General features: G+C 36.1%; 1 protein-coding gene across 1 annotated transcript; it reads left to right on the top strand.

Moving 5' to 3' along the window:
* Nucleotides 1-9,304: 9,304 nt before the first annotated feature.
* LOC129737910 (uncharacterized) lies at nt 9,305-30,526 on the top strand. The gene is made up of 2 exons (XM_055729077.1): nt 9,305-9,919; nt 30,455-30,526. The coding sequence occupies exons 1-2, from the start codon at nt 9,305-9,307 to the stop codon at nt 30,524-30,526; spliced, it is 687 nt and encodes a 228-aa protein (XP_055585052.1).
* Nucleotides 30,527-60,948: the final 30,422 nt, after the last annotated feature.

Genomic DNA, 60,948 nt, shown 5'->3' with positions numbered 1-60,948 from the left:
TTATAGAAACATGCCGTGTCATATCGCCACATGTAATATCGTTGATAGCGTCCACCTTTGGACGTGTACTGGACCATGCCACCGAAGGTACCATGCTGCCTGTATTGGAGTGCAGCGGAATTGCGAAGAATCGATTAGGCGGTTCATGCTCCCGATGTGCCATGACTGCCAACTTTTAATGAACGAGCAGATTGACCATACAAGATTGATGACCCAGCAAACACAAATATTGGAGCAGCTCAAATTGCAAAATACGGCACATGAGAAGTTGAGCTCTAAAGTTTCAAAATTATCATATATTGAAACTTTGATTGAGGGTATCGATACACTCTCGAACCAAATAAGTATTCAAAAAAATGAACTCTCCTCATTGATAAAAGCCGCCATGCGACCATCTTCGTCAGCAGATAATCTAATTGACACGCTCCCATCGTATATGAAAGAGCAATACGTGTCAACTTTCGACGGACATAAAAAGAAGATGGCGCAAACCTTCGAAATGCTGGAAGAAATGATCTTAGGCCATCAAAATTGCCTTATGTCCATGGTGGAGGAGCAGCACAAAAATTGCTTCTCCAATTTAGAACAGGAGCTTACTCCTTCGCTCCAGTCCATTGCCCTGGAACTTAATGCACTAAGGGCAACCGTCCAAAACCCATCGAGTAACGTGGACCTGATTGATGAACTACGGTCGATTCACGACGCTGTTGCAGCAAAACCAGTCACCCCTTTGCCTGAACCAGGAACGTGCTTGGCCGAGGAATTGAATCAACAAATAAGTCAAAAAAATGTCTCAGGTTGGCGCCTTCTGGGTACCAGAAAGGTTTGGAAAGCCGATTGGACGGAGTACGACAATCGACAGTTGCGCCGCAAGAAGCAGCAACTAAAAGCCGATAAAGCAAAAAAAAGACGGCAACGAAAGGCGCGTAATATTAACAACAATAATATGAACCCCTACATTAATAGCCGTTCTACCCACAACATGAATCATCCACTACCGCCTGATCGAGAGCTTCTTGCGGCGGCCAAAAACCTTTTTTCGCATCCGCCAGCCAGCCCCAGTAAACGCAGAAGCAAACGAGGTATCCAATTTATAAGGGGTGAAACTTTAAACCCTGCAAAGGACAACGTTCGAGGAACACCAAGCCCCGTGCCGTCACCGCGCCGTTATAGGCGTCCGATAATTACTGCACCCACCGTCCCACCAAATTTGCCAACAAATTCTTCGCCTGAAGTATCACCGCGCCGTAAAAGACGTCCGAGAATTACTGTACCTGCCGTCCCACCAAATTTGCCAACGAATCATAACGGAAACATGACGCCTTCAGTGCCACCTGTCTCCCCACAAGCGACGTTTGCCTATCCGTTTCCCAATCCGTACGTCACACCGTTTGCTGCCCCATGCTGCCATCGCGCTCCAACAGCTCCCACGGCGTTTGATTACCCGGTAATGTATGGGCAATATAATTTTCTGCCCCAACGACGCGTGCCAATGTAGGTACTAGATCCTCTATCGAAATTCTAGTTTATTGCCAAAATGTAAACCGTATGAGAAGCGCGGTAAAAATGAAGGAAATAAGCTTGAAACTTTTAGGCTCCTCTTATCAAATTGTTCTCTTTACTGAAACTAGCTGGGACGCTAGCGTTAACAGTGAAGAAGTTTTCGGTTCGAGGTTTAATGTGTTCCGCAGTGATAGAAATTTAGCATTGTCCAAAAAAAAGTCAGGTGGCGGCGTTCTTGTAGCTTTGGATTCTATTTTTCCCTCAGAAGAAATTGCAACGCAAACATATACTGAATTTGATTCTATCTTTGTAAAAACATTATTGGCAAAGGAAATGCACATTTTTGCTTCCGTGTACTTTCCACCTGAATATGCCACTTCACATTATTTTGAATTATTCTTCCAAATTCTTGAAAATACATTAGCTGAACAACCGGAAGCAAAATTACACATTTATGGCGATTTCAATCAACGCAACGCTGACTTTATTTTGGATGATGACAATGAAGCAATTCTACTTCCAGTCGTAGGCGAGAACGAAACGTTACAATTAATCTTCGGCAAATCTTCTATTTTAGGCTTAAACCAAGTGAATCATGTTAAAAATAGTAACAATAATTATCTTGATCTACTTTTTACTAACTGTACAGAAGACTTTTGCGTAAACGAATCGACTGATCCACTATGGAAAAACGAAGCATTTCACAAAGCGATAGAATACTCGCTCTTTATCCATAACTGTGTAATACCTCGCGACTGGGAGTACGAGGAAATGCCAGACTATCAGAACTCAAACTTCGAACTTTTGAAACTAGAACTAATCAATATAGAGTGGTCAAGTGTATTGAAGAATGAAGGAAATGTTGATACAACAGTAGAAACCTTTTATAACATAATGATTAATCTCATAAACAGTCATGTTCCTTCAAAATTTAAAAGACGGTCCTACAGCTCTAAACACCCTGTCTGGTATAACAAAGATTTGAAAAACTTACAAAATAGGAAGCAAAAAGCTCATAAAGTCTACAGAAGTGATAGAAGTGTTACAAATCATCAAAATTATATAAATTTATGCAACCAGCTTAATTCATGTATAAAAAGTTCTTTTGAAAAATACAATCAGAAAATTGAAAAAGAAATTAAGCAAAACCCAAAAGCGTTCTTTGGCTATACTAAAACGCAGATGAAAAATTCAAACTTTCCTACTCAATTGACACTTGACGGGAGCATTGGAAATAATCCACTGGAAATTTCTAACTTATTCGCAACTTTTTTTCAGGAAGTGTATACTTCTTTCACTGAGGCTGACCGAGATAGGGAATACTTTTCAGTCATTCCAGATTTAGCGTGTGACATTCAGGTCAATGAAATTGATTACAATAATGTTTCCGAAGGACTTAGAAAACTTGATGCTTCCAAAGCAGCAGGGCCTGATGGACTTCCCCCATGTTTCCTTAAAAACTTGGCGGCCGAATTGACAGAGCCTCTTCTGATTCTTTTTAATATGTCATTAAATTATAGTAAAGTACCCAAATTTTGGAAAAAATCTTTTTTAATTCCGATTTTCAAGTCCGGGAAAAAATCAGATGTCCGAAATTATAGAGGAATAGCTATTTTGTCTTGCATCCCAAAACTCTTTGAATCAATAATAAATGAAAAAATTTATCAACAAGTAAAAAATATTATAACGAGCAAACAACATGGTTTCTTCAAAGGACGCTCTACAGCATCAAATCTTCTCGAATTCGTTACATACGTTATCGATTCTATGAGCAAAGGCTTTCATGTTGAGGCTATTTATACCGACTTTAGCAAAGCCTTTGATCGCATTGACATACCCCTTTTAATCTTCAAATTAAAAAAAATTGGCTTTCATCCAAATCTTCTCTCCTGGTTACAATCATACTTAACTGATCGAACACAAATCGTTCGTTTCCAAAACGAATTATCCAAATCTGTAGCTGTGACCTCTGGTGTGCCTCAGGGGTCTCATTTAGGACCTCTCCTTTTCATACTGTTCGTTAACGACATTTCCTTTATTCTAAAACGGATTGAATACCTAATATACGCCGACGATATTAAACTATTTCTGAAAATAAAAACAACCGAAGATGCTGAAACATTTCAAAACGAAATCAATGTTTTCTTTGAATGGTGCAACAAAAGTTTACTTCAATTGAATGTTAAAAAATGCAACTCTATATCATTTAGCAGAAAGCAAAGTTATCCTATCATTGAAACAAAATTAGGCAATCAACCAGTACAAAAATGCAAAATTGTAAGGGATCTCGGCGTCATATTGGATTCAAAACTCACGTTTGTAGAACATCAGAACAATATCATCAATAAAGCAAATTGCATGCTAGGATTTGTAAAACATTTCAGCAAACACTTTCAAGACCCATACACCATAAAATCTCTTTATATATCCTATGTTCGTTCGATATTGGAGTATTGTAGCATCATATGGAATCCTTATTCAAATATTCACGAGCAACGTCTCGAATCAGTTCAAAAACAATTTTTGTTATATGCGCTACGTAAAATCAATTGGACCACTTTTCCTCTTCCATCGTATGAATCTCGTTGTAAGCTTATTGATATAGAACCTCTCAGTAAACGCAGAGAATTTTCCCAAATTGCATTTGTAAATGATGTTGTTACACAAAGAATAGACAGTCCTGAATTACTTTCAAAACTAAATTTTTACGCACCCTCCCGTCCATTGAGAAATAAACATTTGTTCTACATTAAACTTTACGACAAAGACTATGCAAAACATCAACCTATTAATCAAATGATGTACAAATACAATTTACAAAGTGAAATTTTAGACGTAGCGATGAACAAAACACAATTAAAAAAGGCATTCAAAAACAACTTCATAGAACAACAAAACAATAGCTTACATTAGTTTTAAGTAGTTTTAAGTATTGTAGTCTACATAGTTTGACTCAAATAAATAAATAAATAAATAAAGTATAAATCGTAATAAATGATTAATTTCATCTACACGTCCTTAACTGCATTGTGCTCGCCAATAGATTCTTATGGAAATCGTTGAAATTGTATTGGGACCCCCTATCATCAAAAGTGAGATCCTTGAAACTATTATACAAACCATCTCTGACCCAAAAAACACTCGGATACCAAATTTCACTTCATTTCGACCGACCATTCATACGTGATGTTATTACAAAGAAAACGCCTCCATTTTTATATATAAGAAGATGTGAAGAGATAATTTTGTATGGGGACCCCCCTTTCATAAAAAAGTGAGATTCTTGAAACTATTATACAAACCATCTCTGACCCAAAAAACCCTCGGATACCAAATTTCACTTCATTCCGACCGACCATTCATACGTGATGTTATTACAAAGAAAACGCCTCCATTTTTATATATAAGAAGAGATGTGAAGAGATAATTTTGTATGGGGACCCCCCTTTCATAAAAAGTGAGATTCTTGAAACTATTATACAAACCATCTCTGACCCAAAAAACCCTCGGATACCAAATTTCACTTCATTCCGACCGACCATTCATACGTGATGTTATTACAAAGAAAACGCCTCCATTTTTATATATAAGAAGATTCCAACGAAGTTCGACGGATGCATCCTCATGGATGACGAAACGTACGTGAAGATGGATTTTGGGCAGCTTTCTGGCCAAAAATTATGTAAAGCCACTGCAGTGGTGCACTGCACTGGTCATGGTGATGTCCCCGGCAACTTCAAATTCGTTTTTGTTGATAAGTGTGCAAGAAAGTGTTTGATCTGGCAAGGTATTTGCAGCTGCGGACGAAAAATTCCGGTTTTTGTGAAAAACAAGACCATGGACTCCGAAATTTACAAGAAGGAATGCCTGAAAAACTTTTTTTTTCGTACATTAGATCTCACAAAGGACTAGTTAAGTTTTCGCCAGATTTGGCAAGCTGCCAGTACAGCTAGGAGGTTCTACAGTGGTATTGGGCCAACGGGTGGATTTTGTCGAAAAGGACATCAACCCACCCAACTGCCCTCAATTCCACCCTATCGAAAAATTTTGGGCAATTGTCAAGCAGAAGATGAAGAAGAATGGTAGGACGACTCGGGAAGCAACAGAGATGAAGAGATTGTGGAACAAAATGGCCGCTGAGGTCAGCGAATAGGGTGTTCAAACTATAATGAGTGATACTCAACCAAAAGTTCGAAAATTCATCGAAACAACATCTGAATATTTTTTTTATTATTTTTCTTTTAAAGTGCAACCCTACATTTCAAGTACAAAACATTTTTATTTCGTTTACATAGCTCCGAGATAGACCCGTTTTAATGCGTCCAGATTTGTAGTGATCCATGCTTTACTTAGGAATTTACTTGGATGAAACACTTTCTTGGAGTTGTCACACAGAGAACCTAGTAAAAAAAAATTCTCCTCTTTGCGGTGTTTTGTGGAAATTAAGAAATTAAGTGCCCCAACATGTTCTTTTAAAGTTTTACTATGCATTTATTCAGTCTTATCTAAACTATCGTACTTTGATATGGGGAAGAGCCTCCTTGTCACATCTTCAAAAAATTTAGACCCTACAGAATAGATGTTTGAAAAACATCTTCAGACTACCCCTGCTTTTTCCTACTCCACAGCTATACTCTCTGGGAACGCATAGCATTCTTCCAATAACCGAACTCTGTAATTTGCAAAGCGTTATATATGTTCATGATAATATACACTCGAATAGCAATAACCAAAACCTTAACTTTACTACGGGATTAAGAACCTACAATACTCGTCAAAATAATTATTGCAACGAAGCCGATCCATGACATCTTTATGTATGTATGTATGTATGTATGTATGTAAATAAGCCACCATGGGTGCACGGATTCACCGCAGTTTCGCCAACGTATGCGCTTAATTGCATTCTTTAGATTATAAGGCAAATCTGCAATGCAACTAACCACATACCCGACACCATGGTTTGGTGTGAGCTGTTATGTATTGAATGCTTGGCGTGTAGGTGTATGTGTTTTTTGGATGAACGAGTCAATAATTTACGCAACCGTTTTAAATTTTAATGACATTTTTAGTGTTATTAAGCGACGACAGGTATTACGCATACGTTTAGATACCTGTCCAATTGGCAACTGATTGGTCTTTCTTATATTTATATATTGAATTAAACATATTGTATGTAATAATGTTATCTTTACCTTTACTTGAATCTCAAATCTTACCATTTTAATCCCAAATTTACCATTACTCAAATCTTACCAATGCACTCTACAAGCTTTTTAGTAAAATGAAAATTTTTCCATAATACAAACGACGAATTTCTTTGCTTCCATTTCAATTTTTCCCGATTCACCTTGTTGGAAACCACTTTCTGCCTTTTCTCTGAGCTTCCCTCCTCTCTCCAAAGCATTTCCACGAAGCCGATCCATGACATCTTTAGGGCAAAAAAGAATTTCTTTTATAGGACCTACAATATACAACGCCTTACTTACTGAAATAAAGACCATCAACAACCGTTCCATGTTTAAAGTCAAAGTAGTACAGATATTAAAAGAAAAATTGAATCGTTAAAAAAGTCGATCAACTACCAGTTTTTTTTAATCAAATTTTGTTGGTTTTTGTAGCATCGTAGTTTTCTTTTGTCGTATTTGATTATTTAACCTTATTAAAAAAGAAATGGATCTCTTTAAAGGAAATTTTCTTCCATTGAGATCCTTATCGTAATCTTGTTTAATTATAGCATACATTTCCTCGCACTAAATAATAAACTTTTGTGTTCTCAGTATGATTATAATTTTGTTCGCGTTGAAGTTTCTTTGTTTAGCTGCCAGACGTGCTGAGAACAGTAGCGTCCATTACCAGGGGGCTCAATTGAGCCTTTTGGTGTGGGGGAGTGTGGTGGGCCGCAACAAAATTTCTCAAAAACTATCTACATTTTCTCCTCTGACAGTCGCACAGCCAGCCTGCTTCCATCAGATTCACTGTTCTTGCCATCAATCGAATGCGGTCAAATACTAACGCAACAGCCGACACTCCGAAAAAATTCATTTGATGGTGACCGCTTACAAGACTGGTCTAACTGAACACGAAACAATGAAGTAACTAAGAATTTTTCGTTGTTTTCTATGATTAAATTAGAGTTAAATTAGGTGGCCAATATGCCCTTATTTCCTCTATTTCTTATCTCGAAAACAACAAAATGCCCGCCTTATTGCTAAACCTTCTTTTGAAACCATATTTATGTGGTCTTCGCTTGTTCCCAAGCTAAAACAGTTTTTTTACCCAAATTTCTCTAATTTTTTAAATCTCAAACACCTGGCATCCCTGGACCCCCTTTTTGATTAAACACTTCAGCTGGCTATCAAATCTTTTTTCATATGGCTGAACTTGCTATTTGGCATATGAGACCACCATGCTTAACTCATGGTCCCTACAAATTTTAAGTTAAAGCAATGAAATTTAAACAGTGCAAAAACAAATTCAATCTTGGTTCCTGAAGCCTTCGGGATTGAGCCAAAATATATTCCTTTCCTATTTATTATTAAGTCTTTTTGTCCGCCTGCATGTGTAAACGTTGAGTGAAAACTTCATGCAGCTTTCCAGAAGCAAAACCATGAGCTATTGTTGTGTCTGAACTCAAATGCTCTGTTGAGAAACGTTCAACTATTTTCTTTGTTTTAATCAGATCCTAATTAAATTAAACACGAGCGGCATTTAGGTTCTATCTTATTTTCACCTAACTAGCTTTTCTTCTCCCCACAGTGCGTGGCGGTATAAATGTCACATTTGACACTCGAAGGTTTTTCCGTTGATTTGTTCCAATGGAAAAACGGGCAAGGAGTAACGTTCCCGCTTGAAATGGCATTTAAGTCGCTTGGTTGATTATCTGTCAGCTCTATTCTCGAACGCTGGCCAGCTGCATCCCATTCATTGAGTATCTAACCTGTATCTCAACGACTGGACGAATAGTCAGTCACGTTTTAGTCCTGGGAGGGCCATAATAGTCACTAGGAGCAATCTGAAAAGGACTCCTTTTGTCCAACCGTCAAGGATTTTTTTTCATCCTCTCCGTGCACTTTCACAAATCACGGACCACCTAGTTAGGTATCGTTGCCAGTTGAAGTTGATAAGCTCGCCCGCCAAGAGGACACACTTTCTGGTTTAAATTAAACCCGGAGGTTTTATTCATTAGCACCAATGAATGCGAATGAGCCATGACTTTTCAATGGAAATCAAATGAATTGCAGCTTGATCGTTGCTTTCGAATGAGTTTAATATTATTGCGTTTAAACATGAGAACTCTGACAAGGACGAAATGATTTTGACGTAGAATTACGTCTTACGGCAACACTCTAGGGGGGCAAATTGAAAGTTGCGATCGGATCTCGCGTCACGAAAACTTTCCAACTCAAGGACATCTTTCCTAAAAGACATTTCAAGCCTGCTCATCGTTGATTGGCTGGTCGAAAATGACAAAAAAACACGGACGCCACGCCTCTTGGTATGTTTTATTTTTCCCTTCCTTCGAAAGATATAAAAGTGAGGGGTCTCCGGTCGACCAGTTTCATTCTCAGTTTGCCCGTTGAGCAGTGCAATTCGATCTGCATACGGACCCCACCCCCGCTGCAGCGGTAATCCTATGCAGATATCGTTTTGCTGTTCAAACAGTGGCAAGTTGCCACAGTACGAAAAGAGCGGAGACCATGCATAACCAGCACCTACCTTGTCACCTACCACCCACGCCACACATCACCCATGCGACACGCCACCCACGCCACCTACCACCCAAGCCACACCATCTGCCATGCACCATCCTCGCCACACACCACCTCTACCTTCCACCCACGCCACCTACCACCCACGCCTCCTACCCACACTACACACCACCCGCATCACCTACCACCAACGCCACACACCACCTACCACCCACGCTACCTACCATCCACGCCATCCACATCACCCATGCCACACGCCACCTACCCCCAAGCCACCTAACCCACACCACCTGCCATCCACCATCCTCGCCACACACCACCTCTACCTTCCACCCACGCCACTCACCACCCACGCCACCTACCACCCACGCCACACACCACGTCTTGTGACCTACCACCCACGCCACCTACCCACACCACCTACCATCGACGCCACACACCACCTACCACCAACGCCACACACCACCTACCACCAACGCCACACACCACCTACCACCAACGCCACACACCACCTACCACCAACGCCACACACCACCTACCACCCACGACACCTACCACCCACGACACCTACCACCCACGACACCTACCACCCACGACACCTACCACCCACGACACCTACCACCCACGACACCTACCATCCACGAGACCTGCCACACACCACTAACTACCAACGCCTCACCACCAGTGATGCCACATTTTTATCGGTATTTTGGAACCCAAAAAAATCTTTTATCGGTATGGAAATCCCAAAAATCGGTATGAAAATCGGTATTTGAGGTGGATATTCAATAATGCTTACATTTTCAACTTCCTAACGTATATTTAATATAAATGGAAGCTTGCAATGAAAAGCAAGTCTAAGAACTCTTATGAATGTTAATGTTATGAATGAAACTAGCTGACTAAGTGTGTTTTAGCATATATTATTCCATTTTTTCGTAATTTGGTTCTAGGTAACACAAGTTTACATAAAAAAGACAGTTTTGAAATTTTAACATAACTTTATGTTTGTTACGACTTATACATTTTTTTTTATTTTTAAACTATCTGCTTCTGCAGACGAAAAGTAAAAATCTCAAATGAAAATATTTCTTTCCAGTAATCATAATTGAATGGAAATCTAATTTAAAAGTTAGATATGAAAAATAAGGACATGGCGATCATCTTCAGGTTAAACGTGGTTTAGGCATATTAATGAAGTAAAAATTTGATACGTTAATTGATGTTTAGCTAAAGTGGGATGTAAATTTGATAAATTAGATAAGGCAATAGAACCAGGTCAACCTAAAGTAAATTTTAATTTAGTAAGCACTTACAAATCCAATGGCTTTTTGATGTTCGAGGTAAATATGGGCCCAAAGTGATGCTCTTCGTTTGGTTGATGGTTTTTTTTTGCCAAACTGATCATTTCAGCTTTCAAAGCCTTGAGCATTAGATATGAGTTCTAGCGATTAAAAAAAGAAATGATTGCAGAAAGTTGAGAGAGTTGTTGCTTCAGTTTTTTTTTCAGCCAATGGAAAATTCATTTTATTTTTTGAAAAATCACGCATTAGTCATATGAAAACCCAAGAATTTTATGCGAAAATAAATGAGAAACGTGTTCAAAACAGAAGGTGTTCCCAAGAAAAATATTTAAAAACACATAGTTTTTCTAAAACTGAAAATAACCATTTTGCCTGGCGTGGCCTGGCGATCTCTGCATTTAAGGACATGTGATATCATTTAATTGGCTAACAAGATGGAGAAGGATTGAAGATTACACCGATGATATGACTAACCGTGTATCTGATTGCACTTCAAATCTTGATATACCACATCTGGCGACAAGTTGAACAAGGATTATATTCCAACGGTGTATATTTTCCCTTGAAAAGTTAGCATCTCAGAAGACAAGAGCATTGTCAATGGTCCATGTCTTTAGAAACTTCTACCTTCTGCTGGCAGTCGCAGAAAGCCTTGAGCCTTGAGCTGAGTCCATTGGCTTTGAGGTTGAGCACTATAATAGTGCATCATTTGACAGAACATAGGAACAAAACAGCGCGAATAACTGAACGAATTATGAGAGTGAGTCGTGGAGATCTTGGCAGGGTAGGGCTAGGTGGTGTAATTATGAACAAAATTACTCTGTTTTTTTATATTATTAGCTCAAACAATTTGCTCTTTAATGTTAACATTCTGCAAGGAAACTAAAAATGAATGACTGGTTTTCTTCTCCATTTTAGGATTTTTTTTTTCGAATTTTGAAGTGGCAGCTTGTGGGCGTAAAACGTATGTTCATAATTACCCCGTTTGTTCATAATTACCCCCTTGTCTATGGGGTAATTATGAACACTGTTACGATTTTTGTTACCTGATGACCTTTGATATTGGCTATATTCTTAGATTGAAACCACCTCTAATCAGTGCATTGCACAGTGGTGCAGAACATCAATCTAGCTGTACGAAATTAATAGCGCCCAGGGATGAAGAGGTAGACATTTGATGTCTTGAGCAACATTGTTCAGTTTTACAAGGAGCATACTCTAGTATTAAAATTTTTGCCGAGGGGTCCACCGATAGCGAGATAAAAATGCTAACTTTTTTGTTTTTCAAATTAGGGCTTTGATGTCTTCGACAAAGTTGTTTATCTGATCAAAATACATAAGTTTGTTGAATATGTCAAAGTCCTATCACATCACCCTCAGGAGTTACAGTCAAAGTAAAAAAAATCTATTGAAAAAACAGTTTTTTGAACCTGACACGTTGTAGGTTGGATAAAATTGTTCGCTGTCTTTGAAACAAAGTTGTAACAAGCCACGATCTACATTTGTCTCATACATTATGATGGGTTTAGAAGTTGCTGAAGCTCTATAGAAAGCATTTAGTGCATTTTATTGACAAATTTGGAAGGCTCGTCCATCGAAAAGTGCACATTTTCGCAACACCCTATTTTTTGTGATTATTTTTGATGATAAGCGGAACCATTACCATTAGAAATTAGCGGGGAAATCGGTGGAACAAGTAGAGATTTGAATTATTGAAAATACGCATTTTATGAAAATGTTACCTATTCTACTTATAGAAAAAACGTTAAAACATTTAATTGATTAATAAAATGTTGCAGTTTTCTTTAATATATTTTGTTTTATCAAAAAGCATTTAAATTCTATTCAAATTTATGACTCAACGAAAAGACAAAAGCGAATTGCTTGTAAGATTGGTTACTTGGATACAGTTACTTGGAACCAGTTGAAGCAGTTATATTGTAATGACAAAATTCTATTATTCATTTAAATAATATCAAATACTAATTTAGTGCTCTACCAAATATAACAGATAAGTTCCATTTTTTTTTTAGGTTTAAATGATTTAAAAAATCGAATTTCAATGTCTTTTAATCAAATCAACTATATCAAAGAAAACTGCAACACTTTATTGATCGATTAAATGTCTTAACGTTTTTTTCTATAAGTAAAATAGGTAACTTTTTCATAAAATGTATATTTTCAATCATTCAAATCTCTACTAGTTCCACCGATTTCCGCACTAATTTCTAATGGAAATGGTTCCGCTTATCATCAAAAATAATCACAAAAAATGGGGTGTTGCGAAAATGTGCACTTTTCGATGGACGAGCCTTCCAAAATTGCCAATAAAATGCACTAAATGCTTTCTATAGAGCTTCAGCAACTTCTAAACCCATCATAATGTATGAGACAAATGTAGATCGTGGCTTGTTATAACTTTGTTTCAAAGACAGCGAACAATTTTATCCAACCTACAACGTGTCAGGTTCAAAAAACTGTTTTTTCAATAGATTTTTTTTACTTTGACTGTAACTCCTGAGGGTGATGTGATAGGACTTTGACATATTCAACAAACTTATGTATTTTGATCAGATAAACAACTTTGTCGAAGGCATCAAAGCCCTAATTTGAAAAACAAAAAAGTTAGCATTTTTATCTCGCTATCGGTGGACCCCTCGGCAAAAATTTTAATACTAGAATATGCTCCTTGTAAAACTGAACAATATTGCTGAAGACATCAAATGTCTACCTCTTCATCCCTGGGCGCTTTTAATTTCGTACAGCTAGATTGATGTTCTGCACCACTGTGCATTGTACACAGCAAAAGTAATTCGTGTAATTTTAGATCGGAAACGATGCACGAAAACGGAACATTGTTTTTGATCTAAAATTCTATCACGGCGTGTAAATTTAGATCGAAAGCGATGCACAAAAATGGAACGGCTTTTAGTCGTGTAAAAATACACAGTGATGTAAAATTTTAGAATTCATTGGGGATATTTACAATTTTTAGTAAATTTTCAGGTTTCAAAAATTAAAAAAAATACAAACAATGATTATTTTTCATGGTCATTTATTTTCAAACAAAGCATTAACAGTAAAATAAAAATATTCACCAAATTATGAACAGCGCCGGAAATTGCATCAAACGATGACGAAGATGTCCATCCTGGTCAGTGTCACCAGTCGTATATTGTTATATACGTAGAAGGATTTCTTTTTGGACATTTCGGATCCACGTTACTGAAGGAAAAAAGAGAGAAAACTGTTTGATTTCGTCATCCTTTGTTTTTTTCTGGATTTCAAATTATTTACCTTAATCCTTTCGGAATTCCGTGGCTCTCTCGGGTTTTTATGATTACAGCAAATTCAGCATACCTTGCCCGTGCGGTGTCTTTGTGAAGGCTCTAAGTTACACCTTCTGCGAACTTATACGGCAGGGGCTGAGGCATGAGTTCCCATTTTTGACAAACTTTCACTTTTTTACTTTTCCTATCATCAGCTCGAGTGAAAACAAATAAACTTTAGCCTTGAAAGAAAGGAAAACAAAAACTTGTCATATTTTACATCATTATTGATGTAAAATTATCTCCCAACGTTGCTTTCTAGATCATGTAGTGTAAATTTATTGCAAAGAATTTAATTTTACACTTTTTTTTTAAAAAAAACGACGAAAAATAGACCCAAAGTAGTTTGAAATTACTTTTTTTTTTTAATTACACTGGGGAAAAAATAGATGCCACACGTTTTAGATAGCGTGTACTTTTAAAATTTTGTTGCTGTGTAGTGAAATTTGTTATTTTAAAAAAATTGCTGTTGAAAAGTTATGGGCTATTTTCAGTTTTACATAGGTGGGAGGCACCTTTTCATATTATCACAGACCTACAATTCAAAAAAACTTATAAATTAATGTTTTAGGCTTATTTTCAAGATTAGAATATTTAACGTGATTTTGACGGTAAAAAGTGAATTTTAATCATCAACCCATGTTCAGAAAAAACCTGTTCATAAATACCCCGTATTTTGAAAAATATGGGGTAAATATGAACACTTCTTTGTGCGTGGGTAGAAATTTTTTTCAACAGAAAATCTTATCATACTACATAAAGCATCAATAGCTTAACTTAAAACTTTCAAAAACAACATTTTATCTCCATTCATATTGACGAGGAAGTCAATTGAAATGACACGTCTCAAAATGATTTTCGTTTCTTAGAGACATGAATTTTGTTAAAAACTGTAACTACAAAATTTACATAGTTAGGTTTCCAAGTTATCACTGTAACTTATCAATAGAATGACAGACTGATCAGTTTTGAGACCCTACTATGATCCTAACGGCGCTTACGGCGTTTATTCGGAATTTCCCCTTCCCACTTTAAAAGTTGTACAGATCAATTTACCTACGCCACGCCAGCTACCGCACTGTTTCTTTTCTACATGATCTTACGAGGATAGCTTGAATTAAGTGGGAATGTGGAAGTGGAATGTAGTTTGAGCTAAAATCTTAAAAATCGGTATGAAATCGGTATGTTTTGCCAAAAATCGGTAATCGGTATATACCGATTCTTGGTACAAATTTTGCTCAAAAATCGGTATAAATACCGGAAAATCGGTATGTGTGGCATCGCTGCTCACCACCCACCACCCAATCGACCAATTTGCCTTGAAAAGACAAGACTCTTTCAAAGAAATTTTGGCCCTGAAAAGGGCCGTTTGTTGAGTTGATAATAATCTCATATCTAGAATTATCAATAATCCCACCTTAAAACGTCGTTTTACGCTAGTGATTGCTGGACGGAAAAAGAATTGACTTAGAGGGAATGATAAATTTGGGTATCAATTTTTCAAAAGAGCTTATGAGTCAAATGTAAATAAATCGAGTAATCAGCTGAGTTCATAAGTAATATTTTCCTTGGAAACTTATGGAGCTGTAAAATTTTAAAAATAATTTTCTCGAACAGCGATATTGGCACTATCACCCTTTACAAAAATCGATACCGAATTGATACTGATTCAGAAGAGACGCATGAGGCAGAACTTTCAGGGAGATTTTTCTCTACTTTTGCACTGGGTCAAGCGTTTCTATCAAAGGCAGCGGTGCGAAAGCTCAAAATTTCGGCACTGATAGGCACTAGCAAAGATTAGCTTGCAAGCGTTTGATTTTAATGTTGAAGAAATCGTTGCCTATTCATAGGCGTTTAATACTATGCGTTTCTTTGTTACGGATAGTTTGCATGCAAGAGAGCATTTTGTGTTCTTCTGTGCCTATCAAAAAATATTGATCATAGTTATTATGTGTAAAATAAAAAAAATACTTTGCTGTCACAAGTTTGACTAAAGGTATCAATGTTTAAAAAACGTCGTTTTTAGCACGACCATTGTACTGACTCTAAATAATTGACCAAACCAGAATTGCAAATTAGACAACAAAAGTACATACTTGATATATATTAACGCACATTTTATGTGCGTCATCTTTTGCTAAGAGTTAAGCGTATGGATGAAAGGGATCCCGGATCAGTTGTTGATTTAGCAGATTTTTTATTGAAATTTGATGAAAAACTGTGTTGTTTAAAAAAGTATTGCTTCAATTTTTGTCTTTTTATGCAGCGTTTTTTTAATCCAAACGTTGAATAAAAGAAAAAAACAGATTCAAAATTCCTTATTTAAGAACACATGATTTATTAAATGCCAGCACTATCATTAGAAGCTTTCTCGCAGGCGTTTGATACTGAGCTTGCATATAATATGCTTAGTGACAAAACTTCAATTTCTAAGCCATGGGTCTTGACACCACTTATATGTAGGGTAAAACTGTACAAGACGCACCAGCTAAGCATAATTGCTATTTACAGCGATACCAATCATTTAAGAACCAAATTGAAAGTTGACGACGATTCAAAGGTGAAATTTACGTATTATCTAAAAGAAAATATATGATAAAAACACGATTTTGACTATATTTTTGTTAAAAACTAAAACAGCCAGAAAACAAACCGCGGGGTAGAACGCCAAAACTAGTGGACAAAACGCACCAAACAGGAATGGTGGTAAGAAATAGAACAATGATTATACGGAATGTAATTATTGTAACACCAAATGTTTAATTACATGTTCATCGTATTTTTGTAAACTACCATTTTTTGGCTAAAAATCATTTAGCATTGCTAAACTCATCGAAAATTTCGCTTTTCAAAATAAACTTTTTTATATCCTTAAAGATAAAACGCCTTCAGGTAGGCAACGAAATTCAATTTTTTGGCCTGATATAGTGATATCGCGGAAAACACGGCGGCCGATTTTTTTTCGAGTCGAATATTGGTGCACCGTTTTAACTCGAACAAGGACAAAATATGTTATAATTATGCATTGTTATCGTAATTTAGAAGTCAGCAAATAAAAAGAATAACATTTTGTTCTGATATTCGGGTTTTCTCAAAAGTTAACAGCCTTCAAAATTTGAGCGTAAAACACGAGGTCTTGTGGGCATTCTGCCTAATTTTCATATGAATGATTTTCGACAAAAATTTTTAGGAAGTTAATAAAATACAACAAATTATTTATAGTCTTCCAAAAGTGCACATGAGTGGTAAAATGATAAGCTGTAGTTTGATCAGATTGCGCAGGCTGTTTTACCATAAAACCTTATATGTTACTTATGAAAAATTACAAGTTTCACGCTGATTCCATTAATTCCTCAGTTTCTAAGAACTAAAGTAGACTTTGTGAAATTTTCATCTATTGAATGATGAAAAAGCTTGTTTGTTACAATAAAAATGAAGAAAAACATCATTCGAAGCCGTAAGTTAGTGTATATTTGAGAAATATTTACATGGGCCATCTTACCCCGCTGGTGCGTCTTGTACAGTTGTCCCCTACATTATTGTACATGCTTATATTTATTTCGCCTTTAGTTATGCAACTGAATAGTGCTGAATAATGTTTTTAACGGTCAACCACTTGTTTGAAATTGATCAACTTTACTCAAAAAAATTTAAATTTATTACGAAAAATACATTGGCACAAGATATGCTGTCGTAATTCTACGTCAACATTACGGTCGTGTCTCATATACAACCTCTTAAACTTTTTTTCAACAACGAGTGATTTGATCAAATATTCTGAAAATGGTTTAGTGCTAAGCTCATGTCATCTGATGGATTTCAATTTATTTCCTTAGCAAACACTTCATCGATCCATGCAGTCCAATTCAATCTTATCACAAGTAAAGGATGTCATAGAATAAATGTCACTTGTCGGGGAAGTCAAGTTTACAGAACCACTTGCAAGCGCAAACTTAATTGCTAGCTTTTCAAGATATTAATGGACCAATTGTCGTTAAAACTCACGTGAACATGCAATCTGGTTCGATTTGAAAGGACTCGTTCAGGATCCGAAAAAAAATGATTCGAGAGAGAGTCACTCAAAAAAGTCAGTCTTCATCTAGGCTGTCTTTTGCCTCTCTCATTTTCCTCCTCCTTCAAACACCATCCGCCTTGCACCCAATTTCGAAGGAATCGAAAATGGGGAAACGAAGAAGTAAAAAATCACTAGGTACTGGATTCCGGCTACAATGGAATGAATATTGAATTTCCCACTGCATGCCGGTTTGCAAATTGAAAGCGAGAACCTTTGGAAAATCATGCAAATGCCAGGACCGATGACGAATAATGGATCTCCCGTGTAGGGAAGAAGCAGGCAAAATGCGCCTATAAAGCAGAATCAACGGATGAAAAACATTGCATCCGAAATTGCACCTCGATTAGAGTTAGAATAAAAAAGTTATCCTGTTTTGAAAATTACCTACACGCTCCTTTATTTTAACTCAAAATTAAGTTTGACCGACGTTCAAAACATGGTTCGATTCTATGAACTTAAAGTTCTTTTTCTCCTTGCGATGGTTCAAAACGGAGTTCGAACTGCGAACTCAAAATTGATTCCTTTTTTTTTTCCTTCGGCGAGGGAGCAAAGCTGAGTTCGACCTTATGAACTAAAAATTGAACACTCTTTGTCACATTCAGAACTTAAAATACGTTTTTCCTATCTGTTAAGTTTTCTTATGTCAAATGAAGAGTTATGAAAAATATTTTGTCCATCCTGTATAAGGAATTTTGCCAAAACGTTCGCCAGCCAGGTTTTGGAATCTATTCGATAATACACAGCTCTCTTTTTTATTTCATCATCTGAAATTTCTTTAAAATAACGAAATGCATTAGGAAATCACAGTTTTGGGTTAACTCATAAACTTTGCATGTTATTTGGTCAATTTGGATTTGGTGGCCCACGATTCCCCACCATTTTTCAAAATCCAAAAAATATTGCTTTTTTTCAAACAGTCAGAATTTGAGGAAAATAACTTATTAAAAATTAAAAAAAAAACCTTATGATACCTTGAAAATGTAGAAAACCATACCATTTTTTATTTTCATTTTATCTATTATAATAAAGAAGTTATGGAACAACGAAAAAAAGTGGCCCATGATTCCCCACTCTCCCATATAATTAAAAAAAATCATAAAATATTTCATAAAAGGTATTAAAACCTTTTATGATTTATTTAAATATTTTTTAAGTTTGTAAATTCATAAATTCTTTCATACCTTATGTTCAAACCCTCAACATGCAACGATTAGATATGTATCTTGTCAGCCATTTCGTCAAATGGCTGCAGTAGGCACATTTAAGAACACTTTCCCCTATGTACGGCGGCTTGATGCACGAAAGAAAAGACAATTTTTCACGTACCACGCCTTCGAACGGCCACCGTTGTCGTCGTCGATGGCTATAGATACTTACACAGACATCGTAAACTAGAAACCGAGGCTCAGTAGCGCCTCTTTAGGGTTACTGATCGCAGAAGAAATCGCAATCGATCATTGACTTCTTTTTTTAAATGGTCTATTTCTTCCGATAAATTTTGTTTATTTTTAAGAAATTGATTGCTAAACAGCACAGATTTCAACTGCATTTGCTTATTTCAACTGACAACTGACAGTTTCTTGAATAGATCAGAATTCGGAAATCCATTTTTTCTATAAATTACTATGATAGGGTACGAACACTATTTAAATATTGAATATCTTTCGGAATCGACTAACTTGTTGGAAATAAAACATTAAAAAGCCTTTTGTAATAAAATTTTGATAGTTTAGCTTAAACTAGCCTACACGATGTATCTAGTAGAACAATTTTTGTTATCAAAATAAGCACCGCTTATGTTTTCTACCGTTGGAAAGCTGAGACTCTCTCCTCTCATAATGTAAGCCCAAAACCTTTCTGAAGTGCTCTTAATGGAGGAAGGAAAATTCTGGATCTTGATCGTGAAGTTCGTAAGTTTTTTGTTCTCTCTTCTTGCACCCAATGGATTTCGATATTCCACATCATCTGAATATAGTGACAGTCTCAGTGCGTTGGGAAATTTTTGTAAATAGGAATGTTCGTTGACAAACTACTATCCATAATACCTCAGATTTTCACATCTGTATTGTGTTGTTCAATGTTAATAAGGTGTTTCGCATCGGCATTTTGAACAACAAGGCTCAAGATTTACTACCGTAATCCGGGGTAAGATTGAGCACTTTTTTCAATATTTTTCGATAATTTTTTTTTCTGTTAAGGGAAATGTGGCATGTTTCATATTTTTAAAACCTGTACTGAACTCCTTTTAACGTAAAACGTGGTTGCAGAAATTTATAAGACTATTTTAAATTTGATTCAAAAATCGATATCGTCTCTGTTGAGAATTTGATGCTCTGGGGTAACATTGATCAGTCTCAATTTTGACGGGTTTAACGAGTTTTCTTGATCATGAAGGATACAAAACACTTCCATAATATTTAAAAATGCTAGTTCACCGCTTGAAGGACAAGTTTGGCGTATTGGCAAGCTGTGTTTTTTTTCACAAAATTGAGTTGTCAATATTGAACTCAGGTTTGAGGGGTGGCAGTTCTCAAGTTTGGGAATTTTCGATTTTCAGTGCAGCGTAGGGAACTGTGATGCCACATACCTTCTACAGTCCTAGCTTGGATTCTGTTGAAACATATTATGCATTCTAAGATTTCAACACTCTTGGATGCCTACCACCATTTTATAAAAACACAAATGTAGCTACTTTCCTTTTCAGTAATTCAGTAGCTTCTTTTCTCACAGTAAATCGGTCCAGATCCCGGTGGCTCAGGCTGGTTTAGTGACGATCACTCTCAGAAAGGTTTTTCGTTAGCCTGAGATGGTCGAGGCCTGGGCGGCCTTAACACTAGAAGGACCGGCCAATTGAATATACCTATTCGGACCGTGACCAGTAAAAATGACTTGTAAGGGGGAAATTTTTTATATGATCATATTTTTTACTTTTTTCTTTTGAAATTGTTTTGTTACTTATTCGATATCATTTTTGTTATAAAACGGAAATATTTTTTCACCATGGGTGCACGGAATCACCTCATTTTGGCATTGTTGGCGAATGCGTGTATGTCATAAAATGAATATTTCAAATAATTATCAAAAAATTAAAACACATTATCAATCTAATTATTAAATCATGTTAGACGGCTATGGATATTGACCATGGGTGCACGGTTTCACTTAAATTTTGTTTTAGATAGATATTTTCTAGCAACCATCGCTCTGAAATTTTTCAACACGTTGCCTATAAATTATACCTGATATTGTAGGTTTTGAAGCATATTTTTTCTAAAAGTAGAGCAATTTACCATGGATGCACGGATTCACCGCTATTCATCAAAAATCAATTTTTTGCATGCTAAAGGTAAAGAATAAAGACTTTTATAGATTCAAATAAAAATTTGTGTAATATACATGGTTTTTCACTATGAGTGCACGAATTCACCGCGTTTTAATCAAATATTGGACTTTTTGCAAATTTTTAAAAAGCATTTTTATAAATCTTAACTAAACCAAAGTCGAAACCATGTCTTTCATGTTGAGACATAATGATTTAAATAACGATTTTGAAGTTCCGTTTTTTTCATTCCTCGAAAAGAAATATTTCAATTTCATCTTGAAATAATGAATTTATTATTTATTATTACAAAACAGGGTTTTCAATCGTACATTTATCTGATAAGATCTGATCAACATCCAAGAAATTGGAATGCATCAAGTTATGTCGTGCGACGGAAAACAGTGAAAATTAAAATAATGAATCAAATGTACACGTTGATTTGTTTTTCCTTAAAAGTTTTTCGATTGACAAATATTGCATTTCAAATACCTATCATATCTAACTCAAACATATGTTGTTTCGAAGCAATTTGAAAACTATTTCACTCTATATAATTTACAACGGCGAATTTGCAGCCATTCCGTGCACCCATGTTGAAATATCCGCATCCGATGTGGTCTATCAGATAGGCTGCACCGAAAAAATTCTTCACATGAACGCTACGTGAAAATGTACATGGATTTTTGCCACCATGAAAATAACGTGACACCTACGTGAATTTCAGGTAGCAAACCGAGCTGGCGCAGCAAGCAGAATTCAACTCATTTTCATATGAGTTGTATGTGAAAATAACGTAGGTCGAATGTGAAAAGGGATGCGTTCTGCTACATGCGATTCACGTAGATTTGATTGAAATATAAAGGTAGTTGGTTTTTTTCGGATCTTATAAATAAAAAATGTGTTGATTTTGCAGGACATTTAATTTTTGTAATACATGATGCACTTTTTATTTTAATTGAAACTTTGTACACTTTTTTCTTCACATACCTAACATCGAAGACGGCATTTGGATTGCCTCCATAATAATTGCCTGGTCGTCCTAGCTGCCCCAATTCCGAATTCTGAAAAAATAACAAAAAATATAAATAACGAATACACAACTTAATTTCAACTACTTACGAAAAATCAGCTTCTCCATCACCTAGAATTTGTCTTTCTGATAGCACCAACTGTTGGATCCGCGCCATCTTGGTAGTGTATTCTGTCACATAGATTTTATGTGAATAAGTTATCCAGAGCTACGTGAACGTCACATAGAATGAACCAAATCCCATTGTACTTGGCGGATCACTCGATTTTCACGTAAATCGAATGTGTTTACGTTTTGACAGCGATCAGCCATATGAATTTCACGTACGGATCAAGTGAATTTGTATTAGCTTCTAAGTGATTCACGTAAGTCGAGCAAAAATTCACGTAGAGAGCGCCTACGTGAAAATCTAGGTGAATTTAACGTTTTTATTTCGGCTGAGTGTGGCGCGAGTCTGGTCTAGGTATGCCAGGCGTACTGGGTTCGATTCCTTGTATCGGCAAGAAAATTCTTGGGTTCAAACCCCATAAGTTGCCGACAGGTAAGATGTGTTTCCTCTTATAATAAAAATGTTCAATCAGTTGCCAGCCGGCCAGTTATATACACGGGTGCCGGAATACCTGTAAGTGAACTTGCATTGGAAATTTGTCGAGCCTAATAATCCAAGAATGCATGTGAATACATACTTGGGCAGAAACTGCGGTGAATCCGTACACCCATAGTGGATAACCAACATATAATAATATCCCACCCATGTTGAAATATCATTTTAATTATTCAGTTTCATAGCTGATGTCTTCAAATTTGAATAAAAAAGAACTCAATTCATAATAATTTTACTCATTCTAGTTTAGTATAAAACATATTTATCACCTAAAACTACTCGATTACTCGAATGGACATGTATTAAATCTTACATAACTTTTACAAATCTTGATGAAATTTCGCCAAATTTTGACAGAAAGTTCGATTGTAGTTGAGCAACAAAACAGATAAAAAAATTGGGAGTCAAGTGCTTGAAGCGCCACACAGCGGCCAATCTGAGAACTTTTTCTTCAAATCATCACGACTTCGCATCGAAAATCAATAATTTCATAACGAATGACACACTTCTGCTCACCAGAAATCAACTAGGACTCATTGTCTTGAATGTAGCTTGCAAATGAAACCAAAAGCAAGCGAAAAAAATTTATCTTGTTTGAGTTATAGGGTTGTGAATTGTACCAGTCATTTTGACTGGTCACGGTCCGAGTGTCCACGGCGAAATTTTTCTTGCTTATTAAAAGTGCTAGTGAAATAACAGATACACAGTTTTGTAGAGATTCAAAATTCATGAAAAGTCGTATTTTTTGCGAATTTTTAAAGCGAAGTATGCAAAAGATATTCAACAAACAAAGTGTCCAACCAGTCATTTTGACTGGTGCGGTCTTCCTAGTGTTAAGATTAAGATACCATCTGAACAACAGAAATATCACTGTTTGTCACTGGAACTTTTAAAACGGTCATAATTGAGCAATCCACTATGGATGAAAAATAAAAACAAATGAAGTTCTCAGGGAACACCATGATATGGTTAAAAAAAACTCAAAACAGGTTTAAAAAAACGAGCGTGCATCCGACCCGCATCCTCCCTTTTGGCTGGAAGATGAAAACCTTTCCGGCTGTCTTCAGTTGCTTGAGGGCCAAGATTTTCTTTGTTTGGGATTGGAACGTGTGGCCTGATTTGATCTACTGCAATGACTTGGGCTGCAGAAAAAAAACAGTGACGACCTCAAATTGAAAAAATTGTTTTTGATTTAAGTAATTTTTGACATTTTTTAGTTGAATTTGTAATAATAATTTACTTGGATCGTATGTCTATGGTTGGCTTGCTGTGAATCGAGTACCTTTATCAACACAGGTTTTTCGTAAAACGGTTTGATCCGACGGATCACGAGTGTTCCCGAGTGTTTGGTCCACCCTTTAAAAGATGCTTCCTTTTATCACGGGTAATCACAGCTATTTCGAGGCATCTGAAAAGTGCGGAGTGTAATGTAATTTAATATACAAAAAAAGGTTTTCGAATAAAATTAATGAATTGAAAACCCAAATTATTTCTTTGTTTCCGGAAGTCTAATTTGAATGAAATAAAATAAAATAAATTAAAATCCTATTTGGTTTTAAATTCTTCAAACTTTGGTCTACGATAAGCTTGTGCACATACATAGATTTTTTTTTCCAAATTTCTCTGATTTTTTATTTTAAATACCTAGCATCCCTGGACCCCCTTTTTCGTAAACACAGGAAGCTGTCAAAACTTTTTTCAATATGGCTGAACGTGCGATTAGGCATGTGAGACTACCATACTAGATTCATCATGAGAAAAGTGATGGCTCATCAGGGGTGCCCGATCACTTTTCTCGGTCGGGCGACGAAGCTAAAATCAGGATTTTTAAGGACACCTCTTGATTAATGGAAATAATAAGAAGCTCTGCTTAGATTGCATAAATAAAGGTGCAGGTGCAGGTGCTGTAAACGCCCAGATTTATGCAACAGCACTACGCAGATTCTTGGCTGATCTACAGTTCATATCGAAAAACACCATTGAAATATCATCTGAACCGAAAATTACCATTTGTTAAATGGGTTAAACTATTTCATAACAGATTTTTTCAACTTTCTCAAAGTTGAACTACAAATTCGATTATATTTGAGAAGTTTCTATGGAAATCGGTACATTTTAGGGACCAATTTTCAAAAATCAGGACAACTCGATAGTTTTTGAAAAATCAGGACGGTCTCTCGAAAATCAGGACCAATCCTGAGAAATCAGGACACCTGGCACCTTTGTGGCGCACGCAATTGGCTAGGGTATATAAAAAAATGACTGTATGTTTTTAAAAGTTGAATTATTTCTTTGTAATTTGTATCAATTTATGTGCTGAGTGTATTGTTCAAACATTAAAATATCATTTTCTATTAAAATCCTGAGATTGCTCAATTTACTTTTTCCCCCACGAGGGTTCGAGCATAAGGAAGATGGCAGCACCGAAGCATTTCACGCACCAATTCTTTTTTGTAAAGGCTCTATTGCTCGGTTCGGAGTTGCAAAAGATTGCGATTTTCTATGATATTCCTGTCGTAACCGGTCGACTGGACACCAAAACTACATCCTCTAACCCGTTCACAATCATCCAACTAGCCTCGATACAACTCGTTTTTCTTACAACTTTCTTCAAACTGATTTTTCTGTTCGATTTCCAATCCAAGTGCTCGTGCTTGACTCACCCTCACTCTCATATATTCTTTTTAACTCTCTCCCGATTACGATTCCTATATTTTTGCTGTTGCTCTCTATCACCTAAACACTGATAGAAATTATCAGGTTATTATTTCTATTTTTGACTGGAATCATATTTTTATGCAAAGGATTTAGATTTATATTTATTCATTCATTCATTATATTTATATTACTATCTCTATTCACTACAATTCCCTCTGGCAAAAAGTGTTATACGATAAAAATTTTATAGTACGAAACTGTTAGACTCAGTTTTTCCCAACACCAGTGTACGTGCAAAGTGTTGTGATGTGTTGTAAACCTTCGAGATTTCCATTTCCAGCTCAACCCAGCAAACATTTTTGCAGGTATATCTCGCAACAAACTTTGTTTTACGTTCCATATATGTTATAGAACCTAGCATAGAACTCGAGAAAAAACAGCATTTTCCTACCAAAGTGGAGGCAATATACATACACTCACAGGAAATCTTATTATAAATTTCATAAGAAACGTCTTATGAACCGCTTTTTTGCGTCCAGAATAATTTTTCGTAAGAGTCTTATGAAATTCTTTCAATTTTCATACGAAGTTATTATGAAAAATAGAAGAAGTGGCGTTGTGAAACTACAATGAACACATTCATTCCATCAGTCATTTTTTCGTCGTCATACAAGCACTTACCTGTTGTCTAGCCATTAGTTTTTTTTAAGCTATAAGTGATTTTGTTATTTCAAATGGTAAGTTTAGTTTTTGTGAGCGTTTAAATTATTTGTCAACTTATACACATTTCTTTTCAGCATGTTGACCAGCGGAAAGGATAAGATCAAGAGACGGGGTGCGGCGAAATGACTGTTGGAATCGTGCGTTGATGTGCTGCTTATGGTGATCATGAGGTAGTTTTTAACAAATTATCGAGAAAATAAACTAACATCAATTATCTCGATATTTTTTCATCAACATATCTGTTTCCATAAGACCCTCTTATGAAAAGCAACAACATTTCATTGAAGCAGGTGTTCATCTTAAAAATTCATTCGCTTCATAAGACAATCTTATGAATTTCTTAGATTTTTCTTATGGCACCACTTCATAAGAGAATCTTAAGAAAGACATAATAGTATTTTTCTGAGTGTACATATTTTTTTTATTTCTGGCTTAAGCGATAAGAATTTAACTTAGGCGATATTCAACACCTTATTCGCACATCCTGAAAGTATGCGAGAGAGCTTAAGTTTTGCTCTCAATTTATGCAAACCGTTGCTAGCAACAATATTACCTGCTTCTCTCATTGGGAAATTTTCCTAAATGAATCATTTGATTTTTAGCAATCTGGTTGCACTGCTTATCGCAGAGAGAACAACAAGGTTGTTTTCTCACTTGAATTCCGCGCGGGAAAGTAAATTTGCAAACATGGCGGACTTTTTATCATATCCAATTTATACCGACTTTAAATAACTATTTTTACGATCGTTTACTTATTTGGTAGGAATTTGCATTAACATTGTTTACGACTTGATCTATAATTTCTAATGCGATTGTATGTTTGCTGGGTAGTGTACTCGCTCTAATAGATTATGATAAAAATAGAAGCATTTCTTTCCCGATATTGAGACAACTTTGAAAACTTTCTTAGAAAATTATATCGAAATGTTAACAGAGAAAATATCATGGACAATTCTTATATTGTCAATGTTCATACATTTCGCTACTAAATAAAATTAACTCTTCCTCATTGTGAGTTTTGCACATACAAAATTTACATAAAATATGATACAATTCATACAATTTATTAGTAAATTTCATCAAATTTCCCACACAAACTTATTTTGACATAATTCAATCATTAAATATGGTGGTGGACAGGTTATGGTGTTTTCAGACCAATAATGGTATTAACAAATATTTTTGGTTGGAAAAAAAATAAGAATATAAAATATATCAAAACTCGATCAATTTCCAGAAGATTTGGACCAAATTTGGCATATAGTCATGGCATTTATGTCATAAGATTATTTAAAAATTTCTATACTTCTACCGTGTTTCGGAAACTATTGAACCGATCGACGTAAAATGTGATGTGAAGCCGTTTTCAAGACCGGGAATGGTTTCTTTAACACTTTCAAAATCCTCCCCTTCAATCCGAAAAAGGGGGGGGGGGGCTCCCATACAAAATTTAAAAAAAAGACAAAATTTCAATAATCCTTGAGGGAGTTTTGTGTCCTCCCCTTCAATCCGAAAAAGGGGGGGGAGGCTCCCATACAAAATTAAAAAAAAGACAAAATTTCAATAATCCTTGAGGGAGTTTTGTTAAAAATTTATTAACGTAATCATGTCAAAACGATGAGATGATTTTCTAAGTTCACACATAAGAATTTTTAAAAATTAAATAATACATTGTAATGATTGACGCTTGACGATTGACGAATAAATGTAACATACATATTATAAGTGAAACCAATGTCTTAGTGTTTTCCTAAAGTCTGGCACACTTTTTAATTTTGTTAAAATTTGCCTGCATCTTATTACTCCTCCTGTGTCAAAAAGGGGCCATTTTTTATTTAAAGGATTTATTTATTGTTTTGAATATCTTCCATTTTTTCTAGGAGTTGGCTCCTTCAACCTTAAAGCCTCCAAGTTACATTGAGACTCAAGACAATCTAGATGCTCAGATGCCATGACAAATAGTTCGCTTTTGTATAATGTTGGAATTTTATTGAAAAAAAGTGTTTTATAATAAAATCATTTAAACAAACTTGATTATTTCCATGGAAGGGGTAGCAAAGAACACCGGGTCAGCTAATTTTAAATACATCCACATAATTTGCTATCTCGTTTAAGTGAGCGATACAGTAAGTTGTTATTTCGTTGAGATTAATGATGCGTTTAATCCAGGCGCGGATCTAGAGATTGCTCTTAGGGGGGGTGATTTAGTAAATTTTCCAAAAAATATGGCCAACATGTTTTGAGTGATTGGGAATAACAAAAACTGTGACAGGAAAAATGTTGATAATAAACATGAAGAGAATTCAGCAGCATGTCAATAATGTTTTAAACAAATAAACAAAAAAGTTTGTTCAAAGAATTTGTGGCTGGCCTAGTCTTAGGAAAAACGCAGAAAAATCTTTTTTTTTCACTGGTATGAAGTTGAATTTACATTTATTTATCTAGTTGGGGATATGCGATGACCATTTAATCGATATATTTTCACTTTTGAGTTCCAATTCAAAATCGTATGCTGCTTCATTACTTATCGAAACCCGTCAATGTATTTATTCCATAATTTTACATATTTTTCTCTTTAAATTCCATTAAAATATCAATCGTAAATAAAAAACAATTTAAAAAAAATAAATATTTAAAACACAAATAAGCAAGCATCTACACAAATAAAATATAGATTGCGAATCATTATATATAATTTTTTTTAAAGAGGTTTGCTGAATATATTCGTCTCTTTAAATCTTATCGAATATTTACAGCGTTTTTTTGCTGGGAGATTTGAAAAACATGTCCAGTGGCTTAGTAACAAGATTGAATAATTGAACAGTTTTATTACTGCATCAGCGAGGTTGACTACAAATAGCGGACAGACTTTTAAAAATATCCTTGTTCAGTTTGCATAAAACTAGCCAATTTTTGAATGTTTCCAAATGCATTGAACTTGCGTATCGTTTTTTTATCAGCACTTCGACTTTTCAAATGCTCGGAGTATGGAAACGAAAATTGCGGTGGAGGTACCCAGTGTCTAGTTAAAATATTAGGCTTTGTGATATCATCAATAATTGAGTAAGGTTTAGGATGAGCCTTTAAAACAACACCTATATCTATTTCATAGACTAATGGGCTTGCAGCAGATGCAAACGTCTGATAATTCTGGAGGTCAGATTTGCTAGTAGAACTTGAAAACATTTCGATACTTTTATATAGTTCCTCTTATAATCTTCGGTGACATGCATGTTCCTGAAAGCAGAGACTAACGGTAGCAGATCCAGATGTATGCAAAGTTTGATCGATCAGATTTTCGGTTGTTACATCTGGAAATAAGCCCGAAGCCAACACAAAGTTATACATGCGCAAACGCATACGCATCAATTCAAGCATATTCTTAAGCAGCTACTGAATTCTTATGCACGCGTAAAAATGGTAATGTATTTTTTTTTTGTTTCGATTATAGTCGTTTTACCATCATTTAAGCATTCTCGACTTTATCAACGTTACAGTTGGCGGATCGTTATTGAAAAACTTATCCGGTACAACTGTGTTCGATGTTTACTCTTGGGCTCGAACTCGCGGACATCGGCTCAGGAGACAACAGACTTGCCAACTGAGCTATATCACAAGCCCCGGTAACGTATATGTTAAGATATTTTGACACATGAAAAAGTTATATTTCATCTGAATTTAGTTAAAAAATGTGTGACCATTTTAATGATGATTAATTTTTTCCGCCTGGGGGGGGTGATCACCCCCATCACCCCCCCCCCCCCCCCCGTAGATCCGCGCATGGTTTAATCTCACATTCGAATAGAATATCTACGAGAAAGTTGCAAATTCTCAGTACACATGAAAAAGTTTTTCAATAACAATACAACAAACAAAATATAATCATTTTCCAAATATCAATTAAGGGAATCAATAGATCTAGTAATACTAGTCTATCCTTTTTGACAATTAAAGAATCAGTCTAGATTGAGATATAATTAAGAAAACATAAATCGAACAGAAAGATAAATTTGAAAAAAGCTATACTAAATTAAAATTTAAAAAAAATTGGGTTCGCTCACCCTGTGCCCGATAAGGGCAGGGGCTGCACTGCAATCGAGTTTTGTTGGATAGTTCTTCGGTATGCAATTGGAGGTGGATACAATCACGTCAGTCACGACCTGACAGGACTGTGTACGTATCTACATGTTTTAGAAGGATGCTCCAGCTCCGAAGGAGGACGAAGTGGGACACAACCCAGCATCCCAGCAACATCTCCCGATATAAGAGGCCTCTTTCGATGCCATTGGGATTTTCTTCCAATCTCAGATGTTTCTATGCGTGTGGCTATGTCTGGCAGCTCGTTATTGCAAATAATGCTTTGCTATGCGAAATCTCTTTTATCCAAATAATGAAGTTTAAGAAATGCAAACTTCATTAGGGGATCCGGTATATTGGATTGAAAATATCGTCCTGGGACGGGAAGAGTCTCTGATTTCAATGGGTAGATATTAGGAAGGCAGATAGGACGAATGTAGGTACTACATATGCTAAGTGTAGTTTAGTCTAGGGAGCAGGTTGTATGAATTCACATTGGCGAAAGAAATTCCATCACTCTTGTGAAAGGGAAGTTATATAAGACATTGTCAACCCCTGAAACAACCAACTATGAGAGCAAGATTTTATAGAGTTTAATCTCTATTCATTAAAAGCCATGCATTGAAGAGCTTCAAGGTTGATTGATTACGTTCCTGCCAGTCAATCAATATTTCTTAGAGTTTCAACTTATTGTAGGTACTGATTTGTTTCTCATGTTCTATTTCCTAATTTGGATGTTGAGTTTTCGCTGTTTTTAATTATTTGTTGAAGATAGTTTTGGAAAAATTACTGTAAATTTGAATTGTTTTTTATTCTATTTTTTTCGGGCTGGTTCGTCTAGTTTTTTATCCTATTAAATAAATAAGTTTCGAGCTTTTATTGCCAGGATGGAACCATCCCATTTTGCGTGAATTTCTCAAAACCTTTATCATGCTCGGGGAAACGGAATCCTAAACAGAGAGGAAAATCTGGCAGGAACGGGTTTTTTTGCCCTCGTTCCGTTTTCCCACAAACGAAATCCGTGAATACACTTTCGGCACTACAACTGCCACAATTGCCACATCCGCCAGGATTTGTTGATTCACCGGAAACGAAACGAAAGGACCGGCTCAACTTTTTGAGCAAATACTATAAAACCGGTAGTTTTATCCGGTCCCGGGGATTTTCCGCTGTATGAGAAACGAACCGATCAGGTCCTCCTAGCTGGTGGTTAGCTGGCAATTATGAAAGGAAATTTAGTCGGATTCTGGAACTGCCGTGTGAGAAAGTCGACGAATGTGAGACGACGTTTGAAAAAGACAGTCGGACACACATGGGTTCAGGGTCGGTGAGCCTGATTTTGAGCTAGAAGGATTGTAAAGCGAGGTCTTATTTTTAATTTTATATTATTTTTTTTAACCAAACAAATCACTGAACTTTAGACGAGTTTAATCACACATTAGAAGCAGTTACCTTAAAGCTGAACAGCTTTTTCAAATAAAGCGCTGATGGTGTGGTTCGGTGTAAGTTGGTGATACAGAAGGAAATTTCGTTCCCAAATAGTGTGAGTTTATTTTTCGACCGTCGTTGATTAAAATAAAGTTAACAATTAGGTGAAAGAGAAAATTTTAATTATACCCATCACGAGCAACGCAAATATGTGACCAAAACTTGTTTCCGCCCAAGAAAACCGCAAAAGGTTTATCCAGGAACCAAGCGAAGTAAAGCGTTGGCTGAATCTGCCATTTAATGACAGCTGGGACAATGCAAACATTGTGCCTCGAATTTTGGGAGGCTTTATTTGGATTGCTGATAGCTGTTTAAGCATGATTGAGAGAAATAACAGGATAAATTAAGGTGTTTGACTGATATGTACATTAGACTGAGCCCGATCGCGTTCTTTTTTTGTTTTTTTTTTAAATTTCTCAAACCCTGGTTATGGTCCAAAACTCATCCATGATTTTATGCAGAATTTTTATGTAACATTTGCCGTCAACTGGGGCAACATGCAACAATTTGCAAATTCAATGGCTTTTAAAAAACGTATGTTCACAGTTAATCCTACCTGTTATGCATCAACAGTTTTAAGGAAGATGGTGCATCAAATTGGCGTAGTTAGGAAAATTATTGGTTTCTTTAGTTATTTTTAATTTTCAAAAATCATGCGATTTTCACCCTCCTTAGAAAATGGGGTTACTTGCAACAAACTTTGTTTTAATGAAAAATGTTATGAACAAAGATGAAAATTAATAGTTTTAAATATACTTGCGATGCCTTAAAGACCATTACGCAAGAAAACACTAATTGTAGTAATTTTTGGCCTGTAAAAACAAATTTTCACATTTTTTTTCTGAAAATAATGATGCTGCATACATTAAGGGGTTAAATAATACAACGACAAATTTTACAATCTGAAATCATAAAAATAAATGATTGAATGAATGAAATTCCAATGTTTACTAACGCGTGATGCAAAATATGCATATTCCAGTACATTGAAACAAGATTTACAAGGTGTTTTTTTTAATTTTGTTGCATTTTACCCCAGACACTTAACTGAATTATAAAAATATTTATTTAAACAAATTGAGTGATTGTTCTAAAAATATGTTTACACCAACAGTGTTGGTTAAGCATGAGGAAACCAGTTAAAAGTTTGTAGGTAATATTATCAAACCAATTTGTCATACTGGGTAAAGTTTTTTACAGCATCGGAATATATTAAAATTTGTACATTTATTGCTCGATTTTTCAAATTCTACATTAAAATTAAAAACTTCAAAAAAAACTAGCTTAAGGTGCTAGAAATTATGGCATCATCATTTTGTTATCATTAAAAGATAACTTTATTACAATTAATTCAATTAAAAAATGGGTTCAGTATGGTGTTATATAAATGTTGCATCTAACCGCATTGTTGCATGATGCCTCGTTTGACGGTACATGAGTAAATTTGAACTTTTAGGTTTGTAAATATGGGAAAATTGAATATTCTGTGCTGAAAAATCAACATCTTTTTTGTTTCTTCTGTGGAACCGAGCCTGCTGGTGGTTTTTGTGCCAATTTATGAATTCACTAAAGGAAATTTTCCACAGAAAATCGTTGTCGAAGATCTGAACTTCGTGTCTTATTAGGCGAAAAAGTTATTAGCGGTTGACCCGGGGTATGTATTTTCGCATTGATAAACAATAAATTCAATTGACATCATTGCTGGACCCTCGGGGTTATTATTAACCAATGATTTTTCCGGTAAGTCATCGATAAATTGTTCATATTGATGTTTCTTATTCTGAATAAGAAATAACCTTGAAAATTAATTTTAAGCATTCTAGTTTACAAATTTGAAAGCAATATTTTCGAATAACCAAAAAACAAAAATGAATTTGACCTTCCCACGCCGTTCGGGTCAATATGACCCGTATCGAACTTCGACGAACTTCAAAATCGTCAGAACTCTTTTGAAAACAAATAATCTGTAGAAAAAGCAACTTCCGTTGCCCGCCGGAAGTGCCCCTGGCATGCCGAATAACAAACTTACACAATTGCATTTCGGGTCAATATGACCTGAGAGTTAGCGCGCTTTCTCCTGATGACATATGGTAAACGGTTTTAATGATTTTATATTTATTGTATATGTATTCACCGCAGTTTCTGGCTAAGTATGTATGTGTTCACATGCATGCTTTAGATCAGTGGTTTTAAAACTCTTTCTCACCCACCGCCCTTTTTTGCAAAATAATCGAGCTCAACGCCCCCCTGGGCAAATTTTTGAATAATCTAAAAAAAAAATTTCAATTGTTGAAAAACTATTTATGTTGTTGTAAAATTAAACTCAAAATTCATTCAAATTTATATGAGGCCATAAGAGTCAAAGGGGAGGGGTATTCTAAGAATACATATCGGAATCCAGCTTGTTGCCGTCGGAGTGTAGCGTCGATTTTCCCCTGTTTCCTGTTCAGAATCACTTTGCAGAGTACTTTTTGAGGGTTGTACAGATCAACGTTATGCCTCGCCAGTTACCGCTCTCAGTCAGGTCTCCTTTCTTCGGGACCTTAACAAGGATACTTTGCACCCAGTTGCCCGGGAATGTTGAAATATCCCAGCTGTCAGCGAAAAGACGGTGCAACATTTGTGGGGTCGGCTTTCAGCATTTTAGTAGGGATGCAATCGATCCCAGGTGCTTTGTTGGATTTCATGTCTTTGATTGCCGCCTCTATTTTAGCCAGCGAGGGGGCTTCCGAGCTGACGCCATTAATTCGACTTACTGTTGGCGCATCGAGCTGCGGGTTCTGTTGGCCATCGCTATTCGTGACTCGGAAGAGTTGTTCTACACTCAGAGGAAATCTTATTATAAATTTCATAAGATACATCTTATGAACCACTTTTTTGCGTCCAAACTAATTTTTCATAAGAGTCTTATGAAATTCTTTCAATATTCATACGAAGTTCTTATGAAAAATAGAAGCAGCGGCATTGTGAAAAAATAATGAACACATTCATTCCATCAGTCATTTTCTCGTCGTTGTACCAAGCACTAACCAGTTGTGGAGCCATCAGTTTTTGTCAAAGATGAATGTGATTTTGTTATTCTACATGGTAAGTTTTCTTTTTTCGTGAACGTTAGAATTATTTGTTAACGTAAACACATATTTTTATGTTTACTTTTCAGCATGTTGACCGGCGAAAAGAATAAGTTCAATGGACCGGATGCGGCAGAATGACTGTTGGAACCGTGCCTTGATGTGCTGCTTAAGGTGATCATGATGTTATTGTAAACAAACAACAAATTACCCAGAAAATAAACTGATCCTTTTTAACATCAATTATCTTGATATTTTCTCTTCAAACGTAAAATTTTCTGTTTCCATAAGACCCTCTTATGAAAAGCAACAACCTCTCATTGAAGCAGGTGTTCATCTGAAGAATTCATTCGCTTCATAAGACAATCTTATGAATTTCATAGATTTTTCTTATGGCGCCACTTCATAAGAGAATCTTATGGTATATATAATAGTATTTTTCTGAGTGTAAGTGCTCAGTACATCGTTTTAGCTGATCTTTTCGATCGGTCAACAACTGACCTGCTCGGGCTTTCAGCGGCTTTCTAGAATTAGTCATTGCACCACTGAGGCGGCGAGAAATATCATAAAGAGATCGGATAGCTGATGGGGAGAATGCGGATGCTTGATTCTTGTGGATACTTGATTCCTCCGATATATCTTGAAACAGGAATGTCTTACAAATATCAAATGTTCTACAAAAATGTGCCAAATAGAACAAAGCAATAATGTTGAGAGCGTATGTATCATCGGTTTTGCCGTTTTCGCTGCCTCAAAGCAATCTTTGCGTCCGGGTAAAGCGTTGAGCGAGAGGAGGTTGTTCAATTCGTACTCAACAAAATACAATCACTGTTAAAAGGAATTAAATAACGGTATTTATTTAAAAACTAGAACATTGCGCCCTAAAGTATGCAATGAATCTCTTTGTCTGATGTATGTTGGTTATCCACCATGGGTGCACGGATTCACAGCAGTTGCTGTCTATGTGCTCACATGCATTCTTAGATTATTAAGTTCGACAAATCTCCAATGCAACACGTACAACATCAGGTATCAGAAAAGGGTTAGGCTTAAAAGCGGCACGTTATCCAAACAAACGAGAAAATTGTACCTAGCCGTTTTTTTGCAGATTTCATCATATACCTGAGAAATCTGGAAACATATAATAAAGATAAGAAAATAAATTCAATGTATTAAACATGGCATGTAGCCTATCCGCATGAGAATTCTTGACAAAATATGGCACAAAGCCTATCCACATAGGGATTTTTAAGCGTTAAAGTCCAAATGGGGTAAAGAGTGACAAAATTTTACTTTAGTTTTGTTGAAAACGCAGGTTTTAGTGGTGGAATAGAGTTATCTTTATTCAGTTTCGTCAGTGAGCGATTAATAAGTGATAGCTAATTGTCACGTTCCTTATATTCCCTAACCGGAAAAGTACTCATTTCTCAATGAGTATTTTGATATTCTTACCCAGAATACCTGGCAACACTGTTGTGTCACCACAAAACCAATTCGAGTATTCTCGCCTAACCGTGTGATGATGTAAACATTTGTACCGCGTTTATCACGTTTATCATCATCACCTGTCATCAGCAATCATTGATCTTTTGTTCTCGATTGCGATTTAGAAATAGCAAGAGGAACCAAAACAAACAATGTTTAGATAACGAATAGTACTCTCTTCAAAGAAACAAGAAGTTTCACTGAGATCCTATATGTGTGTGTTCGTTTAAAAAAAAGGCACTGAACACTTGTGATAATAGCGATGTAATTTATGTAGGTAGACCAATTTTTTATAATATTTCAACTTAGCCAATCTTAACAGATTGCCAAAAAAATAAAGAAAATTCCATTGGGCTGTAAGCGATGTGTAGGGGAGAGTGGGGATACTTGATACCTTTTTCTTATTTTCACCATATCTTTTTGGAAAAATTTAACAACTCGCACTCTTTTACATTTTCTGACAGCGTGTAACTTCAAGTTTCTATGCTCCTAAAATTAGAACGATACTTGAACTCGTAGATGAACTAGAAGCATTTTCGTGGGAGTAAAAAAATTGCGATATTTTTGAAGTTAGGGGAGACTTGGTCCTTTATTCAGGAAGCCCTAATCCATGGGAAAAAATCAAACAAAACCCCAAGATAGAATGTTAATTGACTATTTTGGTCATGTTTGTTCTCATTTCACAATCTATAATTGTCAGAAAAAATTCTATAGCTTATTCTCAACCCTTATGACATTGCATAATTACGGGCGCAATTTTTTATAAACAAGAGAAAATCAATTATTTTAGCCCTTTTCTTCAGATAAGTGATGGATGAATATAAGCTATTGGATAAATATTAGCAATGACCACGATCCATTGAGAAGAAGAATATACCGGGATCATTTGTACCCATATATTAGGGATTAATTATACCCAAAATCAACATTTTTGAAACTTTTTTTTGAAAAAAGTTTGGAGTTTTCCATCGCTTTGAAAATATTGTATTTTGAAGTTCATTTTACACTCGAAAGATTGATGTATTGGAATAAATATTTTTGTTATCATATTTCCATCTTAGGAACATTTTGAAATGACGAAAAGAGATCTTCAAGTCAAGTTTGTGAAATTTTTCAAACAAAGTTCAATAACTCATAAACTTATTTTGTTAAAATTTTTTGAGCTTCTACCATTGCTGTTTTGTTCCATTTGGCACATTTTTCTAGAACATTTGATCTTTGTACGACATTGCAGTTTGGAGATATAGCTAAGGAACAAGTATCCCCAGGGATCAAGTATCCTCATTCTCCCCTACATAGAAGAGATTTACTTTTTAGAATCACATGTGTAGAGATTTTATTGAAAGAATTACCAAGAAAGCAAAAAGATTTGTTAAATAATAGATCATTTTTCAAATTGGCAAAACAAGAAAATAAATATGGTAGAATACAGATTGTGCAAATGCATGTATGGCAATACGCACTATTGGCATATCCTCACCGAGAGATAATAGTAAAAAAGTTCAAAAATATCAGCAAGAATTCAAAACCGATTCAGATTCAAAACATTGGTTTATACAATTCCGAACTGAAAACAATTCTGAAATCAGCATGTTATAATTGATCCTATAGACAGAAATATGAGATTAACGGATCTGGGAAGTACTGTCAACATGCAACACTTCAATGACTTCTCATATCTTAATGCTTATAGATAATCATACCTCTTGTACATCAAAAGTTTTAAGGTTGATGGGACACCAAACTGACGTAGCCAGAAAAATTATTGGTTTTACTATTTATTTTTAAATTTACAAAATCATGCGATTTTCACCCTGCTAAAAAAGAGGGGTAAGTTGCAACAAACTCTGTAATTAATGAAAAATCAAATGAAAACGTTTGAAAATGTATAGCTTTTGAAACATTTGTGATGTCATAACGCATAAAGCACCAATTGCAGTAATTTTTGGTTTTGTACGAATTAAATTTTAAATTTTTCCTGTCAAAAATGGTTTTAAGGAAAAATTGTTAATCTGCTGCATACATTTAGGGGTAAAAAAACTACAAAATATTCTACTAGCTAAAATCATGAAAATAAATTTTAGGATGGATGAAATTTTAATGTTAACAAACGCATAATGCAAAACAATCATATCCCAGCATATGGAAACGCGAATTATGAGATTTAGTTCTAATTTGCATTTTGTTGCATTTCGCCCCAGACTGCTAACTGAATTATAAAAATATTTATTTAAAAGAAAATTGGTGATTGTCCGAAAAATATTTATACACCAACAGTGTTGATATAGGGAATGCAATATAAATTTTGTAGGTGATGTCATTAAGCCAATCCGTCATACAAGCTAAAGTTTTTTAAGGCATCGAAAAATGTAAAAATTTGTACATCTATTGCTCGATTTTTTAACTTTTTTAATAACAATCAAAAAATTTTAAAAACTCTTTCACGATGTTTAAAAATATGTCATCATCGATTTGTTATCATTCAATGATAACTTTATTACAGTATATTGAAATAAAAATTGAATGAGTGTTGTGGTATACAAATGTTGCATCTAACCCTGCTTTTGCATGATGCCCCATTTGACGGTACTGGATAAGTCGCCTCGTACGGCGTGGACCAGTATCCTAGTGGCAGTATTCTAGCCGCTGCCACACAGCATTCTTAGATTATTAAGTTCGACAAATCTCCAATGCAACACGTTCAACATACCCGGACCCCATGGCTTCGTATGAACTGTTATAGAGTGAATGTATTGCGTGTGTTGTTGTAGGTATATTTTTGGAAGAACGGACATTAATATAAATAACTTTAATATAAATTTTTAAATTACTACTACGGAGTACATTCATTTTTTTCAAAAATCTGTCTAATTCAAGCTTATTTCAAACATCATTCTGTCTTCTCAGAACTAAAAACAAATCCTGAACAATCAGTAAGGCCTGGCAAATTTGATCGAGAGTATCTTTCTCGGAAGACAGACCCTTATCAGACTCGATCCTTTGGAAGTTGCCTTTCTTTGGTTTTTCGGCTTCAGCAGATTTTGACCTCTGCTTTGACTCGATGACTCAGAACTTGCAATCCTCAAGTTGATATACTCTTCTCTTGAGAGTACTTCTTGTAAGATAATTTTTATTTTTTTTATGAGAATTCGACTGACATGGTCTTTATGTTTACTTGAATTTGGACTCCAATTTTATCTTATAGTGCCATTGAAATAAGACCCGGAAGAACTCTCACTCACTATTGACGCTTCTATTTCGCGCTATTTGCTCCCGACCAGAATGGGCAGACAAAATACGAAACCTTTTTGTTGGCTGGGGGATGATGGGGGTGAATATGAAAGGTTTATAGTTTCCTTCTCTCCGCCGCCGCCAGTTTGCTATTGTAAGGACTTTCTGATCCTCAACGCGCCGCCACCAGCCAGAATCAACAACAACAGCATCCAGCAGCAGCAGCAGTCAATGTGTCAGCCCTCGGGTAACAAAAGTGTCAAAGCAGATTCGTTACGCGTCATTGGAAACCGTCTCTCGCTTTCGCCCATACATGGTTACAATTCTGCTTCAGAAAACTTCCGATTCTTCAAAGGAACAGAAACAGTTTTCCCAGTAGTCAGCTACCAGGGGACTTTTGATGTGAAAATATTAAAGTTATGGGAACGGAAATGGTGAAAAGGAATGGGGGTTGGAGGACGCGAGAGGGAGAACCAGTCACCGGTTGGTGTTTGTGTATATCTCAGAACTCGCTACAAAATGTCCCACTTTGGTTCAAAAGGTTGCCTGTCTTCGTATATCTGGAGATGGATCGGGGAGCCTGGAGTAAGTAGCAAAAAAAGCTCCCACTCCTAAACCGGGACAATATCACAAAACATGGTTCCCAAGAATGGGTGGGCAAACGAGCATAAAAAGAGTTGACCCCATCAATTGGTTAAGTAGGGAGGTGGACGAATGACGCTGGCTGGTCGGGTCGAGTTGAAACTTTTCTAGCCAGTTGTCAGCTAGCTACCCCGGAAAAGAGCTTTCGCTTCTTTGATTTTACTAAGTAAACTAACTTTATGCTTCGAGCAGATGGGACCCGAGATGAAAGACATAGACGAAGTACCTACTAGCTAGAGGAGCAAATCCCAACGGAAGTCAAATAATAGTTGTCAGCTTGACTGTGCGATTGGTGGTTTTTACGATCCGTTGATGGATGCTCTCAGTAATGGAGCCGAATTTATTTAACGACAATTGACGATTGTTAACGTTTTTCATTTTCTAATGCAGATGAATATCAGTTGTGCTGTTTCTCTTCTTCAAAGATAAATATTAACCTAACTGTGATTAACCTTCCCATGCCGTTCGCAAAATATCCGTTACGGGGAAATTTGAGTTGTAGTTTGATTTCTTTCTCCTGGCTGTAAATGTTAACCGATTTTGATGATATTATATTCATTGTGTAGGTAATTTGTTCTTATTACTCAAAATTTCAAAATAAAGTCGATATGTATTACCAAGTTATCAGAAACTCGTTCAGAAAGTAAAAAGGCCGAAAAATCAATTTCATTTTTAATGTATTCATAACTTCTGACAGCTTTTCTGTATTTAATTGTTTCATTGATGTTTGAAATCGACAAGCATCCATCTATCCGACAGTGAATAGATATGTTGGGGTTCAATGAAAGTTTTGACCGCTATCTCAGATCTTCCGGTAGAAAAAAATCTAACTTTAAATAAACGATATCCAATTTTAGCTTTGCTTAGCTGTATTTCATTTCCCAATGAACCGATTTTCAAAACTTAAATTTCAATTTTTTGTCGTTAATTTGATCATTATTTTCATAGAACATACTTGGTCTGTCGAAATTGCAAGTTCTTCAGTATATTGGGATGATGATAAAGAGATTCTAAATGTGTGCTTCGGGTCATATTGACCCGAACGGCATGGGAAGGTTAAGAGATGAGGAAATTTTGTCACCCAATTCTTCCTTAAATCAGCTGACGGTCAAAATCTGCAGTGAAAACTCAGCGAAAAAATTTAGAAAATGTAAAGTCTTCCTTTGGGCTTATATGACACCAATTTATTCAGCTGAAGGCTTTTACAAGTTTAAGATCTTAACATTGCAACATTGGGATTTTATAAAATAGTTTACCAGTTAATAGCAGGGGAGAGTAGGGTATCATGGGCAACTTAAAAACTTATAAGAGGTTTTTTTTTATGTTTCGATTATAGTCGTTTTACCATCTTTATGGCATTCGCGACTTTATATCAACATTGCAGTTGGCGGACAGTTATTGATAAACTTATCCGATACAACTGTATTCGATGTTTACTCTTGGGCTCGAACTCGCGGACATCTGGTGAGGAGGCAGCTGACTTGCCAACTGAGCCATATCGCAATCCCACTTATTTTCATAATCTCACCCAATTTTGAGATGTAATCGAAAAATTTAACAAAGTTACAGCTAGTTTTGTAAAGAAATCTCAATTTTCCCTACTTTAACTACAAACAGCTGAATTTCTCTACTGCCCGGAAAATGTTAAAAACTCATTGAATGAAGAGTTTATTCGTTTATCTAGCTTTTGTGAAAGTTTGATAAAACAATATCAACTGTGAGAAAGATGCCCAAGTAACCATAAGCACTAAAACATAGCCCTTAAGCAACACTATAATCCCATAAAGGTACAGTTTCCGTTTGTTTTTAGCAACATTCGATTTTGGAAATATTCGATTTTGGCAACATCCGATTTTGGCACATGTGTCAAAATCGAACGGTTTTTAGAAACAACTTTACCTTTAAGTTTTCATTATAACAGGACAAATTAAATTTCAACAAACACCATAAATACGTTTTTATGTTCTGAAATGGTGATAAAACGCAACAATAAAAACAAAAGTTTTTCTTTTAAATTTATGAAGTACTCAAAAATGACAAAAACATGAAAAATTCAAAAAGTTGAGAAACAAATTCAAACAAAAGACTGAAAATGACAAAAAAACAACTAAAAATGACAACAAATGGTCGGAAATTGTCCAAATATAACGTGTTTGATCATATCAACAGTTATTTTGTAAAAATAACGGAAAATAAGTTGAGAAAAAAAAACCGTTCGATTTTGGCAACATTCGATTTTGCCAACACAAAATTTACGGGCGTGTTGCCAAAATCGAACGAGGTCTGTATAACTCTGAATTAATGCTTAGTTTGCACTATATGATATAGTGAAAATTCAATGCTAAAAAGGCGAAATAGCGGTGTAACAGGAGGTTTCTTATGGTCTGGTCTGGTGACTATGCTGGTCATTTTTTTAGAGTGTAGTTTCTTTTTAAATCCCACTTACGGCTCGAATCCAAGTGGCACCTTCCTGGGAACCATGCATGGTTCCACTGTCTTGCTCCTCGTACTTGCCTCCGAGGCGCTCGACGACTTGGCCATGCTGCTGTTGGAGTTGTTGCTGTTCTGCTGCTGAAGGTGTTGTTGTTCTGCTGTTGGTGCAGCACTTCCCAAGCCGCTGGATGTTGTTGCTGTTCGGCCACGCGCGACCTTGCCGTTGTATGTTGTTGCTGGTGTTGTTGTTGTTCTGCTGCTGGTGCAGCAATTCTCAAGTAGCCGGAGGTGTGCTTGGAATTGCACCGATAGCGATGCACGACATTGCCGAGCCGGATGTTGTTGCTGGAGTAGTTGTTGTTCTGCTGCTGATGCAGCACTTCCCACACAGCCAGAGGTTTGGCTGGCATTGCACCGATGGCGACGCGCGACATTGCCGTGCCGGATGATGTTGCTGGAGTTGTTTTTGTTCGGCTGCTGGTGATGTGAGGCGTTCCATGTTGCTTATTTCCGAGGGTCGACGTCCCACTTCTTTTGAGGGAACTGTTGATGTGCTGGCTCCGAAGTCGGCGATGATGGAGTGGCCATCTGTGCCACGATCGCCACTTCTGTTCTCCGTGGGGATGCGAAGCAAAAGCCCTGAACCTTTCTCCAGACCCGCAGGCCCAAATGTCTCCGCACTCGACCGAGCACCACACTTTTTTTTTAACTCCTCCGGAAATATTGATGACACTACCAGTTTTTTTTTCGCTTTTAAGTTTTGCGTCAACTATGGGCTGTCGGGTTTTTTTCAAAAATAAGTTCGATACAGTGGGCCAAATCTGGTCGAACAAATTCACTCTTGGTTTGTTTTTGATTAGGATTGGGTTTTTCTAACTGTATTTTGCTCAAATCACACCATAAATAAAGTTCTAAAAATCAACTGTAACAGCAGGCTGAATAAATGCTATCGCAACATAGCCTTTAATGAGCATTACAAATGCTGAATTAGAGCGTCATCAAAACGTCATTTTACGCCAGCCGTATTAAAGCATTATAAATGCATACTTAGAACACCTTTTAATTTTTTAATTGATTGATCATGATTGATGTGAAACGAAAATTCAATAAATAAAATCATTATCTACAACATCAATCAACCTGCTGAATGAAGGATTATGTCTGCTTAATGAAGGGTTCTATGAAATGAGAAGTGATTATAATTGAATTATGAATTACATTTGATGAGTCTCGAACCGAGGATCCCGCAGCAGCCTTTATCTTTCCTTGCGCATTTATCATTTCGACCACACTTGAATCTTGTTGCTGATGAGATGGGTGAAAAAACCCGTACTTCAAGTACTGTTCGGGCCACACCACTTATTTTTTAATTGCTTCTATGCATTAATAATGCTGTTTTAAAACTAAAAAGTATTATGAATGTTGATATAATGCTAACTTGCATTATAAATGTTGATTTAATGCTGATTAAGGGTTATGGCCTAATGCTTATGGTTACTTGGGCGCAGTGATTGAAATCTTCACCAATTTTCTCATCAGATGCATTCAAAATACACGCTATGAGGCTTCCCATAGCTATACAGGAGACGATACATATATATTCATTCAAACCTCCCCCCATGAGGAGGATCTGCTCTGAGAGCTACTATCACTATCAGCTCGATCACATCCTAAAAGCTTTAAAACCCTTACTGAGGTGAGGAGTATTAAACATGATCATTGATTGCAGTAAATTCAAACGACATTGGAGGTTATAATTAAATGTTTGTTACAAAACCAGATTTCGAGTTTCGAGGAAACTTTGATCACTCTGGTTTTTTCGTATCTTATCATCTTCAAATTTATTGTTTCGATGCCATTTAGCACAGAATGCTCAAAACATCGATAACAGTAATTTTTTGTTTGGACTCAATTGAATTTTTCAACGTTTTCTATCAAAATCAAATACACTCGAAAGATAAACAATGTTGCTGCATACAGTTGGGGGCAAAAATTATAAACATATCTCAATTTTTTTTGGCCTCAAAAACAAATAAAATTTTACCTTCATGCAATTCCCTAAGTCCTCGTACTGTTCCCATGTTCTTTTTTTCTTCAAATTTAACAATTTGATAGGGTTTGTAGCCATTTTTTCTATACGGGCTTTTTCATGGAAAATGACCATTTTTTTTAATATCCAAAAATTATCATCAAATGACCATAAAAATCACACTTAAACTTAACCTAAACTAAGAAAAGAGTTGAAATTTCACATTAATCAGCCCATTTGCTCCTAAATGCTTAAATTTGATCAGGAGAGGTGTTTGTTTGTGAGCCTTCAAAAAACCAGATATTTTAAGAATTTACAATTAAATTTTAAGTAATATAAAAAATCTTCTAATAAAAACCAAATTAAGCTCGTTTGTACCTCAATCTACAGGCTTTCAAACGTAGAAAACAGTTTTTAGATATTTTAACTTTACACTTAGTTAATGATGATTATCTAATGATATTCATGTTGATCAAAGTTACCCCGCAGATCAAAGTTCCCCCAGTTTACGGTACTTTTTGAGATATGGCAGTTTGAATGAGAAAAGTCCAAAAAGTCCGATTTTCGTAGAATTACTGTAGGCCACACAAACCCAAGAAAGCTCATATTTTGTGGTATAATAGTGTGATAGTTGTTCTATATAACGCAAAAAATTTGATCAAAAAATATCATCAGAGTAAAAAGTTTTTTAAGTTCAAAGTCGAAGAGACAATGCGCGTGCTTGTAATTTCTATACAATAATGAACGGTACTGTATATTACTTCATGAAGGCGGCCATGTTGAGGGCGTATAGGGTCAAGTGGGGTAATTATGAACACGGGGTAATTCCGAACAAGTGCCATACGCGCTGGTGTGGGGGATGAATGAACACAAAAAGTTCCAAAAATGGTAGTTTAACATCCGATTGATAGCTTTATGCTGTTTCCGATCTGTTTTCAAATCCTAATGGTATCATTTCAGATGTTTTAAAAAACCATTACCCCGTGAAACGGAAATCGTTTTCGGCAATGTTCAATGTTTTGAATATCTGATCGTAGGAAATCCAGCTGGAGTGTTGTTATCACCTGTTTTACATCCAGTTTATGATGCTTTGTCTGGATTTGGAAGAAATTTTGAAAATTTTTATTCGCACTGGTTCACAGATGAGTGTTCATATTTACCCCATAGTTTTCGTCCTATGGGGTAATTATGAACACACATTTCCTGACATTTCTTTGGCTTTTTGATAGTCAAATGTTTTATTCATCAACTTAGGGGACCATTCATTTATTACCCAAACATTTCCAGACCCCCTTCCCCCTCCTCCCCTTGTAAAAAAATTCTCACAAAACTCCCCCCCCCCTTTTTCTGTAAGATCTTAACACAGGACCGTGAAGAAATCTTAGCCAGGAAACATCAACACTCGGCATTCTATATCCCAGGATCTTACAGGACCAAATTTAATATATTTCATAATTAAACTAGGTCCGCAATGTGTTAAGTTTTGAATTTTTGAGAAATTGTTTTTTTTTCTTCTAAAAATAAGATTCGGATTTAGAAAAAAAAGCTATGCCAGTTTTTTTCAGTCTTTGAAAAAAAAAATTGAACACAATTTTATCAAAACTGAATAAAACTTCAAGTGTAAAAAAAGTTTATAAAACAGAAATTTCGAAAAAAAAGCTAAATCCGAATTTAAACGAGTCTTAATTTTGTTTAAAAAAATAGTGATAAGAACTTGCTTTTTGTTGATAGAAAAAATATGCAGTCAAATGTTTTCTTTGTTTTAGTGAGTGGTACGGATAGTTTTCTAACACCGAATAAAGGTTTTACGTCCTTACAAAACCAGTTTTTTTTGGTATTGATAAATAACAAGGTTGTGAACTAGACTTTAAGAAATTTTTAATTTTACTAAAAATAAAATTTACCATTTTTTAACAAAAGGTTTGCTGCTCGAGCTTTAATTCATTACCGCGTGAAATATAACATTATTATAAACCTTAGATCTCTGTGGTCAACAGTAAAATATATGAAAAACCATGATAAATTTAACAGGTGAATAAGTCCACAAAACAAAGATAAAAAAGATACATTTTTCTGTATGTTTGGACAACGTGCTGCTATTCAGAGCATTAAAATTACAGCAAATAATAATTGTTTATGAGTTACATTCGGATAACAAAGATCCAAAATCTATTTTCTTGCAGTCTTATTTTAATACTTTGTTACTTTTTTCAATCTAAATTTGTTCAAATACATTTTTTTAAATTTAGTACAATATGAAAATCTTTTAGTTGAAGATTTTCTCTTTCAGTTTTGTAATGAAAACTGCTGCATTATTATTTTTTTTTTTTTTGAGAAAATAGAGCTACTTTTGTGATATTTCGTACAGGTGATAAAAAAATTAATTAGTGTAAATATTTTTCAAAACAGTCGATCATATAGAACTGACAAGCCTTACAAAAAAGGACTGTTCACTGATCCAAGAAGATTTTAATGAGTGTTTTTGTGAAACCACCATGTTTAAAAAAAAATTAGAATTTTCTGTATATGTATAGGTTTCAATTTCATGATATCTCGCACCTACGTGAAAAGCCTAACTCACGACATTTATGTGAAAACTTGATGTTTGCTGCACAGGACATTTAAAACGGATGTAAAAACTATCGAGTAGCCTAACTCGCCAAAAATTTCACACGTATTGAGAGGTCCTATCAAATAAAAATGATCTGCAACGACATAAAGAAACGAAAGAAAAAGAACAACCAAAACGTAAAAGATGCAACAAAAAATTGAACTACCGAAACAAAAGATACAAAAAATCAATACAAAAGAACACTAAATAGCTATTTTTGGTGTTGCTTTACCTCTAAATTTTGATTACATTTGTTTATTTTATAAGTTTTATACATGAATTGAATTGAGTTTTTATAAAACAACCCATTTTCTAATTACTGCTAATTATTTTCATTTTTTGTTGTTGAATTGAGATTTTATGACACCATATAAATCATATTGGACAAGTCTCGGGGTAAATATGAACAGCGTTCGGGGTAATTATGAACAGGGTTTGGGGTAATTATGAACATAATTTGTTAAGTAGAAAATCTCCATACACTGCTTACTATGGGCAAATGTAACGTATAAATACAATTACTTTTCAAAAATTTTATACCAAGTCCGTAATCCTTGTTCATAATTACCCCCTAGACAGGGGGGTAAATATGAACAGACGGGGTAATTATGAACAGACGTCTCAAGGACGTGGGTTGCGACCAGAAAAAAAAAGTTGCTCTACAGAATGATGAAGAGCACGGAAACATTCATTATTGGCAGGTTTTCAGAAATTATGATAAGAAATATGGTGGCTGTGAGTGTGCCAAATGATGAAATTTTGTTCATAATTACCCCACCTAGCCCTACATCATCGGTTTTGTCGTTTTCGCTGCCTCAAAGCAACCTTTGCTTCCGAGTAGAGCGCTGAGCGAGAGACGGTTGATCAATTCATGCTCAGCAAAATTCAATCACTGCTTGGGTGGCATTCTGTCAAATTTGGATGTTTAAGCGTTGCTTTCCGCGATTTCATTCTTTTGTCAACACAACTGTATATTGCCCCCCCTTTGGTAGGGGGGCATCACGAGATTCATACGATAATTTTAAAATGTAAATGAAGCGTATAACAAAGTGGTTTGGAAATATATCTACAAAAATGTTTGCCGGCTGGCCCTCTCCGTCTTGCGACAGCGCCAAAGACAATACAGTAAGGTTTTTTTACACTGATATACGTACCGCGTAATAAAAACCGTGCAAAGAAAAAACCGTGTTAATTCCCGAAAACGTAAAAAAAACCAAGCTAATTCCCGAAAACCGTGCAAAAAAAGACCATTCAAATTCTGCAGCTCTGAAATTTGAAACAATACGACATGTAACTTGACATTTCAGACCTGAGACCTGAGACCTGAGACCTGAGACCTGAGACTTGAGACCTGAGACTTGAGACCTGAGACTTGAGAATGTAGACTAGAGACATGAGATCTGAGACCTGAGACTTGAGACTTTAGACATGACATCTGAGACCTGATACCAGGGACCTGAGATCTGCGACATGATACCTGAGACCTGAAAAATGAGACCAAAGACATGGGACATTGAACCTGAGACCTGAAACCTGAGACTAGAAACTTAAGACATAAAAAAACGAGACCTGAGACCTGAGACATGGGACATGAGACCTGAGAGCTGAGATTTGAAACTTGAGAAATGACACCTGAGACCTGAGATATGAGACATGAGACATGAGCCATGAGACATGAGCCATGAGACATGAGACATAAGACAAGAGACATGAAACACTATAAATTAGACATGAGACCTGAGACCTGAGACCTGAGACATAAGACATGAGACCTGAAGCATTAGATAAGAGCCATGAAACATTAGGCCTGAGACATGAGACTTTAGATCTGAGAAAAGCTACTAGTGTTAGTACCGCGAGAAATACATTTAGCTCCGATTTCAACTTGCGACCCCACTTGTGAAAGGGTTTGACTTGTAGGTGGAATCGGAGCTAAATTGATTTCTCGCGGTACTAACTCTAGTAGCTTGTACTAGCGAACTCGCGACACTATTTTTCGTCACCTACAAGTCAAACCCTTTCACAAGAGGGTTCGCAAGTTGAAATCAGAGCCAAACTAATTTCTCGCGGTACTACCTATTAGCTTGTCTCAGATCTCAGGTCTCATATCTTAAGTCTCATGTCTCAGGTCTCTGGTCTCAGGTCTCAGGTCTCAATTCTAAGTTCTCAGGTCTCATGTATCATGTTCTTAGTCTCAGAGCTTTGATTTTCCCAACTTCAAAAAGATTCTAAGTGTTTTCCTTTGAAAAGGAAAAGAATGTTTTCTCTCAAAAACCGTGTTAATTCGCGAAATCCGTGTAAAAAACCATGTTAATTCCCGAAACCCGTGTTCCTGTTATCTTATTTTAATCGCCGCTGGGATATATTCTTATTTAATTTTTGGCATTTCGGCGAGTTGTGAAAATTCAAGGTAGAATATTTAGAAAGAACATGAAAGTATTATAGGTGGAAAGATCAAAGCTAGAGCGCTTTGGGTAGAAGAAATTGAATAGTTGGTGAAAATGTGAGCAGGGCTTTTGTTTTGTGAACAGCTTTTGAACTACTTGCGTGATTCTTTGCCGCGCGCGGTTTCAATGTTGATACGAAGCGATGAAGAAACCCATCGCATTCCTACCCACATTGGAACACGGACGGGACGAACACATGAGATTGTGTCCGACCGGGCAAAAAATCACCCAAGCAGCGCTCACATGTGCTGTTCTATTGCTAAGCCAATTCTATCGATGCGTGCTACTTTTGTTTTTTTTTTGTTTTTTTTTTTTTTTTTTTTTGCCCGGTCGGACACAATCTCATGTGTTCGACCCGTCCGTGTTTCAATGTGGGTAGGAATGCGATGGGTTTCTTCATCGCTTCCTATCAACATTGAAACGGCGCGCGGCAAAGAATCACGCAAGTAGTTCAAAAGCTGTTCACAAAACAAAAGCCCTGCTCACATTTTCACCAACTATTCAATTTCTTCTACCCAAAGCGCTCTAGCTTTGATCTTTCCACCTATAATACTTTCATGTTCTTTCTAAATATTCTACCTTGAATTTTCACAACTCGCCGAAATGCCAAAAATTAAATAAGAAGAAACCCGTGTTCAAAAAACCTTGTAAAAATAACCGTGTAAAAATAAAACCTTGGTGTATGTCTTTCAAGTTCGATCGGGCAGCGTGAGCGAGTCGGCAACTAAAACGATTTTTTTAAAGTACACTGACTAGCATAAATTCAATAAAAGTACTCAAACCATAAACAAAAAAATGGTTCAAAAATTCATTTGATTGAAAACTTACAAACAATGGTTTTATTTCAAAAGTGAAAATTTTTATTCCGATTCATTTGAAATTAAAAATTAAATTGAAAAAAATAAAATAAATTGAATTACAAAATTTGGTTGAAACAAACATCAATTTCTTCTTTTGTCGCTCTCCCTTTGAAATTCCCAAAAACCCCGAAGGTTTGAAGTATTTTCTGGAAATTTCGAAAAAATTATCCAATATCCCAAAAATTACAAGAGCAAAAAAACAAATATTGGGGAGGAGAGCTTTATAACCTTTTATATTCTTGGTTTTATTGAATTTTTCGATAAAAAATTACTTGATTTTTTATTTTTTTAGCTTTCGTGCAATCTATTCCAATTTATTAGTTTTTTTTAATTATTTTTTATTATCACAAACCCCCCCCCCCCCCCCCCCTCCCCTCGCGTTATTCCAACTCCAAGTGACAAAAGAAGGAATTGAAATTTGTTTCAACCATATTAATATGAATTTTATTTTTGATTTTCCGAAAATTATTTTTACACCAACAGTATCGGTAGGGGAGAATGAGGATACTTGATCCCTGGGGATACTTGATTCCTTAGCTATATCTCGAAACTGGAATATCTTACAAAGATCAAATGTTCTGGAAAAATGTACCAAAATGAGCAATATAACAATGCTTGAAGTTTAAAAAAATTTAACAAAATAATTGTTTGAGTCATTAAACTTTGTTTGAAAAATTTCACAAAATGTAACTTGAAGATCTTTTTTCATCACTTTAAAATGTTTCTTACATGGGAAAATTATGAAAAAAATATTTGTTCCAATATATCAATCGTTCGAGCGTAAAATGAACTTCATTATGCCATATTTTCAAAGCAATGGAAAAATCTCAACTTTTTTCAGAAAAAAGTTTTCTAAAATATTGATTATGGGTACAATTGATCCCCTAGAGTTGGGTACAATTGATCCTCCTTCCAAACGGCATATTCTTCTTCTGAATTGATCGTTATGATTGCTGATTACGAAATTACTAATATTTATCCAAAACTAATATTCATCAAACAATTGTCTGAAAAAAAGAGCAAAAATAATTAATTATCTCTTAATTATAAAAAATAGCGCCTTTAAGTATGCAATGTTTTTAGCGTTGAGACAAAGTTATAGAATGTTCTTCTTATGTCTGCTATAAATTGTGAAATAAGAACAAACATGACCAAAATAGTCAATTTACATTCTATCTTGGGGTTTTGTTTGATTTTTATACAAAGATTAGTGCATCCTGAATAAAAGATCAAGTCTCCTTCAATAGGGGATCAAGTCTCCCCTAACTTCAAAAAAATCGCAATTATTTTAATCCCACGAAAATGTTTCTTGTTCATCGACGGTTTCAAGTATTGTTATAATTTTTGGAGCATAGAAACTCGAAGTTACAAGCTGTCAGAAAATGGCAAAGACGGCGAGTTGCTAAATTTTTCCAAAAAGATATGGTGAAAATAAGAAAAGGGGATCAAGTATCCCCACTCTCCCCTATAGGTAAAACCAGTTAGAAGTTTGTAGATAATATCTTCAAGCCAATCCATCGTACTTAGATTGATCCAATCGAAACGCTCACTGAAGAAGATAGTAAATTGCTACCGGAATACCTACAGTACCGTTCATAATTGTATAGAAATTGGAAGCACGCGCACTGTCACTTCGACTTTGAACTTTCATAACTTTTCACTCTGATGATATTTTTTGATTTAATTTTTTGCGTTAGATAGAAAAACTATCACACTATTATACCACAAAATTTGAGCTTTCTGGAGTTTGTGTGGCCTGAGAAACAGTAATTCTTCAAAAATCGGACTTTTTGGACTTTTCTCATTCAAACTGCAATATCTCTGAAACTATGCTCCATTTTTTATTGAAATTTTGCACAGTGATTGTTGAAATATGAAGCTAGCATGTCTGAAGTTTTCGAGAAGTTCTATCGATGAGATCAAAAGTTATGCGAGGTGCAATATTTCAGGCATGAACCTTGAAATGCGATTTCTATAAAATTTTGGACGATTCATGAGAACAATATCGTTTCCTCCACCAATCAGAGAAAAAATGTCTGGAAAAAGCAACGAAGAAAAGAAAAAATGGAATTAATGATCCATTTGTGTTTTGAAATCAGAATCTCGCGATATTGTTGTGATTTTTCGGTTGAAATAGATTTACTAGTTGGTAAATAGAGAATATGATTTTCCTATGGAAACATTCGTCCAAAATTCTATAGAAATCGCATTTCTAGATCCATGCCTGAAATATTACACCTCACGTAACTTTTGATCTCATCGATAGAACTTTTCGAAAACTTCAGACATGCTAGCTTTATATTTCAACAATCACTTCAACAATCACTCTCACTCATTTCAATAAAAAATGTAGCGTAGTTTCAGAAAAATTGCAGTTTGAATGAAAAAAGTCCAAAAAGTCCGATTTTCGTAGAATTACTGTTTCTCAGGCCACACAAACTCCAGAAAGCTCAAATTTTGTGATATAATAGTGTGATAGTTTATCTATCTAACGCAAAAAAATTGATCAAAACATATCATCAGAGAAAAAAGATATGGAAGTTCAAAGTCGAAGTGACAGTGCGCTTGCTTCCAATTTCTATACAATTATGAACGGTACTGTATATCTGAACTGTTATTATACCGTGGTTGAATCAAAAGGAATCTTTCGATTGCTTTGATTCAGTCGTATGGAATTTTGAAGATTTGCCAATTGAAGTTGTATGAGAAGAAATATCGAAATAAGTAGGGAGAAGCAGTCTATATGCGCCCATTAAGCAGAGCACTGATTTTATCAAATATTATATCGAATATGAGTACAAAAACTTCATACACATGAGCATCACATCTGTTTTCTATACATTGGAGTAATTTTTATATTGAAATCTCCTTCAGTTTTCGAAAAAAAACTATTCTATTATAACTGTTGCCCAAATTGCCGAACCTCAAAACGTGCGGGCTTTATGCGCCTTTTTCAAGCAAAATTTCTGATTCTCTGGCAATATTTTCGTATAATTTTATTGTAAATTCTAAAAAATTATAATTTTTATACGACAAAGGTGATATTTTATAAAAATCTCTCTCATTTATAATTTTATGGAATAAAACAAAGTAAGGGTTGCCAAATTATGAAGTCAGTTAATCCATAAGGATAACCTTATTATTTTTTTTTAGATTTTCAGTTCTCTCTTAACCCTCATCCGCATCAGATTTCATTACCCTAATCAGCACTAGGAGTGTCAATTTGACACTACAAGCTAAAATCGTTATAACTTTTGGCGTGTTCAACCGATCTGTACAAAACTTATATCAATACAAACCTTGTAATGTCAGTAAAATATGTTTAGAACATTATATATAGCTAAAACTACTAGTTTTCTCGTTATTCAGTATGAAAGAAAAAATATCCGAAAAAACATGCCTCAGGAAAACTGCTGTAGTTCATATATTACTCGTCCAAAAAAATATTTGCCTCATGCATATGAAAGCTGAAGTTAATGCCTACATCATGAAGCCATATTTTTTTTAAATTTTTTTTAATGAAATGGTCGCAAAAAGATCCAAAAAGTGGTCTGAAAAACCTACTTTTCATTCGATTGCTAGTAAAAACTGTTTGAGCGATGGTAGAGTTTTTGAAAAAATATGACTACAAAATCTATTAAAATTCTAACATTTTGCTGTCTTTAGATTTTCCATGCAACAAAAATTGAATTTACTGGAATTTTTCAAAGTTCACTACTTTGCGCGATTTTCTTACAAATTGAAATTTCATCTGTTTTTGTGGTCCACCGTTTGGTTGTACCCGGATTTTCAGTGCTTTTACTTTGTTTGGACCAATCAAATGTATATTCATTGGAAAGCACATTTAATCTACATTCTAGTGAGGTGCAACAATTCACGCTGTGAGATTTCACAAAAATATGAAAATTATAAACTTAAAATCATTCCTGACTTTCTAGAACCACAAGCAGCGCGTCCAGCAAAACGTGTTTGTTTGCTCTCCGAGTAGGTACGGTGGGTGGTGATTTGGTCAGAGAGACGAAATAATGATGCGTGTCGTGACAAGCAAACTTGAACTACTATCAATAGAAAATTTGCAACCAAGAAACGTACGACACGCATCATTATTTCGGCTCTAAGCTTTGCTCTCTGCCTAAATAACCACCCACCGTACCTACTCGGAGAGCAAACAAACACGTTTTGCTGGACGCGCTGCTTGTGGTTCTAGAAATTCAGGAATGATTTTACGTTTAAAATTTTCATATTTTTGTGAAATCTCACAGCGTGAATTGTTGCACCTCACTACAATGTAGATTAAATGTGCTTTCCAATGAATATACATTTGATTGGTCCAAACAAAGTAAAAGCACTGAAAATCCGGATACAACCTAACGGTGGACCACAAAAACAGATGAAATTTCAATTTGAGAAAAAATCGCGCAAAGTAGTGAACTTTGAAAAATTCCAGTAAATTCAATTTTTGTTGCATGGAAAATCTAAAGACAGCAAAATGTTGGAATTTTAATAGATTTTGTAGTCATATTTTTTCAAAAACAGCTTTCATATGCATAAGACAAATATTTTTTTGGACGAGTAATATATGAACTACAGCAGTTTTCGTGAGGCATGTTTTTTCGGATATTTTTTCTTTCATGATGAATAACGAGAGAACTAGAAGCTTTAGCTATATATAATGTTCTAAACATATTTTACTGACATTACAAGGTTTCTATTGATATGTTTTATATGAAATTCGTAATAATTTAAACGACTTAGATAGATTTTACTTTTGGAGTGTCAAATTGACACTCTAAGTCGGAAAAGGGAGTTTTTTTGTCCAGGCTTCCAGGGTTCGTCCATAAAAAAAGTAAAGATACAATATTAAAGAACTCTTGAATTCATTTAGGGTCCCCGAAGAAATTTTTGTATTTTGAAGCTTCTGAAAAAAGTTACAAGCCTTCAAACTTGCAATAGTGTCAAAATGACACTCTAATGCGGATGAGGGTTAAGATGTTGATTAGAGCCTGAGATTTGAAGTGCTAATGTTTAAAATCAAAAATTTATTCAATTTCGCCTTTTTTTTTTCTTAGATAGAGGCATTTGGCAAACCTGAAGAAGGCACATACACTTAAATTTCACATTCTAATCATCATCAAATCTTTGTGAAAACTTTTTTTTTTTAATTTTTAAGTTCATTTCAATCAGAAACAAAAACCACCCAAGTTTTTGATTTGAACTTTCGTACGAATAATTTATTAAAGTCAAATATTACTTCAAAAGGCATTTGAATCTTGTGCGATTTTTTTCTCAAAAAGCATTGATTAGATATGTTGTCTTGTCATCCATTTGACGAAAACGGCTGTAGGCGCATTAAACCCGCTAGGTGCGCTAGGAACACTTTTCCCTATATTGATATGCAGTGCAACAATCGTTACCGTTGAAAACTTATTTGCAACTATCCCCTTCCCTTTATAGCCTTGTAACATTTTGAAAATGAACGTTTTTTCACCTGTATTTATTTATTTATATTTATACTTTTTTGATGAGACAGTTTGAATTTTCATCATATTATGATGTCACCGTTTTTGTGTTAAGCCGTAATCTTCTTTGAAATTCTGTTTTTCTACATTATATTTCAACATTCAACTCCCTTGTGTATAATAAGTAGGGGAGAATGAGGATACTTGATCCCTGGGGATACTTGATTCCTTAGCTATATCTCGAACTGTCATCAACGGGTTCAATTATCGTTCTTATTTTTGGAGCATAAAAACTTGAAGTTACAAGCTGTCAGAAAATGCCAAAGACGGCGAGTTGCTAAATTTTTCCAAAAATATATGGTGAAAACAAGAAAAGGGGATCAAGTATCCCCACTCTCCCCTATAGTCATGGTGTAAGGAAGAAAAAAAAACAACACCAGAAATTCAATTTAACGATAGAAAAGGAAAGCAGAAGGAAATAGAAGAAACAAATAACTTGTTAACATAAAGGTTGAAGGGACTTTCTAAAACAATTCAGTAAATGTTTCCGATTGTCGCCCATAAAAAAATCCTGAAGCTAAGGTAAAGAGTTTAAAGGAATGTACAAAATGGACGTACCAAATAATTAAACGTTTTGTGTGCTTTGCGGAGCTTAAAACCAATCAAATTAAGCGTGCCGAGAATCACTTTTCGTTTGAATTGCGGTGAAACACGTTATCGGATAGAATGCCCTGAAGTGAAAACAAAAAACGATTCGAACAACAAATAGGGAACAGAAAAAAAACCGGAGAATATGCATCATACTAACGGAACAAATGTGACACAAACAAAAAAAACGGAAAGAGAATCGGTGAAAAAACCCTATTGCATCAAGTGGATCCTGATTTCGGGGGAAAATTGCTTTTCGAACTTCCGGATTTCCCTATCATATGAACGGTACTGGAGCAGGCGACAATTGAATAGGGTTTCGGGACATGGTTGCCGGATTCGGTTCGCAAAAAAAACTACTGCGAACTGCTACTGCTTATTTCAAAACCGTCAGCTGGGACAATAGCTGATTTGAACATTCGTGTGAAAGACAGAATCTATTTGGTTACCCGATATTCAATGGAAGTTGAGGCTCGAGGAAAAAAATAAATCCACTAGCAACGGGACCAGAACACGAAAAACTGCAGCAATGACAATTAATCTATTGAACGAAAATTATTCCGCTCTACACGATTCATGGTTTTCTATTATTGATGAAGTTCGTTCTGTTGCAAACACGCTCAAAATCACCTCGAAAACCCGTGCACCATTCCATTCGCATTTTTTCCTATTCATTTGTCTCTCTTTATACGCTTTATCTATCGCCCATCATCATCATCAACTACAACAACAATGAGATACGGCGATCGACTAAATTTGAAATAAATGGGTTTTATGTTGTTGGAGCCACTATACATGGTATTGACGATTGTGTTGATGTGAATCATTCGATTGATGGAATTTGATGTATATTTCTGGACAAATATTGGAAAGGACAATGCACCCAGTACAGCGTTCAGTTAAGAGCTTCAGAGGCTGTAGAAGCGGTGGAGAGCTGGATGCACTCCAAGAGTTTTCAGTAGACTCACCAGAAAACCGAGATGGCCCTAATATCAAACCTGATTTCACCGCAAACAGGCAGGATTACAGTTGGATCATGCACTGTCGAATCAAAGCGCGAGCTTAGATATTTGGGTGTGATTATTGACGACCGGCACAGCTTTAAAAATCACGTTGAGTATGTGTGCAAGGCGACAACAGCAACGGCCGCACTCACGAGGATAATCAGTGGAATTAGCAGAAGTTGAACAGTGTACAATGGCGAATGAATCTGTGGGTCATTAGTGCATACCGCACCGTATCGTAAGAGGCTGCATGCGTTGTAGCGGGAGTCATGCCCATCTCGGTTTTGTTGGTGGAGAACTTCTATTGCTTCGAAAATAGAGGCACGCAAAACGTGAGACACGAGCCAGAAATATCACCATGGTCAACTGGCAGCAGCTTTGGAACAGCTCAGAAAGCGGAAGGCGGACCCATCGTTTGATCCCAAACATCAAGGAGTGGATGGAGTGGATTTCTACATGACGAAGCTACTGTCTGGTCATTGATGCTTCATGAAGTGTCACCACAGGTTCGGATATGTGGCCTCGCCGGTATGCCTTACATGCGGTGATGCGGACGAGACACCCGAACACATGGTATTCTATTGTGCAAGATTTGAAGAGGAACGTGCCAACATATTTGCCGTCTGCCGTCGATACACGACAGCTGACAACATGTTGCAGAAGATGTGTGATGCCATCAACATCCCGGCTGACTGGATGCACGGGATCCAAGAGAAAATTTACGCTACACTTTGTTACCATCCGATTCGGTAAACGATTAATATGAAAAAAAAACTCCCTGAACAACGCCTCAGGGTCGGCTTAAGCTCGAACGATAAGGCTAGCCAAGAAAACACTTTGCTCACTATTGAACCTCCCACGTTTATTAAATTGCTGTTCGCTGGTCGTGTACACTTTGATGTTGAACCACTAAACTACCTCTTACATCTTAATCAGCTGCACCTCGGGGAAACCTTCCGTTTATGATGCTCAGTACTTCACCGTGGGCACGTTGGTTGTTGGACGGTGACAACCCCGACACCGGATTATAACGGAAAGGATTCTCGGTTCCTCGCTCCAGCACCAACGTCGCAGTAGATTGGCAAAAGTCGAACGATAGGTTGGGCGGATCTTCAACACGGTTGGCGACGATTACGACTCAGGTATGGTGATGACCTTGGTACGTTGATCGCTGTGTTACGGGCTCGTTGTAATATCAAACGAGCAAACTCAGCTGTTTTAGTTGGTTGACCCACTCGGACTGGTCAACTCGTGTTTAGGCCGCAACACTCAGGCGGACTATCGGATGTGGACAATTGTTTGGCAAGTCCAAGACTACAGTAATGAACTGGGGTATCCGCGTGTAGGTCCCAAGCAAACTCTCGGGTACGCTGTAGCGTGGTGGCCGCAAAAATACGGACGAGTATGGGTAAACTAAAGGGGCCCTGGAATTCAGGATAGGGGGTTTTAATTCACGGCGATACTGGACGCACAATGTCGCTACGGGGAGTGGGTTGAAGTTTACCTGGAAATCCTTGGGAATTTTTGGCACTTCCGGATTTTACACACTTCACCACTGGGCACGGATTTTATTTCACGGCGCGCTATTTTGTGCTGTCGCTTTAGGCTTTCAGTGATGAAATGGCCGACCATTGACCCCGTAGCTGCACGGTTAATTTAGATTATTCAGAGACTGATTAATTTCGGTTCAGCGGTCGCACCATGTATGAAGGTGAAAACAACTGAGTTGAAATCCATCAAAATTCTGAGTTGTTTTCATCAATTGACTTTCAAAGCCTGGAACTTAGCGAAGACGTATACGTTTTCAAACAAAATAGATGAAAACAACTCAGAGAATTCCAAAAACTTTTGTTGATTGTTTGGATGCGATGGTCGGAAACAGTTGACGAAATAATCAAGGTGAGTTTAAATTACATTTTCTATTAGAAATTAAGTGGTGTCGAAAGGAAATACAAAATTGAACAATTTTAGCTTTTCTTCCAGCAATCTCTACGGAAGCCATCATTCACAACTGTAAGAATAATTTTCTCATAATTTTGAAGTGTTAATCATTTTCACCTATGGTGTTTTTTTTCTTATCTTTTCAGATCAGCTCAAATTAGACAGAGTGTGCTGGTGGGTGAGCGTGCCAAGTGGGACAGCACGAAGTTCCACCGGCTGGATGCGGTCAAATGGCTCGGTGGCACTAACTTTTTTTGTGGTAAAAATAAAACCAACCGTATAAAAATGCACGCATCCATCAGAAATTCCATTCAAAACTGCTTTGAAATTTCATAAAGTTTTGATTTTTTTTCATTCAGTCGACCCATGAACAAGCCTAAATCACCCTGAACTAAAACAACTCAGAATTCGCGAAAACCCCTACAATTCATTTCTGAGTTTTACCGCTCCAATCAAAATTTGAGTTTTCCCATTTTTGGCGCATTTTGAATTATTTCCCTTCAAATCTTAGTCAAGGAGAATTAGAGTGTGCCCTGTTCTTTCGCCTCCCCATCCTGTGTCACATTTCGCCTCGCCTCACATCTTCGCCTCGCCTCGCTTTTCAATTTCGCCTCGCCTTTCAATTTAGCCTCGCCTTTCAATTTAGCCTCGCCTATCAATTTTGCCTCGCCTTTTCGCCCCGCCTTCTCGCTCTGGTAAAACGCTGCCATCTGGTGGTGGGAATGTCGTACTCGGCCCTCGAGGTTGACGCGTAGAGGATTTGGGTTGGGTGAACGTAGGGTGAGTTTTCGCTACGCAACGCACTTTCTTGGCACATTTAAACTTCCACGGACAAAATTTCAACGATATTGACAGAGAACCTACCCGTTGGTGCAACTCCGACGGCAACAAGTTGGATTCCGATCCGTACGATCATGTGTGGACCACATCACAACGCTATGAACCATACTACTGGTGTTCGATGATTTCGAAAAAGCATTTGACCGACTGAATCACGAAAACATCTGGGCTGCTCTTGGACGACGAGGAGTCCCAGAGAAACTAGTCCATCTCATCGAAGCACAGTACGAGGCATATTCGTGTAAAGTCTTGCACGATGGTGTCTAGTCTGATCCAATCACGGTAACTGCTGGAGTGAGACAAGGATTTATCTTATCACGGCAACTCTTTCTCATCGTAATGGATTGACTTAACTGGATCGATCGACTGTAGACCAGACCGAGGATTGCCGTGGAATCCTTCGATAATGGAGCAGCTAAACG

This window comes from Uranotaenia lowii, chromosome 1 (assembly GCF_029784155.1).
Source record: "Uranotaenia lowii strain MFRU-FL chromosome 1, ASM2978415v1, whole genome shotgun sequence".
Classification (NCBI taxonomy): Eukaryota; Metazoa; Arthropoda; class Insecta; order Diptera; family Culicidae; genus Uranotaenia; species Uranotaenia lowii.
This window is presented reverse-complemented; position numbering and strand designations above follow the sequence as displayed.

What these genes read in the sequence shown, in the direction of transcription:
- LOC129737910 (XM_055729077.1), top strand. Translation starts at nt 9,305, where the DNA reads ATGCACCATCCTCGCCACACACCACCTCTACCTTCCACCCACGCCACC. An exon ending in GTGATGCCACATTTTTATCG is followed by an intron (nt 9,920 to 30,454) that starts GTATTTTGGAAC and finishes TACATGTTTTAG; the next exon opens with AAGGATGCTCCAGCTCCGAA.